Below are 72,089 nucleotides of genomic sequence, written 5' to 3' on the forward strand. Positions count from 1 at the left end.
GAGTGTGAGAGAGAGAGATTGGGAGTGTGAGAGAGGGAGAATGGGAGTGTGAGAGAGAGAGAGATTGGGAGTGTGAGAGAGACTGAGATTGGGAGTGTGAGAGAGAGAGATTGGGAGTGTGAGAGAGAGAGAGATTGGGAGTGAGAGAGAGAGAGAGATTGGGAGTGTGAGAGAGAGAGAGATTGGGAGTGTGAGAGAGAGAGAGATTGGGAGTGTGAGAGAGAGATTGGGAGTGTGAGAGAGAGAGATTGGGAGTGTGAGAGAGAGAGATTGGGAGTGTGAGAGAGAGAGAGATTGGGAGTGTGAGAGAGAGAGAGATTGGGAGTGTGAGAGAGAGAGATTGGGAGTGTGAGAGAGAGAGAGATTGGGAGTGTGAGAGAGAGAGATTGGGAGTGAGAGAGAGAGAGAGATTGGGAGTGTGAGAGAGAGAGACTGGGAGTGTGAGAGAGAGAGATTGGGAGTGTGAGAGAGAGAGATTGGGAGTGTGAGAGAGAGGAGATTGGGAGTGTGAGAGAGGAGAGATTGGGAGTGTGAGAGAGAGAGATTGGGAGTGAGAGAGAGAGAGAGATTGGGAGTGTGAGAGAGAGAGACTGGGAGTGTGAGAGAGAGAGATTGGGAGTGTGAGAGAGAGAGACTGGGAGTGTGAGAGAGAGAGAGATTGGGAGTGAGAGAGAGAGAGAGATTGGGAGTGTGAGAGAGAGAGAGAGATTGGGAGTGTGAGAGAGAGAGAGATTGGGAGTGTGAGAGAGAGAGAGATTGGGAGTGTGAGAGAGAGATTGGGAGTGTGAGAGAGAGAGATTGGGAGTGTGAGAGAGAGAGAGATTGGGAGTGTGAGCGAGAGAGATTGGGAGTGTGAGAGAGAGAGATTGGGAGTGTGAGAGAGAGAGACTGGGATTGAGCGAGAGAGAGATTGGGATTGAGAGAGAGAGAGACTGGGAGTGTGAGAGAGAGAGAGATTGGGAGTGTGAGAGAGAGAGAGATTGGGAGTATGAGAGAGAGAGATTGGGAGTGTGAGAGAGAGAGAGATTGGGAGTGTGAGAGAAAGAGATTGGGAGTGTGAGAGAGAGAGATTGGGAGTGTGAGAGAGAGAGATATTGGGAGTGTGAGAGAGAGAGATTGGGAGTGTGAGAGAGAGAGACTGGGAGTGAGAGAGAGAGAGATTGGGAGTGTGAGAGAGAGAGAGATTGGGAGTGTGAGAGAGAGAGATTGGGAGTGTGAGAGGGAGAGATTGGGAGTGTGAGAGAGAGAGAGATTGGGAGTGTGAGAGAGAGAGATTGGGAGTGTGAGAGAGAGAGAGATTGGGAGTGTGAGAGAGAGAGATTGGGAGTGAGAGAGAGAGAGAGATTGGGAGTGTGAGAGAGAGAGAGATTGGGAGTGAGAGAGAGAGACTGGGAGTGTGAGAGAGAAAGAGATTGGGAGTGTGAGAGAGAAGATTGGGAGTGAGAGAGAGAGAGAGATTGGGTGTGTGAGAGAGAGAGAGATTGGGAGTGTGAGAGAGAGAGAGATTGGGAGTGAGAGAGAGAGAGAGAGATTGGGAGTGTGAGCGAGAGAGAGATTGGGAGTGTGTGAGTGAGAGAGACTGGGAGTGTGAGAGAGAGAGAGAGAGACTGAGGGGGAGAGATGAGAGCGACTGAGGGGGAGAGAGGGAGACTACCTCATGACCTTCAGAGACACAAAACATAGACAGACCCTCACCAGGTACAGACTAAGCGACCACCAACTGGAAATTGAAAAAGGCAGATACAAGAAATCCTGGCAGCCTAGAGAGAATAGAATATGCGATCAATGTCTGGCTGGCGAGGTTGAAACAGAAATGCATTTCCTCCTAAAATGCGAAAAATTCAACACATCAAGAAACATATTATTCAACAAGCTAAGCCAAACAACCCAGATTTCAAGGAATTGGATGACTTGTCAAAATTGAGATTAGTCCTAGGAGAAGGAGACAGACCATACCTTGGGGCCAAATATGTAACAACATGTCACAACCTGAGGACTGTTTAAAATTAAGACTGTTTAAAATTAATATTGAACGTACCAAATGAAGTACAAAGTCTGTTTAAAATTAATATTGTTTCAAAGTAATATTGTATGTACCCAACAAATGTCAAATCGATTGACACCTACAGAATGTTGGAAAACTGTACCTTTTTGCTATGTAAGCTTTGGCAATATGGTTCTCTGTAAACTTTCATGCCAATAAAGCATTTGAATTGGAATTGGAATTGGAATTGGCGACTGGGGGAGAGAGAGAGAGATGGGGGAGAGAAAGAGAGAGAGTGGAGAGACAGGGGGGAGAGAGGAGAGAGACTGGGGAAAGAGAGAGAGAGAATGGGGAGAGAGAGAGAGAGAGACTGAGGGGGAGAGAGAGAGAGACTGGGGGAGAGAGATGGGGAGAGAGAGACTGGGGGAGAGAGAGAGAGATGGGCAAAGGGAGAGAGAGACTGGGGAGAGAGAGAAAGAGAGCGAGAGAGCGACGGGGGAGCGAGAGAGACCGGGGGGTGGGGGGGGAGAGAGAGAGAGAGAGAGACTGAGGGGAGAGAGAGAGAGATGGGGAGAGAGAGAGAGACTTGGGGGGAGAGGAAGAGAGCGGAGGGAAAGGGAGAGAGTGGGGGAGAGAGAGAGAGAGAGATAGAGGGAGAGAGAGAGAGAGAGAGACTGGGGGGAGAGGGACAGGGTTTGGGAGAGAGAGAGAGACTGGGGGAAGAGAGAGACTGGGGGAGAGAAAGACTGCAGGGGAGAGAGAGAGAGACTGGGGGGAGAGAGAGACTGCGGAGAGAGAGAGACTGGGGGGAGAGAGAGAGAGACTGGGGGGAGAGAGAGAGAGACTGGGGGGAGAGAGAGAGAGACTGGGGGGAGAGAGAGAGAGAGACTATGGGGAGAGAGACTGGGGGGGAGAGAGAGAGACGGGGGGGAGAGAGAGAGAATGGGGGGAGAGAGAGAGATACGGGGAGAGAGAGAGATACGGGGTGGAGAGAGACGGGGGGGAGAGAGAGACTGGGGGGGAGAGAGAGAGAGACTGGGGGGAGAGAGAGACTGCGGAGAGAGAGACCGGAGGAGAGAGAGAGAGACTGGGGGGAGAGAGAGAGACTGGGGGGGAGAGAGACTGGGGGGGAGAGAGAGAGACTGGGGGGAGAGAGAGAGACTGGGGGGGAGAGAGAGAGACTGGGGGGGAGAGAGAGAGACTGGGGGGGAGAGAGACTGGGGGGAGAGAGACTGGGGGGGAGAGAGACTGGGGGGAGAGAGACTGGGGGGAGAGAGACTGGGGGGAGAGAGACTGGGGGGAGAGAGACTGGGGGGAGAGAGAGAGACTGGGGGAGAGAGAGAGACTGGGGGGGAGAGAGAGAGACGGGGGGGAGAGAGAGAGAATGGGGGGAGAGAGAGAGATACGGGGAGAGAGAGAGATACGGGGTGGAGAGAGACGGGGGGAGAGAGAGACTGGGGGGGAGAGAGAGAGAGACTGGGGGGAGAGAGAGACTGCGGAGAGAGAGACCGGAGGAGAGAGAGAGAGACTGGGGGGAGAGAGAGAGACTGGGGGGGAGAGAGACTGGGGGGGAGAGAGAGAGACTGGGGGGAGAGAGAGACTGGGGGGGAGAGAGAGAGACTGGGGGGGAGAGAGAGAGACTGGGGGGGAGAGAGACTGGGGGGGAGAGAGACTGGGGGGGAGAGAGACTGGGGGGGAGAGAGACTGGGGGGGAGAGTGACAGGGGGGAGAGAGACTGGGGGGAGAGAGACTGGGGGGAGAGAGAGAGACTGGGGGAGAGAGAGAGACTGGGGGGAGAGAGAGAGACTGGGGTGGAGAGAGAGAGAGACTGGGAGTCTGAGAGAGAGATTGGGAGTGTGAGAGAGAATGGGAGTGTCAGAGAGAGAGATTGGGAGTGTGAGGGAGAGAGATTGGGAGTGTGAGAGAGAGAGATTGGGAGTGTGAGAGAGAGAGATTGGGAGTGAGAGAGAGAGAGAGATTGGGAGTGTGATAGAGAGAGAGATTGGGAGTGTGAGAGAGAGAGAGATTGGGAGTGTGAGAGAGAGAGATTGGGTGTGTGAGAGAGAGAGATTGGGAGTGTGAGAGAGAGAGATTGGGAGTGTGAGAGAGAGAGAGAGAGGGAGTGTGAGAGAGAGAGAGATTGGGAGTGTGAGAGAGAGAGATTGGGAGTGTGAGAGAGAGAGAGATTGGGAGTGAGAGAGATTGGGAGTGAGAGAGAGAGAGATTGGGAGTGAGAGAGAGAGAGAGATTGGGAGTGTGAGAGAGAGAGAGATTGGGAGTGTGAGAGAGAGAGACTGGGAGTGTGAGAGAGAGAGATTGGGAGTGTGAGAGAGAGAGATTGGGAGTGAGAGAGAGAGAGAGATAGGGAGTGTGAGAGAGAGAGATTGGGAGTGTGAGAGAGAGAGATTGGGAGTGAGAGAGAGAGAGATTGGGAGTGAGAGAGAGAGAGATTGGGAGTGTGAGAGAGAGATTGGGAGTGTGAGAGAGATTAGGAGTGTGAGAGAGAGAGATTGGGAGTGTGAGAGAGAGAGATATTGGGAGTGAGAGAGGGAGAGAGATTGGGAGTGTGAGAGAGAGAGATTGGGAGTGTGAGAGAGAGAGAGAGGGAGTGTGAGAGAGAGAGAGATTGGGAGTGTGAGAGAGAGAGAGAGGGAGTGTGAGAGAGAGAGAGATTGGGAGTGTGAGAGAGAGAGAGTTTGGGAGTGAGAGAGAATAGTGTTTCCACACTCATCCCACAAAATAGGTCCATTTTATTTCATTTTATTGAACTATATAAATGCGTTCTTTCCACATAAGCTGCTGGAATATCCAGGGCCTCCGCTCCTCAACTTTTGGGATGAAGAGTACAGACCCTGAATTCCTAAAAGCTATAAAAGACATTGATATAATTGTGTTAACAGAAACATGGTGCCAAAAGGACGTGCCGACCCACTGTCCTCCAATGTACCATGAAATCATTGTGCCCTCAGTAAAGAACACTAAAACACGCAAGGGCAGAACCTCCGGGGGAATATTGGTGTGGTATAAAGGAGAACTGGACAAACACATCTCACCGGTAAAACAGGGAAAATCACACGTATGGCTAAAACTAGATAAAAATATAGGAATCGCAAAAAAAGATGTTTACTTATGTGCGATCTACATACCTCCAATAGAATCGCCATATTTCGAAGAGGAGTTATTTGATACTCTCCACATGGAAATCAGCCATTTCCAGGCCCAAGGAAAGGTGACAATATGTGGGGACCTAAATGCAAGGACCGGTTGTGAACCTGACTTCATAGACCCACAGGGAAACAACCATGTGTTTGGCCAGACCCCTTTAGATGTCACACCAGCCATCGCAAATCGGAACAACCTTGATCGTGAAATAAATAAAAGCGGTAGGGAGGTAGTGCAACTCTGCCGAGCCTTAGGCCTGTACATAGTTAATGGTAGGTTCAGAGGGGACTCCCTAGGGAGACTCACATACTCCTCAACTCTTGGGTCTAGTGTGGTGGACTATACAATCACTGACCTGGACCCCTGCGATATCAACTCATTCACTGTCAGGCAGCAATCCCCCCTCAGACCATAACCAAATAAATATGTACCTTAAACTTTCTGCCCAAACTACAGACACAAAAAAGGAACCCAGTAAGCTCCATAAAATAAACCAGACATACAGATGGGCCCCAGACAGTGGAGAAAAATTCATCACAGCACTAAAGTCACCTGATCTCACAAGTAAAATATCAAAATTTAAAGAAAACCCATACGAGATCACCAGAGATGGTGTAAACATGGCCATAGGGGATATAAATATGATCTTCCATGAGGCAGCTGTAAAAGCCGACCTTGTGAAACAGAAGAGGAAGCGTCACAAAAGACAAAATAAAAATAAGAAATGGTTTGACCACGAATGCAAAAATGCCAGAAAAGACCTGAGAAAAATATCAAACCAAAAGCATCGCCAACCAAACAATCCGGACCTACGTACTAGATACAATGAAACCCTCAAAAGGTATAAACACACCATTAGGAACAAAACACAAAACTATACCCACAAAATACTCGAAGAAATTGAAAACTCCACCAATCCAAAACAATTCTGGGAAATGTGGAATAACCTGAGTACAACACAATTGCAAGCATTACCAATCCAAGATGGCGACATCTGGAGAACACATTTTGAAAACCTCTACAAAGACATCCCAATAAACGAAACAAACCCAAGTCAACATCAGGTCACAGAAAAACTCCACACATTAGAAGCAACAATTAAAGTCAACCAAAACCCTCTAGACTCCCCAATCACATGGAAAGAACTGGCCACAAAAACAAAATCTCTCCACCTAAAGAAAGCCTGTGGCCCAGACAGCATCAAAAATGAAATGCTCAAGTTCAGCAATATGGAGATGCAGGGTGCGATACTCAAACTATTCAACATCATATTACGCTCAGGCTGTTTTCCCGATATCTGGTGCCAAGGACTAATCTCCCCCATATATAAAAGTGGAAACAAATCAGACCCAAATAACTACCGCGGCATCTGTGTCAACAGTTGTCTAGGGAAGTTATTCTGCAGTATTCTAAATAGTAGATTACTTGATTTTCTTAACAAACATAATATCCTCAGAAAAAACCAAATAGGCTTTGATGTAAGAAAAAGGAGGCTTACCATCAAGTAACTTTAAAGTAAGCTTTAAGTAACTTATAAACACATTATATACAAGAGAGGTCTTTACCGTGCCTCTGGTAGAAGCCTCTTACAATACTGAACAGACCAGTATTTATACCAGTCCAACAGGAAGTGACACATGACAGGAAGTGAGGTACGTACACAGTTCATAGTTCATAGTTCACAGTTCACAGTTCACAGGAAGTGATGACATAACTTCCCGGAAGTTATTATTTTTATCACATTCTTCCCTCCTGCAGGTTTAGGAGGCTGTGGTCTACCTTTTGGTCCGCAGCCGCCGAACAAGGAAGAGTCGCACCCGTTTGGATTCCCGTCGTAGAGGGTCGCTGGTCCGCTTACATGCGGTTGGCCATTGGTCAGAGTCCTTGTGGCCTGGATTGCCCTGTGAAGGGTCGGGGAGATCATGGCTTCGAGTACGAGCCCCAATAGGTTCAAAGTCAGACTGCCTCTGTTCAGAGGGAGGTGCAGAGCTGGTCTGTGGCGGACCAGTACTTTCATGTGTGGTACTGGGAGGGTCGCAACCTTGAGCACGGGGTTCTACCGGCACCAAGCTAGTTGGTGTCCAATCAGGATCCTGGAGAGGGGTACCCGATAGGTCCCAAGAGTTTCCTGGTGAAATGCCATCACCCGATGTCCCACTTGGTCCTTGTGGGCAGGGAGCCAGATCCCGTAACGATACGGTAGATTCTCGGCCGTCGGAATATCGTATGTTTGCATAGGTGGGGTTGGCATCGGTTAGTTCGACCTCGTCTACAAGAGGGTCATTTTTAGACGTCCGAACGTATCTTCGGAGTAATACAGGTCCAGGAGTAGTTAGCCATGACGGGAGTGATGTCCCATGAGATGAGCGACGCTGGAATCCAAAGAACCGCTCATGAGGTGTAGTATTTGTGGCTGTAGAAAGCAGGGACCGTATAGAGTGCAATGCATCCGGAAGCACTGTTTCCCATTGCTGGTCTGGTAGGCCCCGAGATCTTAAAGCGAGACGTACGGAATTCCAGATGATACCGTTATACCTCTCTACCTGCCCATTTCTGATGGGATGGTATGGTGTTGTTTTGCTTGTAGCAATTCCCCGTTCTGAGAGGTAGTCCTTGAGTTCCCTCGACATAAAGGATGGACCCCGATCTGAGTGAATATAAGCCGGCATGCCACAGAGAGAAAATACCTGCTCAAGGCAGCAGATTACTGTGGACGCCAGCATATTGGAGCAGGGGAAGGCAAACGGAAAACGTGAATATTCGTCGATCATGGTGAGCAAATATGTGTTCCGAGTTGAAGAGGGCACTGGGCCCTTAAAATCGATGCTAAGTCGTTGCATCGGTTGGGTTGCATGTATGAGTATACCATCTGAGGGGCGGAAGAACTGAGGTTTTAATTCCGCACAAAGCCGGCATTCCGAGCATATTTTCTTTACATCTCCAGTGGAAAAAGGGAGATTCCGTGATCGTACGAAATGTAGCATGCGCGTAACGCCAGGATGACACAAACCATTGCGGACATCCATGAGAGTGGAGGATGACATAGTGGAGCAGAATGCCCGTGTGAGGGTGTCCGGGGCCACATTCTCCTTGCCAGGCCGATAGAGAATGGTATAACCAAAAGAGGCCAGTTCCATCCTCCAAAGTTGTATTTTATTATTCTTAATTTTGGTTCGCTTTCGATTATCGAGCATGAAGGCGACTGATCGTTGGTCCGTGATCAATGTAAAGTGCTGGCGAGCTAGAAAATGGTTCCACTTCCGTACTGCCTCTATGATGGCTGTGGCTTCTTTCTCAACCGGAGGATAATGTAGCTCGGCACCTTGTAAGGTCCTGGACATAAATGCTACAGGGCGACCTTCCTGATTCAGAGTAGCCGAGATCGCCACCTCCGAGGCATCACATTCAACCACGAAAGGGAGATTCTCATCAATGGAGTGAAGAGCCGCTTTCTCCAACTGTTTTTTGAGAAGGTTAAAGGCTGCAACAGCCGCTGTTCCCAGTGGAAATGATCTAGCATGCAGCAAGGGTTGGATTTTGTCCGAAAAATGAGGAATCCATTTAGCGTAGTATGCAAACAGACCGAGAGCCCGACGTAAAGAAGCCGGATTCTTAGGTGACGGGAGCTCTTGGAGCGGGCGAAGTCTTTCTGGGTCTGGCTGAATGATACCATTGCCTAGGCAGTAGCCAAGGATGTTGATGGTCGGTTGCGACTCAACAGATTTGGATTCATTCAGGGTCAAATTACGGCGATGGAGGGCGTCCCGAAATTTTTGGAGGTTGGAGTCGTGTTCCTGTTGATCGTGACCTGCAATGGTAATGTTATCAAGATAGCGAAAAGTGTCCCTTAGGTTTTCCTGCTTAACCAGGCCATCCATTGCCCGTTGAAAGACAGCCACTCCATTAGTAACCCCGAATGGGAGGCGACGAAATTGGTACAGCCGTCCATTAGCCTCAAAAGCTGTGTACTGCTTATCTGAGACCTTCAAGGGTAACTGATGATAGGCACTTTTTAAATCGTAAGTTGAGAACACTTTGTATTCGGCCAGTTTATTAACCATATCATCAATGCGTGGCAATGGGTAGGCATCCAAGTCGGTATATTGATTGATGGTTTGCGAATAATCGATGCATAGTCGCTGTTTGTGAGGTTTTAGAGGGTTCTTGACAATGACGACTTGAGCCCGCCAGGGCGACGAACATGGTTCAATGATATCCTCTGCTAGAAGTCGAGAGATTTCAGCCGCAATAAAAGATTGGTCTTCCTGATTAAAGCGCCGCGATTTCGTTATTATCGGTTGGCATTGAGGCGGAATACTGGCAAATAATGAGGGTTCATCAAGTGAAGCTGCTGATAATGCACAAAATGGTAATTTAGACGGTATATTAGAAATAGTAAGTCCGGGTTTGGATCCACCAAACTCAATGGTGAGTTTCTTATGCTGTTTTTGGAAGTCCAGTCCTAAGAGGAGATCACTACATAAGTCCTTGAGCACCGAAAGTCGGGTGGAGGGATACATACGACCATGAAGTGTCATATCAACAACACAAAAGCCGGAGATTCTGGTATTAAGTGATGACTGGGCCATCGCAATTGCCTGGTCCGATGGGAAGACATGTAGTTTCAATTTCGCAACAATCTGTTCCTTAATGAAACTATCAGTACTTCCTGAGTCAATTAAGGCATCTAAGGTATGCCCTTTAATTGAAATTTTTGTGGCTGCATGAGACAGGTTCTGTGGGCAAGCAGCTGTAATTGGTGTCGTTGCACAGAGAGTGGTTGAAACTCTCGGTGTGCTTCTTCGGGAGAGAGCTCGAGAGGAAGCTTGATAGGTGCTAGCTGGAGCATCTTGATAGGCCCTAATTGGGGCAGTTCGGTAGGCCTTAGCTGGATTGGCCCTCGTAGAGGCCCTTGATAGGCAAACTTTAGCAAAGTGTCCTTTTTTCCCGCAATAACTGCAGATTGCATTGCGAGCAGGGCAGGTTTTCCTAGGGTGAAAAGCATCTCCACAAAAGAAGCATTCCTTCCTAGATTGCCAAGAGGCTGCTAAAGTGGGGTCGTCCTCCTCTTCTTCATCAGAATTATCAGAATTAGATTCCCCCATGATAGGGTTCACCTGAGACCGCTTGAATTGTCTGGTTGCAGCTACAGCAGCAGATCGAGATCTGGGCAGCTGATAGAGGTCTGCATTTCTCTTTGCCAAATCCAGTGAACAAGCTAGGTCAAAAGCTTTTTGTAGCTCAAGTGTTTTACTTTCTAGTAGACGCTGGCGTATAAATGGAGAGGCAATCCCGCAGATGAAAGCATCACGAATCATTTCTTGGCGGTACAGCTCAGCTGAGGCTGCCTGAAAGTTACAATCTACGCTGAGCCTGCGAAGTTCTTGCAGGAATTCATCAATTGATTCCCCTGGCCCTTGTCGGGCTGTGGCCAGTAGATGTCTAGCATAGACCTCATTTGGGGTCTTGGCATACAGTTTCTTAAGTGCCCGAATCACCTCATCGTAATTATCCCATTCATCAACATATTCGAACACTTCTGGGGTCACATAATTGATAAGTATCTTCAATCTAGCAGGAGCATCCGCTTCACATTCATCCAGAAAATTCTCAAAAGTACGGTACCAATGCTTCCATACCCTGCCAGCTGCTGGTGCATTCGGGTCCAAGTCCAGACGAATAGGTCTAAGGATTTTCTCCATGATGGGTGGTTCCCTGGATCCTTAATTCCGAGTTTGTCCGAAGGTCTAGTATTTGTGAGTGTAAATACTAAGTTACTTAAATTGATGTAAGAAAAAGGAGGCTTACCATCAAGTAACTTTAAAGTAAGCTTTAAGTAACTTATAAACACACTATATACAAGAGAGGTCTTTACCATGCCTCTGGTAGAAGCCTCTTACAATACTGAACAGACCAGTATTTATACCAGTCCAACAGGAAGTGACACATGACAGGAAGTGAGGTATGTACACAGTTCATAGTTCATAGTTCACAGTTCACAGTTCACAGGAAGTGATGACATAACTTCCCGGAAGTTATTATTTTTATCACAGGCTTTCTTCCAAAACACCGCACAGCCGACCATATCTATACCCTTCACACCCTCATTGCAAAACATATACACCAAACAAAAAATGGGAAAATATTCGCCTGTTTCATCGACTTCAAGAAAGCCTTTGACTCTATATGGCACGAAGGGCTCTATTATAAACTTCTTCAGTGTGGAATAGGGGGCAAAGTCTATGACCTTATTAAATCAATGTATCTGAAAAACAAATGCGGGGTCAAAATTGGAGACAAACGCACCGATTTCTTCACCCAGAGAAGAGGCGTCCGGCAGGGCTGCAATTTGAGCCCGACCCTGTTCAACATATACATAAATGAATTAGCAGACATGCTGGAGCAAAGCGAGTCACCAGGTCTCCGTCTCCTGGATGGAGAAGTGAAATCCCTGTTCTATGCGGACGACCTGGTTCTGCTGTCTCCCACAGAACAGGGATTACAGCAACAACTAGACCTACTCGACAAATACTGCCAAAATTGGGCTCTAACAGTAAATCTAAAGAAAACCAACATCATGATTTTTCAAAAAAGGCCCAGATGTCAGGAAAACAAATACCAGTTTACCCTCAGTGATACCACTATAGGACACACTATGAGCTACACCTACCTTGGTCTAACTATTACAGCATCAGGGAGCTTCAGCATAGCAGTGAATGCACTAAAAGAAAAAGCCCGAAGAGCCCTATATGCAATAAAAAGAAAATTCTACAACATCCAAATCCCAATCAAAATCTGGCTCAAAATATTTGACAGCATAATCCTGCCCATTGCACTGTACGGTAGTGAAGTATGGGGCCCGCTAAATCACCAAAGCTACACTAAATGGGAAAAACACACAATAGAAGCCCTACATGCAGAATTCTGCCGAAGCATCCTTCGCACCCAAAGAAAAATGCCAACAAATGCATGCAGAGCCGAACTAGGCAGATACCCACTGATAATAAACATCCAAAAACGAGCACTAAACTTCCTAAATCACCTCAAATCTAGCTCCCCAGACACCCTTCATTTCAAAGCCTTTCAGACCCAAGAGCTAAACCCAGAAAAGAGTCCCCTGAGTCAGCTGCTACTGAAACTAAGTATTCAGCCGGACCCTGACCAGCCCCAGACCAACACAGCCGTCCAAACACCAATCCGAGTGAACCAAATCATTAAACAATGCAAAGAAACGTACCTGGAACATTGGAACAAAATAACCGAAAGCCAAAGCAGATTAGAATGTAAAAAGAGAATATAAACTGGCAGACTACCTCACGACCATCAGAGACACAAAACAGAGACAGACCCTCACCAGGTACAGACTAAGTGACCACCAACTGGAAATTGAAAAAGGCAGATACAAGAAATCCTGGCAGCCTAGAGAGAATAGAATATGCGATCAATGTCTGGCCGGTGAGGTTGAAACAGAGATGCATTTCCTCCTAAAATGCGAAAAATTCAACACATCAAGAAATATATTATTCAACAAGCTAAGCCAAACAACCCCAGATTTCAAGGAATTGGATGACCTGTCAAAATTGAGATTAGTCCTAGGAGAAGGAGACAGACCATACCTTGGGGCCAAATATGTAACAACATGTCACAACCTGAGGACTGTTTAAAATTAAGACTGTTTAAAATTAGTATTGAACGTACCAAATGAAGTACAAAGACTGTTTAAAATTAATATTGTTTAAAAGTAATATTGTATGTACCCAACAAATGTCAAATCGATTGACACCTACAGAATGTTGGAAAACTGTACCTTTTTGCTAAGTAAGCTTTGGCAATATGGTTCTCTGTAAACTTTCATGCCAATAAAGCATTTGAATTGAATTGAATTGAATTGAATTGTCTGGGAGAGAGAGAGAGAGAGGGAAGAGAGAGAAATTTTTTCAGGGGGGGAGTGGAGGGGGGAGGGGGGGAAGGGGAGAGGCGGGGTGAGGGGGAGGGGAGGGAAGGGGGAGAGTCCCTGAGCCCCGCCCCCCAATCACCGGAGCCCCGCCCCCCCGATCTCCCGAGCCCCGCCCCCCCATCTCCCGAGCACCACCCCTCCCGATATTCTGAGCCCCGCCCCCCCCATCTCAGGAGCACGGCCCCCCCCGATCTCCCGAGCCCCGCCGCCCTGATCTCCCGAGCCCCGCCCCCCCTGATCTCCCGAGCCCCGCCCCCCCGATCTCCGGAGCCCCGACCCCCCGAGCCCCGCCCCCGATCTCCGGAGCCCCGCCCCCCGATCTCCGGAGTCCCGCCCCCCCGAGGGTCGCCCCCCCCGATCTCCCGAGCCCCGCCCCCCCCGATCTGTAGTCCGGACCCGCGATCTCCCGATGTCCCGCCCCGCGATCTCCCGATGTCCCGCCCCCTGATCTCCCGCCCCCCGATCTCCCGATGTCCTGCCTCCCGCCCCCCCGATGTCCCAAGCCCCGCCCCCCGCCCTCCTGAGCAGCGGCGTCCCACTCTCCGGAGCCCCGCCCTCCCGCTCTCCGGAGCCCCGCCCTCCAGATCGCCGATTGCGGCTGAGAGACCCGCCCCCCGCCCGAGCCGAGCGCGGAACAGAGAGACGGCCGCGTCTCAGCTGCTCCTGCTGCGCGCGCACCCTGGCCCTTGTGGCTGACGCCGATTGAGATCGGGGACAGCCGTTTAAAAAAAAGCCAGAGCGGGCGGCGCATGCGCGGTCAGTGCCAGCGGCGCGAGGCGGCCCGCGGGGAGTAGGCAGGGAAACCCCGCGGGCTGGCGGCCGTTAGCGAGCGGCCCGCCCGCTCCGGCCCCGACACCGTCAAACCTGAGAGGGGGAAGTAGAGAGAGATAGAGAGGGAAGAGGAGAGAGAGGGAAGAGGAGGGAGAGGGAAGAGGAGAAGCAGAGAGAGGGAAGAGGAGAAGGAGAGAGAGACAGGGAAGAGAGAGAGAGAGAGAGAAATTTTTTGAGCTTCAGGCCTGCCTGCAGCGGGCCTGGAGAGCAGCACCGAGTCCCCCCTGCGCGAGAGTGAGGAGGAGGGGGGGGGGTTGCTAAACACAATATAAAACTGAAATAAATTGTTAATTAATTAACACATAATTCAAATATTTACCTTAGTTCCCTAGCACACTGGAAGTGTGGGAAAAAATCGTGAAAAATCAAGATGGCGGCCACTCACCTCGGTTCAGAAGGATAAGGCCCGCCCACACACGCACCGATTGGTCGACCGGTCAGGTCACCGAAGCGTAGGATTGGTCAATCGTCGAGTCACTCGACACTCAACTGTAGGATGGCATGCGCCAGGAACCCGCCGTACGATTGGTCGACCTCGACGTCACACGGTCGCTAATGAGATGCTAATGAGCGGAACGCTGAACGTTTCTCAGATACCGCGGGCGTGATTTTTGTCCGGCCGAAAGGTAAATATGCCTATGACCGGTCCGGAATCGCAAGCTTTCTTTTGAGGTGACGCGCGCGTCGGTACGCTCTATAACCTTCAAATGTATAGAACACGGACAGACAGACAGACATCGGGACATCCAGACAGAAGAGCCGCTTTATATATATAGAAGATAGATAGATAGATAGATAGATAGATAGATAGATAGATAGATAGACTACCTGAAGTGCCCGGCGGTGCCGAGGCTTTTTCGAGGGCATGTTGTTGTTGGAAGAGAGAGAGAGCGACTGGGAGGGTGGGGGGGAGAAGAGAGAGAGAGAGCGCGACTGGGGGGGAAGAGAGAGAGCGACTGGGGAGTAGAGAGAGAGCGACTGGGGGGAAGAGAGAGAGCGACTGGGGGGAAGAGAGAGAGCGGGTGGGGGGAAGAGAGCGGGGGGGAAGGGAGGGCGGGGGGGCAGGGGCGGGGGGAAGGGAGGGGGGAAGGGAAGGGAGGGGGGAAAGGGGTGGGGGGGAAGGGATGGGGGAAGGGAGGGGAGGAAGGGACGGGGGGAAGGGGGGGTGGGGGGGAGAAGGGTGGCGGGGGGGCGGGAAGGGGGCGGGGGGGGGCGGCGGGAAGGGGAAGGGGGGGCGTGGGGGAAGGGGGGGCGGCCCAGGCCGAGAGCCCCGCTCTCCGAGCCCCGCCCCCCCCCCCGGCCGAGAGGCCCGCTCTCCGAGCCCGATTGCGGCTCTGAGAGACGGCCGGCGGCCGAGACCCCCCCCCGCCGGCCGAGCCCGATTGCGGCTCTGAGAGACGGCCGGTGGCCTAGCCCCGCCCCCCCCCCCCCCGGCCGAGCCTGATTGCGGCTCTGAGAAACGGCCGGTGGCCGAGCCACGCCGCCCCCCCCCCCGGCCGAGCCCAATTGCGGCTCTGAGAGACGGCCGGCGGCCGAGACCCCCCCCCGCCGGCCGAGCCCAATTGCGGCTCTGAGAGACGGCCGGTGGCCTAGCCCCGCCCCCCCCCCCCCCCCGGCCGAGCCTGATTGCGGCTCTGAGAAACGGCCGGTGGCCGAGCCCCGCCCCCCCCCACCCCCCGGCCGAGGCCGATTGCGGCTCTGAGAGATGACCGGCGGCCGAGCCCGATTGCGGCTCTGAGAGACGGCCGGCGGCCGAGCGCCGCCCCCCCCCCCCCCGCCGAGCCCGATTGCGGCTCTGGGAGACGGCCGGCGGCCGAGCCCTGCCCCCCCCCCCGCCGAGCGCGGAACAGAGACGCCGCATCTCACCTGCTCCTGCTGCGCGCGCACCCTGACCCTCGTGGCTGACGCCGTTGCCCTGGGTAACGTGACATGGCGGGGAGGGGGGGTGAGGAGCTTAGCAGAAGCGCAATCACCTAGCTCGGGCCTGGCTGGGCAAGAAAGGCGCAGGCTTTGAGGCCTAAGAAAAAAACGGGGAAAGGTAGGAAAAAGAATGTTCAGGTTAGGTTTACAAATGAGTGATTTTTTTAAAAACAATTTAATAAATTCAATTTTATTTTGGTGGAAATGTATATTTGAAAAGAAAGACGCAGAAAGCAGGAAAAAGAATGGAAGCAAGATGGCGGCGACTCACCTCGGTTCAGAACGATTTTAGCCCGGCCGAAACGTAAATACGCTTAAAACCGTCTCGGAAGCGTAAGCTTTCTTTGGAGGTAACGCGCGCGTAGGTACGCCCTGTAACTTTCGAGCGCATAGCCCGACAGACGCACAGGCGATGACAGACAGAATGACAGAATGACAGATTGACAGAATGACAGACAGAATGACAGACAGATGTACCGATTTATATATATAGATAGATACCGGTGGTGACCACCGGTATATAAGTACTCTGCAGTAATATTGTATTTAGTAGTAGTCCTGACCTCCAACCAGTAAAGAGCTGTTGAACTTTAATCTTGTAGTCTGTGTTAGTAATGACAACTAGAACACACAGACTTAACACCCCTGAAAAGGGAGACGGGGCCTCGGTTTAACATTCCCCTGAACAGGGAGACGGGGCCTCGGTTTAAAATCCCCACTGAACATTGAGACGGGGCCTCAGTTCAACATCCGCCTGAACAGGGAGACGGGGCCTCGGTTTAAAATCCCCACTGAACATTGAGACGGGGCCTCGGATTAACATCCCCCTGAACAGGGAGGCGGGGCCTCGGTTTAACATCCCCACTGAACATTGAGACGGGGCCTCGGTTTAACATTCTCTGAACAATGAGATGGGGGCTCGGATTAACCTCCCCTGAACAGGGACACAGGGCCTCGGTTTAACATCCCCCCCTGAACAGGGAGATGGGGCCTCGGGTAAAATCCCCCTGAACAGAGAGACGGGGCCTCGGTTTAACCTGCCCTGAACAGGGAGACGGGGCCTCAGTTTAACATCCCCTGAACAGGGAGACGGGGCCTCGGTTTAACATCCCTCTGAACAGGGAGACGGGGCCTCTGTTTAACATCCCCCTGAACAGGGTGTAAGATTCGCAATTTTCAGCAAAAATCACGCAAGAAAACTGGATAAAATTAAGACTGTTTATTGACCAAAGTAAGCTTGCACAGAAAAACCTTTGATAAAAGGGCATACAAAATGGCCGCCAGGCCCCGTGATCAGTTTATGAACCATTTTATTTCTGTTACTGCAAGCCAGACAGGCTTGTGGATTGAAGACAGTGAGCCCACGAAAGCCAATCTCTGGGAACCGAAACTCAGAGCAACAGCATACATATTCAATGGATTATAAGTACAGGATGGGGCCCATCAAGATATGGGCGGACAATGTAAAAACACTTATACCCATTTATCGTACAAAGGAAAAACCGTTTAGCAGCCATCAAGGAAAATGTCCGGACCGATCAATATGCGAACCGAGCCACGGTGACAATGCAAAAGACATTGAAAGACATTATCGGCCAGGAAGGCCAGTTTAAGTTATCACCGGCTCCGTTACAAGACAAAGCGCCCCTGCAGAGATTTCTGCCCGCCAAAATTAATACAAAGACAGGACTATGATTTGGCGGGAGATAAGACTGTCCCAAAAGAGTATAACTATGGATTGAAAGTCCATCTAAAAAACTTCGGACTCCGGGTTACTTGAACAACTTCTTCTTCACTGCCACGGCTTTCTTGTTGGGCGACTTCAGGCTTCCATTTTCTTCAAGAACTTTCTTCTACGAGGAACGAACGAAGGGCGGACGGTGCCCGGATCGGCGCCTCTTCCACTTCGGCAGATCGATGAAAACGTTTTCGTCTTTTTAAAGACGGACGGTTTCGGTAAAAGGACAACGTGGTCGGTGTTCAGCCAAACAAGGCTCGGCCACGACGAGAAGACGACGAGGGTGGCCCGGGTATTGGGGTCGGGAGATCATCGACGACCCAGGCCGACGGAGAAGAAACCCTCTGGAGAACCGGCGATCGATGCCACAAGATTCTCCCAAGTGCATAGCCTGCATCTGGGTCTGCTCCATGAACCCAAATTGACTTGGTGGATCTCAACCTTAACGAGCGCTCATCGAGGCTGGGTCTACCCCACCGCCTCGAGGGAGGAGAGAATATCGACTGCGCCAGAAGTTTCCAAATCCACGTGACGACGGAAAGCGGTGCCAAAAAGGCTGCGAACCCCCCTTTCTCGCGATTTCGAGAGTGGTGAGCATGATCCCAAGTTCCCCAGGTCGAAACTTAGTTTAGGTATAGGGGAGGGAGTTAAGGGAAATCGTAATGTGCTTCCCCTTTTTCGATGTGCCGTGTGTTCCCCATTTCCATAGAGTCAAGTTCATAAATTTGTGCATGATTGTAGTAACTTTAATCTGTGCCTATGATATGTATTTTGTAATGCTTCAAACTGTTTAAAAATAAAAGCATCCATTTCGTGCTATTCAACCTGGTCTATTGAGTTCTTTCTCTGCACTACTGTTCTCTGCACCTAAGTCCAAGGTCTAGAACCGTAGGGGGGAGTGGGTCGAACCACTCAAGGGTAATTATTGCACGAAGCCTGGCAGGAGACCAGAAAGAGCAAGAGAAACCCCCTACAGAAATGGCGACCGCGGCAGGACCTTGGCAGCAGGAAAGTAGTGTGTTAGATCAAGATCTGAATAGACGAAATGTGATGGATGAAAGAATAGCAGATTATGTTTTCGGAAAAGTCAACCTCACAAAACAATGGATATCTGATCTACTAAGGGATAGGCGCCCGCTAGACGCAGCCATCAAGTGGACAGCGGGTAGAGAGCATAAGAAATCTGTAGAAAAGGCGGTCTGGCTGATGTGCTACAAGAAGCAAGTCCAGCTTTTGGACCAGGTAGTTGCAGCACAGACAGTCCAGATCAACGGCTTGCTTAAAGGCGTGGAGGAAAAGGTTGCAGGAGGTCAAAAACTGATTGAATCGCTTGACGCGCTGAACCAGGAACGCCGCTCTGTAATTCGCTGCCACGAAACCCGGGTAGAATATTTAAAATGTCAGGTCGTGGAGGCCAAGGCCAGTGAAGGTAGAATGAGAGAGAGGTGTTCCCGTCTAGCCAAACAAGTAGATGCCCAAGAGGAAAAGCTCCTGGGAGCCAGGGCAGCATATAAAATGGCCATGGAGGATAGATCTGAGAACACCGACCACAGCACTTGCCGCCGGGAGCTAGAGGACCTGAGAAAGGCCCTAGCGAAGGCAAACGGGTTGGTGTGTCTCATAAATCCACCAGCGAGTCAGCTGTTGCTAGCCAAGGAATCCAAAAGACCGATTCCACAAGAGGCAGTTGGGGTACCAACCCCCGAACCTTCTGCGCCTCCTGCCTATGAGGAGTCTTGGACTCCGGGACAGGAGACGGAGACGGTAGAGGAAAAGAGCCCTGAGGTAGAGCAACCCCAGACAGTAGAGTCGGGGTCGGCGCCAATGTGTCCAACGAGACACCGGAGGATCGGTCCAAATGAAGAAAATGGCGATGACGGACCCCTTGAGAGTCAGATCATAATGCCTCATAGCGCACGACAGCTAAGAGAGATGATAAGTCACATCCCAAAACTCTCCGAGTCAGGAGATCCCTCCGTGCATTTCAGGGACGTGGAGCAGACCGCAGCAGTCAATGACTGCGACGGGGTTGAACAGTCTAAAATGCTGCTGTTCTCCCTGGACAGTTCGCTCCTCCAGTGTCTCCCTGACGAGAGCAAGAGAGGGCACAGGGACTATGAGTTGCTACGGGATGAGATTCTGGAGATCATGGGAGAGGGGGACGGAACTCCGTTCCTCCGTTTAGAAAAGACAGTGCAGCTAGAGGGAGAACCCCCACGGGTTTTCGCCGACAGGTTGTGGCCAGTGTATCGGCGCAGCTGCCCGGGCGGGCCGGCCCGGGCCGGGCTGGATGGCGAACAAAGGGCTCACTGGCTTCGGTGCCTGGTAGCAGGTTGCCTGCCAGTAGTGAAGGAACAGGCCAAAGCATGGTTTGACCCCACTAACGCCCGCTCCACGGAGGAAGTAGTACTAGATCAGCTCACGATCAGTTATAGAAACAACAAGGGCAAGAAAACGCCTGTTGTGAAAGGAAAGGTGCATGAGGTGAGACCCGCAGCCTCTGCTAAAAAGGAATGGCGTCAGGAGGGAAATCGCCATCCCCAAGCAAATAGCAGTTGTTACGGGTGTGGGAAGGAGGGTCATTGGCGCAAGGACTGTAGGAATCCTTGGAAGGATAAGAGGGAGAGAGAGTTCGCCGCAGCCCAAGATCGAGCCCAAGCCCGAGTCGCCAATGGCCCGAGAGTTTCCCCAACACCAGCACAACCACAAGTGCAGGCCGCTGCCCCAACACCAGTCCAGAACCCAACCGTAGCTTTTGCCCCGAATGAAGGGGGTGGTGCGGTTGTGGACCCCGCTGCGATCGAGTCAGTCTTGGAGACTATGCGGTCTCTGATGACCTGGCAGGGGAAGGTAGCGGTTGCTAACAGCCCTATCGCCCCCGAGACCCCAGCCGAAACACCTAAATGACTGACGCCCGCGCAGCCCATCTACTTGTGTCCGCTCCGCTATGACGCTTGGAGAAGACCTGTGGTGGAGATGGAGGTGGAGAAACAAAGGGGTAGTTACCTGTTGGATACGGGAGCTTCGTGTACCTTGATCCACACGGACAAACCTTTTGCCTCACCTCTGTCCGCCCAGGCTCCATATTTAGTAGCGGGTTTCACGGGTAGAGCACAGGCTGGCGCGCACTCCCTCCCGCTCTCCATTCAGTTGGGAGCGCTCCACACCACATGGACGTGCATCCTATTGAAGTGGAAAGAGGGGGGGGGGAAAGGCATCCTCGGGGCTGATTTCTTGGTGGAACACGGGATCCTCGTGGACCTGAGAAATCACTGTCTCTGGGGAGCCGAGGGCGGTTTAGGTAAGGTAGTCGTAATCCCGGGGAAGGAAGAAAAGGGGGCCCTGTGCACTATGAAGCCATCAGGAGGTTACGATCTCGAGCTCATGATAACAAACGTCCCAACGGACTTGCAGGCGCGTGTGTCAGAAAATCTGACCGTGTTCGCCACCCACAAGCACGACTGCGGGAGAGTCACTGGGTTCGAAGTCAGCGTAGACGGGGACCCCATGATCCGACCCCAAAAGCAGTATAATTTCCCCAAGGAGGCAGAACCCGACATGGAGACAGCAATATCTTCATTGGTACAGCAGGGCGTATTGAGGACGATAGCCACCCACGTGAACTCCCCATTATGGCCGGTAAAGAAACCGGACAATTCGTGGAGAGCCACGGTGGACTATAGAGTCCTCAATAGTAATATCCCAGCCTGCGCGCCCACGGTAGCAGCAGTTGCAGACTTAATAGGGAGTATTCCAGCATCGGCGACCACATTCACGGTGCTGGACATCTCGAACGGTTTTTGGTCCATTCCGCTGCGGCGGGAGGACCAGTACAAGTTTGCCTTTACTTTCAAAGGGCAACAGTACACCTGGAACTGCTTACCACAGGGTTTTCACAACAGCCCCAGCATTTTCCATCAGTGTATGGCGGGGAGTTTGAAAGAGTTCAGCCAGCCCAACCAGATAGTGCAGTATGTGGACGACTTACTCCTGTTCACAGATACAAGGGAGCAGCACGGCCCACTGTTAGCCGAATTGTTGGAACTGTTAGAAAGGAAGGGTTTCAAAGTAAACCCAAAGAAAGCGCAGATCGGCCAGCAGGAAGTTAAATTCCTGGGTCTGGCCATCCGCGCTGGGGAAAGAGCCATAGATAAGGCCAGACGGGAATCTATACAAGATCTGCCGATTCCCAACACAGTAACGGGTGTAAGGTCCTTTTTGGGATTGACCGGGTACTGCAGAGATTTCATCGAGGACTATGCTGCCACAGCGGCCCCGCTACTTCGACTCTTACACAAGGGAGTCGAGTGGTCTTGGGACGAGGGGTGCCAGGCAGCATTCGAGAAGTTGAAAAGAGATCTGCAGACCGCGCCAGCCCTAGGGGCCATAGATGGGGGAGAGGAGTTCTTTCTGGAGGTAGCCGCTAGTGGGGACAGCCTGAGCGCAGTACTGCTCCAAGAGCGGCACGGCAAGCTAAGACCAGTAGTTTATTCCTCCAGGGTGCTCACGGATGTGGAGAGGAGTTTCTCCAATTGCGAACGGCATCTCCTGGCCACGCATTGGGCTGTGAACAGATCAGTGATCTTCACAGGGACCTCTCCCATTACGCTCCTCACCCATCACACCCCCACGAAGATGCTTCTGGATGGGAGGATTAAGGATGGGACCGTAAGCAGCGCTCGGATTGCGCGCTGGACCCTCCTCCTTTCCCAGATGGATCTCAAAGTTAAAGGCCTCTGCGCGCCAAGGCTCGCAGCCAATATGGCATATCCCGGGACAGCCCATCAATGTTCTGTAGAAGGGGTATGGGAAGTTAACATAGGTTTACGGGCCGGGATACATCCCACGGGCCGCGAGATCTACGTAGACGGTTCTAGCACTGTAGCTGACGGCAAGCGACTCACGGGGTGTGGAGTTTATGACCCTGCGGCAAACATTGCCCTGGCAATAAAGCTCCCCAGCACTATGAGCGCGCAGCAGGCTGAACTGTCCGCGGTGGCGTACGTGGTTACCCACCCCGAGATTTTCCCAACCCCATACACGATTTGCTCAGACAGCATGTTCACGTGCAATTCGTGTACGGAGTACCTCGCCATCTGGTCCCGACGCGGGTACACCTCCGCGGACGGGCGGCCTTTAACAGTTAAGCCCTTGCTGGAGAAGATCCTAGCAGCTGTGGGGGAGAAAGGAGAGGTGTTCATCCATAAGGTGAAGGCTCACTCCATTACAGAACCCCGCAGTCAGGGCAACCAGCAGGCGGATGCGCTAGCCAGGGAGGGTGCCCGCAACGGCATTCTCTGGGACCCATACGAACCCGGACCCGTGGCGGCGATCCAAGGCAGGGAGGGAATTCCCGGGAACACAGGGGTGACACCGCCCCCAGACCTAAAGACCGTCCAAACCCTGGATCCCGCCCTAAAAGCAGTCCTAAAAGCCATCACAGAGGGCAAACAGGTAGAAGGTCCGTACAGTACGGCAGCCCTCACAGTCAAAGAAGGTATGCTGTTCCGAAAGGAGCAGTGGGTTGTGCCGCAGCAGCACCGAAGGGAATTCCTGCAATTGGCCCACGAGGGTCCAGGAGCGGGACACCCCGGACCTGAGGTCACCTGGCAACGGGTGGAGCAGGCGGGATGGTGGCCGGGACTTCGGGACGATGTCCGCGAGTTCTGCGCAAGCTGTCTTGTGTGTGCTGCTAACAACCCAGACCCCCACAAAAGGAAGGTGCCCATGGGGCACATCAGGAGGGTAGAGGGACCATGGCAGTCGATTCAGGTCGACTACATAGGGCCCCTGCCCGCCGCCCAGGGAGGCTATAAGTACTGCCTTGTCCTGGTAGATGTGTTCACCAAATGGGTAGAAGCCTTCCCGTGCAGAACAGCTACGGCACTGGGTACTGCTAAGATCTTGATTCGGGAAGTGTTCTCACGGTGGGGACTCCCCCGTTTTGTAGAGTCCGACCAAGGGAGTCAGTTCACCGGTCAAGTAATGCAGAACGCCCTCAGGCTCTTGGGCATTGAGGGAAAGTGGCACGTAGCATACAATCCCCAGTCATCCGGGATTGTTGAGCGTATGAATCGGACCCTCAAGGAAAAGCTGAGGAAAGAGACAATGGGCTCGCCCCAGAAATGGGCGGAGGTCCTGCCTTTAGTCCTCATGGGGATCCGAGCCAGCCAGTCCAAAAGCACGGGGTATTCCCCGCACGAGTTAATGACTGGAAGGATCATGCGAACACCCACCCATGTGCTAGCCCCGGTGCTCACTGAGGGCCAGCTCCGAGAGGTGAAACGGGACAAATTCGCCCAAACCCTCTTGGAGCGCCTGAGACAGATTTATGGGCAGGCGGCTGGGAACATGGGAAGACAGCACCAGGGAAATAAACTGTTGTTGGAACCTCGGAAACAACAAGAGTGGGTAGTCGGGGACCAGGTCATGGTCCGAAACTACGCCAGGGTAGGGAGTTTTGAACCACTGTACATGGGGCCATACAGCATTGTAGACAAAGCCAGCCCCATGGTTTATGCAGTGAAGACGCCCCGACGTACCAAATGGTTTCACATCAACCAGTGTAAACTGTTTAAACCGGGTACACCAGGGCCACCAAAGGGGACCAGGTCTGAGAACAAAGATCCTCAGCCTGTAACAGAGTCACAGACCACACAGGCTGGAGCAGTAGCCTGCGTGAAGGGAGAGGCCATCCCATTGGAGTGGGAGGTCTCATCTTTTGAATGGGATTTAGGCAGGGGAGAGCCCGAACAGCTCAACCTCGCTTTAGACCCAATCACGGAGGAGGAAGAGTCAGAGGACGGCAGTCCCGCCCTCGACTCAAGCTTGGGGGAGGTAGGGAGTGGGGGTGAAGACTCGTTACCTGTAGGGACAGGTGAGGTGGAGTCGGAAGCCACAGATCCCGACCCCGGGGGGGCGGAGCCTGAGGAAGGGGAGCTGGAGCCGGCAGCTGTGGAGGAACCACAGGCTGTGACGGTAACAGTCACGACCCCAGGTCCATCGGCCCCGGGAGCCCAACCCAAAGCAGCCCCTCGTAGGTCAGCTCGAGCGCCCCAGCCCAGAAAATTTTGGCCAGATTCTCCCCATCCTCCCCAACCACGGTTTAAAGCAGCCCCAGGAAGACATGATCCCCGTTCAGCAGCGACAGGCTGCGGGGGATCAAGGCCAAAGATCAATGCAGCCCCACCGCAGGGTGTGGCACACGACAGACCTCACAGGGATTCGGAAAGCCGCCCCACGGAGGGCGGCGCTGTACATAAGTTAAGATAGGTAATTATGGTCATAGTTTAAGGAATGTAAAGTATATGGTGTTAAGAGTACAATTTTGAAGTCTGCCCGGTATGTGTGTTTGTTAGGGAGCGGGGTCCAGGAACCCGCGCGTCCAATTAATTTAGGCCAGCACCTATCGGGAGCCCGGCTACATCATTTTGTTGGTTACAGAAACCTGGGATACGATGGAAAGGATTGTTGTCGCGTTCATGGCGATCGGGTGCGGGTGGGCCTACCGAGGCCGCACCAAGGACGTCATCATTTTCGGGTGCTCCGGGGACACGGCCCCCATCGCAACGGATGGGACGGGGGAGCGAGAGGTAGAGGAAACCGCCACCTACTTCCACCAAGGGAGATGGCCAGGTTGGCTGGGAACGAATTCTACGGAATATTCCAGCAATTTCGGTTTTGCCTACCAAGAGACTTCATTAACGTGCCCTCGAGTGAGGATCCTAGCGCCCAGAGTCAGCGTCACCGTGGGAAAGAGGATTTGTCTGGTGTGCAATGGGAACGTACCACCAAGGCGATGGTGGTGGCTACGAAAGCTGGGAAAGGACATGAGAAACTCTACGGTCGAGTGGGAGCGACTGGGTAATAATACCCATCGGACTATTACGGGAACTCACGGACAATTACGTGTGTGTTGGGACAAATGGTGGGAACCGGATGAGGGAATATATGTCTGTATGTGGGGTTCGAGACGCGTCTGCCCCAAGGGCGTGTCCATCTTCTTCCAGAGGCAGTGGCAGGATGAAGGGAAGGGGATGAGATGGGATGTTAGCACTCGAGCGTGCGGAGCCCCATACTCCCCTATTCCGGTGAACGCCACTGAACTCATCACCCGCCCACGCAAGCCCCTGCCCACGCTTCCGGTAGCACTAGCCCAGAAAGGAGGGTGCCCAACCACCACCAGGGGACCCGGGAACGGTTTAGTATTGGTACCCACCGGTCAGGTGCTGTACCAAGGGGTACACTACGCGGTGGCCTCAGTGATTTTAAATCTCACTGAGGTAAGATTGCCGGAGTGGTGTCCCAAAGAAACGGAACAATTATACCAGGTCCTGTTAACCAGTATGTTTAGACAATTTTACGAATTTGATTTTGCCGACATCGACAGAGACAAATTATACACCACACTGCCAGAAGTTTTGGATCGAGTCGGGAGGCAAAGAAGGGGTACTGTAAATGACATATTCACTGCTTTTAATACCGGGACATCTGTTGTCAACGCTCTAGATAACGTGGAACTGCAGACACAGATCAACGGTTTAAAAGCCCAGTTAAGGAACATATTGACAGACGAAAACAAGGTCGTGGGTTCTGAGTTGCATGAGGACCAGGCCATGACACTACACTTTAAGGACATAATTGCTGAGCTGGAGAAACACGCGAGAACGGTAAATGCACTCATTAAGGAGGATCGGAATGCGTCCGATCAAGCTGCGCAAAACGAGGCCTGTGTGCTGTACGGGGCGTGGTTATTGGGCGAGGGCCGCAGTAATCTTGAGGATTTAAAACAGGGTTTGGTCCCGTCCTGGATCAGCAACAAGCACTTGCAAGCGCTCCACCCTTTTGAGAATGCATTAAGCCCGTGCCAGCTCAGACTAGCCGCAGAAGCATACCCGGTTCCAGTGGACTGCGGACATTCGAATCACACTATTATGGGAATAGTAGTAAGAATGCCGGTGTTGGGTCCCGCAGCAAAGCCCGCCCCGGTATACAGAGTAGAGAACATTGGAGTCATTCAGGGGGGCGCACACATTCGTTACGCAGTGGTCCCGCCTTACGTCATCAGATGGGAGCGTACGATGACAGGCACCGACCTCTCGGGATGTCGGAGCCGGGGAGCACACATCATCCTGTGTCCCCAGCACTTGAATGCCTTTTTGAAACCACAGTGCGGGTTCAGAACCGCTAGCGCGAAGCCGGTGAATTGCACCATGGAGGCAATGGCAGAGGACCATGTGCCCCCACAGGTAGCATATATCGGGGGTGGGACATACTGCGTCACCACTGCAGCGCCTCAGTACCGATATGGACAACACGAGTGGTGTTCGGTCGGTGATAGCAGTTTCTGTTTCAAACCCAGGGCCGAGGTTCAAGTGGCACAACAACGAATTGTTCCCATTCCTGCGCCCTCCACTGTACACATCACTATCAAAGAGAATTTCACAGACTTACAACGATTTGTCGCGCATTTTGGTTATGTCATTCCCCCTCTTCCCGAACACCTCACCAAGGTTTTAAAAGCCGTTATAGTTTCGCAGAAACATTTCTATACACTGGAGCAGAAGACTTTAGAGATAGGAAAAGACATATTGGATATAACCATCCCACCATGGTGGGACTTGTTCACCAACATAGAGGTCCCCGCCTGGATTAGAATAGCATCCCATATCCTAGTAGTATGTCAGGTTTTGATTGTGATATTTTTGCTCTTCGTGCATTGCAAAAGAGGCAAACGCCTCCAGAGGCACGAGAACACAGGAGAATGGAGAGAACGCTATGTGCAGATGGGGGAAGCAGATACCCCACTCTAAGCTGCTAGTATAAGATTAAGCGTCCCTCCATTTAAAAAAATTTTTTTTTTTTTTTTTTTGATTGTTTTGGGTTATAAGGAAATAAGTATTGTCATGTTATTAGTTGTTCTTAAGTTTTTTTGGATTAAAAAAAAGATGCATGCAGATGGCGCAAAAGGGTATCAACCCCTGCCCATCTGACAGGTGAAGGTGTTATAGTTTAAGATTTGCTGTCTATGATTCCAAATGTGCATGAGGTAATTTTCATTTTTCTCCGGAAATGGGAACTGCATGTGTCGTGAGGGGCATAGATAGTTAAGTGCCAGGAATGTTTGGATGTGGGGAATCAGGGAAAATTTGCTCATCAAGGATTATTGATACTTTAAGCAAGCTATCAGTATTACAGGGGGGCCTGTAAGATTCGCAATTTTCAGCAAAAATCACGCAAGAAAACTGGATAAAATTAAGACTGTTTATTGACCAAAGTAAGCTTGCACAGAAAAACCTTTGATAAAAGGGCATACAAAATGGCCGCCAGGCCCCGTGATCAGTTTATGAACCATTTTATTTCTGTTACTGCAAGCCAGACAGGCTTGTGGATTGAAGACAGTGAGCCCACGAAAGCCAATCTCTGGGAACCGAAACTCAGAGCAACAGCATACATATTCAATGGATTATAAGTACAGGATGGGGCCCATCAAGATATGGGCGGACAATGTAAAAACACTTATACCCATTTATCGTACAAAGGAAAAACCGTTTAGCAGCCATCAAGGAAAATGTCCGGACCGATCAATATGCGAACCGAGCCACGGTGACAATGCAAAAGACATTGAAAGACATTATCGGCCAGGAAGGCCAGTTTAAGTTATCACCGGCTCCGTTACAAGACAAAGCGCCCCTGCAGAGATTTCTGCCCGCCAAAATTAATACAAAGACAGGACTATGATTTGGCGGGAGATAAGACTGTCCCAAAAGAGTATAACTATGGATTGAAAGTCCAGCTAAATAACTTCGGACTCCGGGTTACTTGAACAACTTCTTCTTCACTGCCACGGCTTTCTTGTTGGGCGACTTCAGGCTTCCATTTTCTTCAAGAACTTTCTTCTACGAGGAACGAACGAAGGGCGGACGGTGCCCGGATCGGCGCCTCTTCCACTTCGGCAGATCGATGAAAACGTTTTCGTCTTTTTAAAGACGGACGGTTTCGGTAAAAGGACAACGTGGTCGGTGTTCAGCCAAACAAGGCTCGGCCACGACGAGAAGACGACGAGGGTGGCCCGGGTACTGGGGTCGGGAGATCATCGACGACCCAGGCCGACGGAGAAGAAACCCTCTGGAGAACCGGCGATCGATGCCACAAGATTCTCCCAAGTGCATAGCCTGCATCTGGGTCTGCTCCATGAACCCAAATTGACTTGGTGGATCTCAAACTTAACGAGCGCTCATCGAGGCTGGGTCTACCCCACCGCCTCGAGGGAGGAGAGAATATCGACTGCGCCAGAAGTTTCCAAATCCACGTGACGACGGAAAGCGGTGCCAAAAAGGCTGCGAACCCCCCTTTCTCGCGATTTCGAGAGTGGTGAGCATGATCCCAAGTTCCCCAGGTCGAAACTTAGTTTAGGTATAGGGGAGGGAGTTAAGGGAAATCGTAATGTGTTTCCCCTTTTTCGATGTGCCGTGTGTTCCCCATTTCCATAGAGTCAAGTTCATAAATTTGTGCATGATTGTAGTAACTTTAATCTGTGCCGATGATATGTATTTTGTAATGCTTCAAACTGTTTAAAAATAAAAGCATCCATTTCGTGCTATTCAACCTGGTCTATTGAGTTCTTTCTCTGCACTACTGTTCTCTGCACCTAAGTCCAAGGTCTAGAACCGTAGGGGGGAGTGGGTCGAACCACTCAAGGGTAATTATTGCACGAAGCCTGGCAGGAGACCAGAAAGAGCAAGAGAAACCCCCTACAGGGAGACGTGCCTCGGTTTAACATCCCCCTGAACAAGGAGACGGGGCCTCGGTTTAGCCTCCCCTGAACAGGCAGACGGGGCCTCGGTTTAACATCCCCCTGAACAGGGAGACGGGGCCTCGGTTTAACATCCCCCCTGAACAGGGAGACGGGGCCTCAGCTTAACAACCCCCTGAACAGGGATACGGGGCCTCGGTTTAACATCCCCCTGAACAGGGAGACGGGGCCTCGGTTTAACATCCCCCTGAACAGGGAGACGGGGCCTCGGTTTAACATCCCCCTGAACAGGGAGACGGGGCCTCGGTTTAACATCCCCCTGAACAGGGAGACGAGGCCTCGGTTTAACATCCCCCTGAACAGGGAGACGAGGCCTCGGTTTAACATCCCCCTGAACAGGGAGACGGGGCCTCGGTTTAACATCCCCTGAAAAGGGAGACGGGGCCTCGGTTTAACATCCCCCTGAACAGGGAGACGGGGCCTCGGTTTAACATCCCCCTGAACAGGGAGACGGGGCCTCGGTTTATCATCCCCCTGAACAGGGAGACGGGGCCTCGGTTTAACATCCCCCTGAATAGGGAGACGGGGCCTTAGTTTAACATCCCCCTGAACAGGGAGACGGGGCCTCGGATTAACATCTCCTGAACAGGGAGACGGGGCTCCTCGGTTCAACGTCCCCTGAACAGGGAGACGGGGCCTCGGTTTAACATCCCCCTGAACAGGGAGACGGGGTCTCGGTTTAACATCTCCCTGAACAGGGAGACGGGGCCTCGGTTTAACATCTCCCTGAACAGGGAGACGGGGCCTCGGTTTAACATCCCCTGAAGAGGGAGACGGGGTCTCGGTTTAACATCCCCTGAACAGGGAGAGGGGACCTCGGTTTAACATCCCCCTGAACAGGGAGACGGGGCCTCGGTTTAACATCCCCCTGAACAGTGAGACGGGGCCTCGTTTTAACATCCCCTTGAACAGGGAGACGGGGCCTCGGTTTAACATCCCCCTGAACAGGGAGACGGGGCCTCGGTTTAACATCCCCCTGAACAGGGAGACGGGGCCTCGGTTTAACATCCCCCTGAACAGGGAGACGGGGCCTCGGTTTAACATCCCCCTGAACAGTGAGACGGGGCCTCGGTTTAACATCCCCCTGAACAGGGAGACGGGGCCTCGGTTTAACATCCCCCTGAACAGGGAGACGGGGCCTCGGTTTAACATCCCCCTGAACAGGGAGACGGGGCCTCGGTTTAACATCCCCCTGAACAGTGAGACGGGGCCTCGTTTTAACATCCCCTTGAACAGGGAGACGGGGCCTCGGTTCAACATCCCCCTGAACAGGGAGACGGGGCCTCGGTTTAACATCCCCCTGAACAGGGAGACGGGGTCTCGGTTTAACATCTCCCTGAACAGGGAGACGGGGCCTCGGTTTAACATCCCCTGAACAGGGAGACGGGGCCTCGGTTTAACATCCCCCTGAACAGGCAGACGGGACCCCGGATTAACATCCCCCTGAACAGGGAGACGGGACCTCGGTTTAACATCCCCCTGAACAGGGAGACGGGGCCTCGGTTTAACATCCCCCCTGAACAGGGAGACGGGGCCTCGGTTTAACATCCCCCTGAACAGGGAAACGGGGCCTCGGTTTAACATCCCCTGAACAGGGAGCCGGGGCCTCGGTTTAACATCCCCTGAACAGTGAGACGGGGCCTTGGTTTAACATCCCCTGAACAGGGAGACGGGGCCTCCGTTTAACATCCCCCTGAACAGGGAGACGGGGCCTCGGATTAACATCCCCCTGAACAGGGAGACGGGGCCTCGGTTTAACATCCCCCTGAAGAGGGAGACGGGGCCTCGGTTTAACATGCCCCTGAACAGGGAGACGGGGCCTCGGCTTAACATCCGCCTGAACAGGGACACGGGGCCTCGGTTTAACATCCCCCTGAAGAGGGAGACGCGGCCTCGGTTTAACATCCTCTGAACAATGAGATGGGGGCTCGGATTAACCTCCCCTGAAGAGGGACACAGGGCCTCGGTTTAACATCCCCCCCTGAACAGGGAGATGGGGCCTCGGGTAAAATCCCCCTGAACAGAGAGACGGGGCCTCGGTTTAACATCCCCGTGAACAGGGAGACGGGGCCTCGGTTTAACCTGCCCTGAACAGGGAGACGGGGCCTCAGTTTAACATCCCCTGAACAGGGAGACGGGGCCTCGGTTTAACATCCCTCTGAACAGGGAGACGGGGCCTCGGTTTAACATCCCTCTGAACAGTGAGACGGGGCCTCGGTTTAACATCCCCCTGAACAGGGAGACGGGGCCTCGGTTTAACATCCCCCTAAACAGGGAGACGGGGCCTCGGTTTAACATCCCCTGAACAGGGAGACCGGACCTCGGTTTAACATCCCCCTGAACAGGGAGACGGGGCCTCGGTTTAACATCCCCTGAACAGGGAGATGGGGCCTCGGTTTAACATCCCCTGAACAGGGAGACGGGGCCTCGGTTTAACATCCCCTGAACAGGGAGACGGGGCCTCTGTTTAACATCCCCCTGAACAGGGAAACGGGCCTCGGTTTAACATCCCCCTGAACAGGCAGACGGGGCCTCGGTTTAGCCTCCCCTGAACAGGGAGACGGGGCCTCGGTTTAACATCCCCCTGAAGAGGGAGACGGGGCCTCGGTTTAACATCCCCCCTGAACAGGGAGAGGGAGCCTCAGCTTAACATCCCCCTGAACAGGGAGACGGGGCCTCAGTTTAACATCCCCCTGAACAGGGAGACGGGGCCTCGGTTTAACATCCCCCTGAACAGGGAGACGGGGCCTCGGTTTAACATCCCCCTGAACAGGGAGACGGGGCCTCAATTTAACATCCCCCTGAACAGGGAGACGGGGCCTCGGTTTAACAGCCCCCTGAACAGGGAGACGGGGCCTCGGTTTAACATCCCACTGAACGGGGAGACGGGGCCTCGGTTTAACATCCCCTGAACAGGGAGACGGAGCCTCGGTTTAACATCCCCCTGAACAGGGAGACGTGGCCTCGATTAAACATCCCCCTGAACAGGGAGACGGGGCCTCGGTTTATCATCCCCCCTGAACAGGGAGACGGGGCCTCGGTTTAACATCCCCCTGAACAGGGAGACGAGGCCTCGGTTTAACATCCCCCTGAACAGGGAGACGGGGCCTCGGTTTAACATCCCCTGAAAAGGGAGACGGGGCCTCGGTTTAACATCCCCTTGAACAGGGAGACGGGGCCTCGGTTTAACATCCCCCTGAACAGGGAGACGGGGCCTCGGTTTAACATCCCCCTGAACAGGGAGATGGGGTCTCGGATTAACCTACCCTGAACAGGGAGACGGGGCTTCGGTTTAACATCCCCTGAAAAGGGAGACGGGGCCTCGGTTTAACATCCCCCTGAACAGTGAGACGGGGCCCCTCAGTTTAACATCCCACTGAACAGGGAGACGGGGCCTCGGTTTAACATCCCCTGAACAGGGAAGACGGGGCCTCGGTTTAACTTCCCCCTGAACAGTGAGACGGGGCCCCTCGGTTTAACATCCCCCTGAACAGGGAGACGAGGCCTCGGTTTAACATCCCCTGAACAGGGAGACGGGGCCTCGGTTTAAAATCCCCCTGAACAGGGAGACGGGGCCCCTCGGTTTAACATCCCCTGAACAGGGAGACGGGGCCTCGGTTTAACATCCCCCTGAAGAGGGAAACGGGGCCTTGGTTTAACATCACCCTGAACAGGGAGACGGGGCCTCGGTTTAATACCCCTGAACAGGTATACGGGGCCTCGGTTTAACATCCCCTGAACAGGGAGACGGGGCCTTGGTTTAACATCCCCCTGAACAGGGAGACGGGGCCTCGGTTTAACATCCCCCTGAACAGGGAGACGGGGCCTCGGTTTAACATCCCCCTGAACAGGGAGACGGGGCCTCGGTTTAACATCCCCCTGAACAGGGAGACGGGGCCTCGGTTTAACATCCCCCTGAACAGGGAGACGGGGCCTCGGTTTAACACCCCCCTGAACAGGGAGACGGGGCCTCGGTTTAACATCCCCCTGAACAGGGAGACGGGGCCTCGGTTTAACATCCCCCTGAACAGGGAGACGGGGCCTCGGTTTAACATCCCCTGAACAGGGAGACGGGGTCTCCGTTTAACATCCCCCTGAATAGGGAGACGGGGCCTCGGTTTAACATCCCGTGAACAGTGAGACGGGGCCTCGGTTTAACATCCCCCTGAACAGGGAGACGGGGCCTCGGTTTAACATCCCCCTGAACAGGGAGACGGGGCCTCGGTTTAACATCCCCCCTGAACAGGGAGACGGGGCCTCAGTTTAACATCCCCTGAACAGGGAGACGGGGCCTCGGTTTAACATCCCCCTGAACAGGGAGACGGGGCCTCGGTTTAACATCCCCCTGAAAAGGGAGGCGGGGCCTCGGTTTAACATCCCCCTGAAAAGGGAGGCGGGGCCTCGGTTTAACATCCCCCTGAACAGGGAGACGGGGCCTCGGTTTAACATCCCCTGAACAGGGAGACGGGGCCTCGGTTTAACATCCCCCCGAACAGGGAAACGGGACCTCGGTTTAACATCCCCTGAACAAGGAGACGGGGCCTCGGTTTAACATCCCCTGAACAGAGAGACGGGACCTCGGTTTAACATCCCCTGAACAGGGAGACGGGGCCTCGGTTTAACATCCCCTGAACAGGGAGACGGGGCCTCGGTTTAACATCCCCTGAACAGGGAGACGGGACCTCGGTTTAACAGCCCCCTGAATAGGGAGACGGGGCCTCGGTTTAACATCCCCCTGAACAGGGAGACGGGACATCGGTTTAACATCCCCCTGAACAGGGAGACGGGACCTCGGTTTAACATCACCTTGAACAGGGAGACGGGGCCTCGGTTTAACATCCCCCTGAACAGGGAGACGGGGCCTCGGTTTAACATCCCCTGAACAGGGAAACGGGGCCTCGGTTTAACATCCCCTGAGCAGGGAGACGGGGCCTCGGTTTAACATCCCCCTGAACAGGGAGACGGGGCATCGGTTTAACATCCCCCTGAACAGGGAGACGGGGCCTCGGTTTAACATCCCCCCGAACAGTGAGACGGGGCCTCAGTTTAACATCCCCCTGAACAGGGAGACGGGGCCTCGGTTTAACATCCCCTTGAACAGGGAGACGGGGCCTTGGTTTAACATCCCCCTGAACAGGGAGACGGGGCCTCGGTTTAAAATCCCCCTGAACAGGGAGACGGGGCCTCGGTTTTACATCCCCCTGAACAGGGAGACGAGGCCTCGGTTTAACATCCCCCTGAACAGGGAGACGGGGCCTCAGTTTAACATCCCCCTGAACAGGGAGACGGGGCCTCGGTTTAACATCCCCCTGAACAGGGAGACGAGGCCTCGGTTTAACATCCCCCTGAACAGGGAACGGTGCCTCGGTTTAACATCCCCCTGAACAGGGAGACGGGGCCTCGGTTTAACATCCCCTGAACAGGGAGACGGGGCCTCGGTTTAACATCCCCTGAACAGGGAGACGGGGCCTCGGTTTAACATCCCCCTGAACAGGGAGACGGGGCCTCAGTTTAACATCCCCTGAAGAGGGAGACGGGGCCTCAGTTTAACATCCCCCTGAACAGGGAGACGGGGCCTCGGTTTAACATCCCCTGAACAGTGAGACGGGGCCCCGGATTAACATCCCCTGAACAGTGAGACGGGGCCTCGGTTTAACATCCCCTGAACAGGGAGACGGGGCCTCAGTTTAACATCCCCCTGAATAGGGAGACGGGGCCTCGGTTTAACATCCCCTGAACAGGGAGACGGGGCCTCGGTTTAACATCCCTCTGAACAGGGAGATGGGCCTCGGTTTAACATCCCCCTGAACAGGGAGACGGGGCCTCGGTTTAACATCCCCCTGAACAGGGAGACGGGGCCTCGGTTTAACATCCCCTGAACAGTGAGACGGGGCCTCGGTTTAACATCCCCCGAACAGGGAGACGGGGCCTCGGTTTAACATCCCCCTGAACAGGGAGACGGGGCCTCGGTTTAACATCCCCTGAACAGGGAGACGGGGCCTCGGTTTAACATCCCCTGAACAGGGAGACGGGGCCTCGGTTTAACATCCCCCTGAACAGGGAGACGGGGCCTCGGTTTAACATCCCCTGAACAGGGAGACGGGGCCTCGGTTTAACATCCCCTGAGCAGGGAGACGGGGCCTCGGTTTAACATCCCCCTGAACAGGGAGACGGGGCATCGGTTTAACATCCCCCTGAACAGGGAGACGGGGCCTCGGTTTAACATCCCCCCGAACAGTGAGACGGGGCCTCAGTTTAACATCCCCCTGAACAGGGAGACGGGGCCTCGGTTTAACATCCCCTTGAACAGGGAGACGGGGCCTTGGTTTAACATCCCCCTGAACAGGGAGACGGGGCCTCGGTTTAACATCCCCCTGAACAGGGAGACGGGGCCTCGGTTTTACATCCCCCTGAACAGGGAGACGAGGCCTCGGTTTAACATCCCCCTGAACAGGGAGACGGGGCCTCAGTTTAACATCCCCCTGAACAGGGAGACGGGGCCTCGGTTTAACATCCCCCTGAACAGGGAGACGAGGCCTCGGTTTAACATCCCCCTGAACAGGGAACGGTGCCTCGGTTTAACATCCCCCTGAACAGGGAGACGGGGCCTCGGTTTAACATCCCCTGAACAGGGAGACGGGGCCTCGGTTTAACATCCCCTGAACAGGGAGACGGGGCCTCGGTTTAACATCCCCCTGAACAGGGAGACGGGGCCTCAGTTTAACATCCCCTGAAGAGGGAGACGGGGCCTCAGTTTAACATCCCCCTGAACAGGGAGACGGGGCCTCGGTTTAACATCCCCTGAACAGTGAGACGGGGCCCCGGATTAACATCCCCTGAACAGTGAGACGGGGCCTCGGTTTAACATCCCCTGAACAGGGAGACGGGGCCTCAGTTTAACATCCCCCTGAATAGGGAGACGGGGCCTCGGTTTAACATCCCCTGAACAGGGAGACGGGGCCTCGGTTTATCATCCCTCTGAACAGGGAGATGGGCCTCGGTTTAACATCCCCCTGAACAGGGAGACGGGGCCTCGGTTTAACATCCCCCTGAACAGGGAGACGGGGCCTCGGTTTAACATCCCCTGAACAGTGAGACGGGGCCTCGGTTTAACATCCCCCGAACAGGGAGACGGGGCCTCGGTTTAACATCCCCCTGAACAGGGAGACGGGGCCTCGGTTTAACATCCCCTGAACAGGGAGACGGGGCCTCGGTTTAACATCCCCTGAACAGGGAGACGGGGCCTCGGTTTAACATCCCCCTGAACAGGGAGACGGGGCCTCGGTTTAACATCCCCTGAACAGGGAGACGGGGCCTCGGTTTAACATCCCCCCGAACAGGGAAACGGGACCTCGGTTTAACATCCCCTGAACAGGGAGACGGGGCCTCGGTTTAACATCCCCTGAACAGAGAGACGGGACCTCGGTTTAACATCCCCTGAACAGGGAGACGGGGCCTCGGTTTAACATCCCCTGAACAGGGAGACGGGGCCTCGGTTTAACATCCCCTGAACAGGGAGACGGGACCTCGGTTTAACAGCCCCCTGAATAGGGAGACGGGGCCTCGGTTTAACATCCCCCTGAACAGGGAGACGGGACCTCGGTTTAACATCCCCCTGAACAGGGAGACGGGACCTCGGTTTAACATCACCTTGAACAGGGAGACGGGGCCTCGGTTTAACATCCCCCTGAACAGTGAGACGGGGCCTCGCTTTAACATCCCCTGAACAGGGAGACGGGGCCTCGGTTTAACATCCCCTGAGCAGGGAGACGGGGCCTCGGTTTAACATCCCCCTGAACAGGGAGACGGGGCATCGGTTTAACATCCCCCTGAACAGGGAGACGGGGCCTCGGTTTAACATCCCCCCGAACAGTGAGACGGGGCCTCAGTTTAACATCCCCCTGAACAGGGAGACGGGGCCTCGGTTTAACATCCCCTTGAACAGGGAGACGGGGCCTTGGTTTAACATCCCCCTGAACAGGGAGACGGGGCCTCGGTTTAACATCCCCCTGAACAGGGAGACGGGGCCTCGGTTTTACATCCCCCTGAACAGGGAGACGAGGCCTCGGTTTAACATCCCCCTGAACAGGGAGACGGGGCCTCAGTTTAACATCCCCCTGAACAGGGAGACGGGGCCTCGGTTTAACATCCCCCTGAACAGGGAGACGAGGCCTCGGTTTAACATCCCCCTGAACAGGGAACGGTGCCTCGGTTTAACATCCCCCTGAACAGGGAGACGGGGCCTCGGTTTAACATCCCCTGAACAGGGAGACGGGGCCTCGGTTTAACATCCCCTGAACAGGGAGACGGGGGCCTCGGTTTAACATCCCCTGAACAGGGAGACGGGGCCTCGGTTTAACATCCCCTGAACAGGGAGTCGGGGCCTCGGTTTAACATCCCCTGAACAGGGAGACGGGGCCTCGGTTTAACATACCCCTGTACAGGGAGACGGGGCCTCGGTTTAACATCCCCCCTGAACAGGGAGACGGGGCCTCGGTTTAACATCCCCTGAACAGGGAGACGGGACCTCGGTTTAACATCCCCCTGAACGGTGAGACGGGGCCTCGGTTTAACATCCCCCTGAACAGGGAGACGGGGCCTCGGTTTAACATCCCCTGAACAGGGAGACGGGGCCTCGGTTTAACATCCCCTGAACAGGGAGACGGGGCCTCGGTTTAACATCCCCCTGAACAGGGAGACGGGGCCTCGGTTTTACATCCCCCTGAACAGGGAGACGGGGCCTCGGTTTAACATCCCCTTAACAGGGAGACGGGGGCCTCGGTTTAACATCCCCTGAACAGGGAGACGGGGCCTCGGTTTAACATCCCCTGAACAGGGAGACGGGGCCTCGGTTTAACATCCCCCTGAACAGGGAGACGGGGCCTCGGTTTAACATCCCCCTGAACAGGGAGACGGGACCTCGGTTTAACATCCCCTGAACAGGGAGACGGGGCCTCGGTTTAACATCCCCTGAACAGGGAGACGGGGCCTCGGTTTAACATCCCCCTGAACAGGGAGACGGGGCCTCGGTTTAACATCCCCTGAACAGGGAGACGGGGCCTCGGTTTAACATCCCCCTTAACAGGGAGACGGGGCCTCGGTTTAACATCCCCCTGAACAGGGAGGGGCCTCGGTTTAACATCCCCTGAACAGGGAGACTGGGCCTCGGTTTAACATCCCCTGAACAGGGAGACGGGCCCTCGGTTTAACATCCCCCTGAACAGGGAGACGGGGCCTCGGTTTAACATCCCCTGAACAGGGAGACGGGGCCTCGGTTTAACATCCCCTGAACAGGGAGTCGGGGCCTCGGTTTAACATCCCCTGAACAGGGAGACGGGGCCTCGGTTTAACATCCCCCTGAACAGGGAGACGGGGCCCCTCGGTTTAACATCCCCTGAACAGGGAGACGGGGCCTCGGTTTAACATCCCCTGAACAGGGAGACGGGGCCTCGGTTTAACATCCCCTGAACAGGGAGACGGGGCCCCTCGGTTTAACATCCCCTGAACAGGGAGACGGGGCCCCTCGGTTTAACATCCCCTGAACAGGGAGACTGGGCCTCGGTTTAACATCCCCTGAACAGGGAGACGGGGCCTCGGTTTAACATCCCCCTGAACAGGGAGACGGGGCCTCGGTTTAACATCCCCTGAACAGGGAGACGGGGCCTCGGTTTAACATCCCCTGAACAGGGAGTCGGGGCCTCGGTTTAACATCCCCTGAACAGGGAGACGGGGCCTCGGTTTAACATCCCCCTGAACAGGGAGACGGGGCCTCGGTTTAACATCCCCCTGAACAGGGAGACGGGGCCTCGGTTTAACATCCCCTGAACAGGGAGACGGGGCCGCGGTTTAACATCCCCATGAACAGTGAGACGGGGCCTCGGTTTAACATCCCCCTGAACAGGGAGACGGGCCCTCGGTTTAACATCCCCCTGAACAGTGAGACGGGGCCTCGGTTTAACATCCCCCTGAACAGGGAGACGGGGCCTCGGTTTAACATCCCCCTGAACAGGGAGACGGGCCCTCGGTTTAACATCCCCTGAACAGTGAGACGGGGCCTCGGTTTAACACCCCCTGAACAGGGAGACGGGGCCTCAGTTTAACATCCCCCTGAACAGGGAGATGGGCCCTCGGTTTAACATCCCCTGAACAGGGAGACGGGGCCTCGGTTTAACACCCCCTGAACAGGGAGACGGGGCCTCGGTTTAACATCCCCTGAACAGGGAGACGGGGCCTCGGTTTAACATCCCTCTGAACAGGGAGACGGGGCCTCGGTTTAACATCCCCCTGAACAGGGAGACGGGACCTCGGTTTAACATCCCCTGAACAGGGAGACGGGGCCTCGGTTTAACATCCCTCTGAACAGGGAGACGGGGCCTCGGTTTAACATCCCCCTGAACAGGGAGACGGGGCCTCGGTTTAACATCCCTCTGAACAGGGAGACGGGACCTCGGTTTAACATCCCCTGAACAGGGAGACGGGGCCTCGGTTTAACATCCCCCTGAACAGGGAGACGGGACCTCGGTTTAACATCCCCCTGAACAGGGAGACGGGGCCTCGGTTTAACATCCCCTGAACAGGGAGACGGGGCCCCTCGGTTTAACATCCCCCTGAACAGGGAGACGGGGCCTCGGTTTAACATTCCCTGAACAGGGAGACGGGACCTCGGTTTAACATCCCCTGAACAGGGAGACGGGACCTCGGTTTAACATCCCCTGAACAGGGAGACGGGGCCTCGGTTTAACATCCCCTGAACAGGGAGACGGGGCCTCGGTTTAACATCCCTCTGAACAGGGAGACGGGACCTCGGTTTAACATCCCCCTGAACAGGGAGACGGGGCCTCGGTTTAACATCCCCCTGAACAGGGAGACGGGGCCTCGGTTTAACATCCCCCTGAACAGGGAGACGGGGCCTCGGTTTAACATCCCCCTGAACAGGGAGACGGGGCCTCGGTTTAACATCCCCCTGAACAGGGAGACGGGGCCTCGGTTTAACATCCCCCTGAACAGGGAGACGGGGCCTCGGTTTAACATCCCCCTGAACAGGGAGACGGGGCCTCGGTTTAACATCCCCCTGAACAGGGAGACGGGGCCTCGGTTTAACATCCCCCTGAACAGGGAGACGGGGCCTCGGTTTAACATCCCCCTGAAAAGGGAGACGGGGCCTCGGATTAACATCCCCCTGAACAGGGAGACGGGGCCTCGGTTTAACATCCCCCTGAACAGGGAGACGGGGCCTCGGATTAACATCCCCTGAACAGGGAGACGGGGCCTCGGTTTAACATCCCCTGAACAGGGAGACGGGGCCTCGGTTTAACATCCCCTGAACAGGGAGACGGGGCCTCGGTTTAACATCCCCCTGAACAGGGAGACGGGGCCTCGGTTTAACATCCCCCTGAACAGGGAGACGGGGCCTCGGATTAACATCCCCTGAACAGGGAGACGGGGCCTCGGTTTAACATCCCGTGAACAGGGAGACGGGGCCTCGGTTTAACATCCCCCTAAACAGGGAGACGGGGCCTCGGTTTAACATCCCCCTGAACAGGGAGACGGGGCCTCGGTTTAACATCCGCCTGAACAGGGAGACGGGGCCTCGGTTTAACATCCCCTCAACAGGGAGACGGGGCCTCAGTTTAACATCCCCCTGAACAGGGAGACGGGGCCTCGGTTTAACATCCCCTCAACAGGGAGACGGGGTCTCGGTTTAACATCCCCTCAACAGGGAGACGGGGCCTCAGTTTAACATCCCCCTGAACAGGGAGACGGGGCCTCGGTTTAACATCCCCCTCAACAGGGAGACGGGGCCTCAGTTTAACATCCCCCTGAACAGGGAGACGGGGCCTCGGTTTAACATCCCCTGAACAGTGAGACGGGGCCTCGGTTTAACATCCCCCTGAACAGGGAGACGGGGCCTTGGTTTAACATCCCCTGAACAGGGAGACGGGGCCTCGGTTTAACATCCCCCTGAATAGGGAGACTGGGCCTCGGTTTAACATCCCCTGAACAGGGAGACGGGGCCTTGGTTTAACATCCCCTGAACAGGGAGACGGGGCCTCGGTTTAACATCCCCCTGAACAGGGAGACGGGCCTCGGTTTAACATCCCCCTGAACAGGGAGACGGGGCCTCGGTTTAACATCCCCCTGAACAGGGAGACGGGGCCTCGGTTTAACATCCCCCTGAACAGGGAGACGGGGCCTCGGTTTAACATCCCCTGAACAGGGAGACGGGGCCTCGGTTTAACATCCCCCTGAACAGGGAGACGGGGCCTCGGTTTAACATCCCCCTGAACAGGGAGATGGGCCTCGGTTTAACATCCCCCTGAACAGGGAGACGGGGCCTCGGTTTAACATCTCCCTGAACAGGGAGACGGGGCCTCGGTTTAACATCCCCCTGAACAGGGAGACGGGGCCTCGGTTTAACACCCCCCTGAACAGGGAGACGGGGCCTCGGTTTAACATCCCCTGAACAGTGAGACGGGGCCTCGGTTTAACATCCCCTGAACAGGGAGACGGGGCCTCGGTTTAACATCCCCCTGAACAGGGAGACGGGGCCTCGGTTTAACATCCCCCTGAACAGGGAGACGGGGCCTCGGTTTAACATCCCCCTGAACAGGGAGACGGGGCCTCGGTTTAACATCCCCCTGAACAGGGAGACGGGGCCTCGGTTTAACATCCCCTGAACAGGGAGACGGGGCCTCGGTTTAACATCCCCCTGAACAGGGAGACGGGGCCTTGGTTTAACATCCCCTGAACAGGGAGACGGGGCCTCGGTTTAACATCCCCTGAACAGGGAGACGGGGCCTCGGTTTAACATCCCCCTGAACAGGGAGACGGGACCTCGGTTTAACATTCCCCTGAACAGGGAGACGGGGCCTCGGTTTAACATCCCCCCGAACAGGGAGACGGGACCTCGGTTTAACATCCCCCTGAACAGGGAGACGGGGCCTCGGTTTAACATCCCCCCGAACAGGGAGACGGGACCTCGGTTTAACATCCCCCTGAATAGGGAGACGGGCCTCGGTTTAACATCCCCCTGAACAGGGAGACGGGGCCTTGGTTTAACATCCCCCTGAACAGGGAGATGGGGCCTCGGTTTAACATCCCCCTGAACAGGGAGACGGGGCCTCGGTTTAACATCCCCTGAACAGAGAGACGGGACCTCGGTTTAACATCCCCCGAACAGGGAGACGGGGCCTCGGTTTAACATCCCCTGAACAGGGAGACGGGGCCTCGGTTTAACATCCCCCTGAACAGGGAGACGGGGCCTCGGTTTAACATCCCCTGAACAGGGAGACGGGGCCTCGGTTTAACATCCCCCTGAACAGGGAGACGGGGCCTCGGTTTAACATCCCCTGAACAGGGAGACGGGGCCTCGGTTTAACATCCCCCTGAACAGGGAGACGGGGCCTCGGTTTAACATCCCCCTGAACAGGGAGACGGGGCCTCGGTTTAACATCCCCTGAACAGGGAGACGGGGCCTCGGTTTAACATCCCCCTGAACAGGGAGACGGGGCCTCGGTTTAACATCCCCTGAACAGGGAGACGGGGCCTCGTTTTAACATCCCCCTGAACAGGGAGACGGGGCCTCGGTTTAACATCCCCTGAACAGGGAGACGGGGCCTCGGTTTAACATCCCCCTGAACAGGGAGACGGGGCCTCGGTTTAACATCCCCCTGAACAGGGAGACGGGGCCTCGGTTTAACATCCCCCTGAACAGGGAGACGGGGCCTCGGTTTAACATCCCCCTGAACAGGGAGACGGGGCCTCGGTTTAACATCCCCTGAACAGGGAGACGGGGCCTCGGTTTAACATCCCCTGAACAGTGAGACGGGGCCTCGGTTTAACATCCCCTGAACAGGGAGACGTGGCCTCGGTTTAACATCCCCCTGAACAGGGAGACGGGGCCTCGGTTTAACATCCCCCTGAACAGGGAGACGGGGCCTCGGTTTAACATCCCCTGAACAGGGAGACGGGGCCTCGGTTTAACATCCCCCTGAACAGGGAGACGGGGCTTCGGTTTAACATCCCCTGAACAGGGAGACGGGGCCTCGGTTTAACATCCCCCTGAACAGGGAGACGGGGCCTCGGATTAACATCCCCTGAACAGGGAGACGGGGCCTCGGATTAACATCCCCTGAACAGGGAGACGGGGCCTCGGTTTAACATCCCCTGAACAGGGAGACGGGGCCTCGGTTTAACATCCCCCTGAACAGGGAGACGGGGCCTCGGTTTAACATCCCTCTGAACAGGGAGACGGGGCCTCGGTTTAACATCCCCCTGAACAGGGAGACGGGACCTCGGTTTAACATCCCCCTGAACAGGGAGACGGGGCCTCGGTTTAACATCCCCCTGAACAGGGAGACGGGGCCTCGGTTTAACATCCCCCTGAACAGGGAGACGGGGCCTCGGTTTAACATCCCCCTGAACAGGGAGACGGGGCCTCGGTTTAACATCCCCTGAACAGGGAGACGGGCCTCGGTTTAACATCCCCCTGAACAGTGAGACGGGGCCCCTCGGTTTAACATCCCCCTGAACAGGGAGACGGGGCCTCGGTTTAACATCCCCTGAACAGGGAGACGGGGCCTCGGTTTAACATCCCCCTGAACAGGGAGACGGGGTCTCGGTTTAACATCCCCTGAACAGGGAGACGGGGCTTCCGTTAAACATCCCCCTGAACAGGGAGACGGGGCCTCGGTTTAACATCCCCCTGAACAGGGAGACGGGCCCTCGGTTTAACATCCCCCTGAACAGGGAGACGGGGCCTCGGTTTAACATCCCCCTGAACAGGGAGACGGGGTCTCCGTTTAACATCCCACTGAATAGGGAGACGGGGCCTCGGTTTAACATCCCCCTGAACAGGGAGACAGGCCTCGGTTTAACATCTCCCTGAACAGGGAGACGGGGCCTCGGTTTAACATCCCCTGAACAGGGAGACGGGGCCTCGGTTCAACATCCCCTGAACAGGGAGACGGGGCCTCGGTTTAACATCCCCTGAACAGGGAGACGGGGCCTCGGTTTAACATCCCCTGAACAGGGAGACGGGGCCTCAGATTAACATCCCATTAAGAGGGAGACGGGGCCTCGGTTTAACATCCCGTGAACAGGGAGACGGGGCCTCGGTTTAACATCCCCGTGAACAGGGAGACGTGGCCTGGATTAAACATCCCCCTGAACAGGGAGACCGGGCCTCGGTTTAACATCCCCCTGAACAGGGAGACGAGGCCTCGGTTCAACATCCCCCTGAACAGGGAGACGAGGCCTCGGTTCAACATCCCCCTGAACAGGGAGACGAGGCCTCGGTTCAACATCCCCCTGAACAGGGAGACGGGGCCTCGGTTTAACATCCCCCTGAACAGGGAGACGAGGCCTCGGTTCAACATCCCCCTGAACACGGAGACGGGGCCTCGGTTTAACATCCCCTGAAAAGGGAGACGGGGCCTCGGTTTAACTTCCCCCTGAAAAGGAGACGGGGCCTCGGTTTAACATCCCCCTGAACAGGGAGATGGGGCCTCGGTTTAACATCCCCCTGAACAGGGAGACGGGGCCTCGGTTTAACATACCCCTGAACAGGGAGACGGGGCCTTGGTTTAACATCCCCCTGAACAGGGAGACGGGGCCTCGGTTTAACATCCCCTGAAAAGGGAGACGGGGCCTCGGTTTAACTTCCCCCTGAAAAGGAGACGGGGCCTCGGTTTAACATCCCCCTGAACAGGGAGACGGGGCCTCGGTTTAACATCCCCCTGAACAGGGAGACGGGGCCTCGGTTTAACATCCCCTGAAAAGGGAGACGGGGCCTCGGTTTAACTTCCCCCTGAAAAGGAGACGGGGCCTCGGTTTAACATCCCCCTGAACAGGGAGACGGGGCCTTGGTTTAACATCCCCCTGAACAGGGAGACGGGGCCTCGGTTTAACATCCCCCTGAACAGGGAGACGGGGCCTCGGTTTAACATCCCCCTGAACAGGGAGACGGGGCCTCGGTTTAACATCCCCCTGAACAGGGAGGCGGGGCCTCGGTTTAACATCCCCCTGAACAGGGAGACGGGGCCTCGGTTTAACATCCCCCTGAACAGGGAGACGGGGCCTCGGTTTAACATCCCCCTGAACAGGGAGACGGGGCCTCGGTTTAACATCCCCCTGAACAGGGAGACGGGGCCTCGGTTTAACATCCCCCTGAACAGGGAGACGGGGCCTCGGTTTAACATCCCCCTGAACAGGGAGACGGGGCCTCGGTTTAACATCCCCCTGAACAGGGAGACGGGGCCTCGGTTTAACATCCCCCTGAACAGGGAGATGGGGCCTCGGTTTAACATCCCCCTGAACAGGGAGACGGGGCCTCGGTTTAACATCCCCTGAACAGGGAGACGGAGCCTCGGTTTAACATCTCCCTGAACAGGGAGTCGGGGCCTCCGTTCAACATCCCTCTGAACAGGGAGACGGGGCCCCTCGGTTTAACATCCCCCTGAACAGGGAGACGGGGCCTCGGTTTAACATCCCCTGAACAGGGAGACGGGGCCTCGGTTTAACATCCCCTGAACAGGGAGACGGGGCCTCGGTTTAACATCCCCCTGAACAGGGAGACGGGGCCTTGGTTTAACATCCCCCTGAACAGGGAGACGGGGCCTCGTTTTAACATCCCACTGAACAGGGAGACGGGACCTCGGTTTAACATCCCCTTGAACAGGGAGACGGGGCCTCGGTTTATCATCCCCTGAACAGGGAGACGGGGCCTCAGTTTAACATCCCCCTGAACAGGCAGACGGGACCCCGGTTTAAAATTCCCTGAACAGGGAGACGGAGCCTCGTTTTAACATCCCCTTGAACAGGGAGACGGGGCCTCGTTTTAACATCCCACTGAACAGGGAGACGGGACCTCGGTTTAACATCCCCTTGAACAGGGAGACGGGGCCTCGGTTTATCATCCCCTGAACAGGGAGACGGGGCCTCAGTTTAACATCCCCCTGAACAGGCAGACGGGACCCCGGTTTAAAATTCCCTGAACAGGGAGATGGGGCCTCGGTTTAACATCCCCTGAACAGGGAGACGGGTCCTCGGTTTAACATCCCCCTGAACAGGGTGACGGGGCCTCGGTTCAACATCCCCCTGAATAGGGAGACGGGCCTCGGTTTAACATCCCGCTGAACAGTGAGACGGGGCCTCGGTTTAACATCCCCTGAACAGGGAGACGGGGCCTCGGTTTAACATCCCCCCTGAACAGGGAGACGGGGCCTCGGTTTAACATCCCCTGAACAGGGAGACGGGGCCTCGGTTTAACATCCCCCTGAACAGGGAGACGGGGCCTCAGTTTAACATCCCGCTGAACAGTGAGACGGGGCCTCGGTTTAACATCCCCTGAACAGGGAGACGGGGCCTCGGTTTAACATCCCCCCTGAACAGGGAGACGGGGCCTCGGTTTAACATCCCCTGAACAGGGAGACGGGGCCTCGGTTTAACATCCCCCTGAACAGGGAGACGGGGCCTCAGTTTAACATCCCCCTGAACAGGGAGACGGGCCTCGGTTTAACATCCCCCTGAAAAGGGAGAGGGGGCCTCGGTTTAACATCCCCCTGAACAGGGAGACGGGGCCTCGGTTTACCATCCCCTGAACAGGGAGACGGGCCCTCGGTTTAACATCCCGTGAACAGGGAGACGGGGCCTCAATTTAACATCCCCCTGTACAGGGAGACGGGGCCACAGTTTAACATCCCCGTGAACAGGGAGACGTGGCCTCGATTAAACATCCCCCTGAACAGGGAAACGTGGCCTTGGTTTAACATCCCCCCTGAACAGGGAGACGGGGCCTCGGTTTAACATCCCCCTGAACAGGGAGACGAGGCCTCGGTTCATCATCCCCCTGAACAGGGAGACGGGGCCTCGGTTTAACATCCCCCTGAACAGGGAGACGAGGCCTCGGTTTAACATCCCCCTGAACAGGGAGACGGGGCCTCGGTTTAACATCCCCTGAACAGGGAGACGGGGCCTCGGTTTAACATCCCCTGAAAAGGGAGACGGGGCTTCGGTTTAACATCCCCCTGAACAGTGAGACGGGGCCTCGGTTTAACATCCCCCTGAACAGTGAGACGGGGCCTCTGTTTAACATCCCCTGAACAGGGAGACGGGGCCTCGGTTTAACTTCCCCCTGAACAGGGAGACGGGGCCTCGGTTTAACATCCCCCTGAACAGGGAGACGGGGCCTCGGTTTAACTTCCCCCTGAACAGTGAGACGGGGCCTCGTTTTAACATCCCCCTGAACAGGGAGACGGGGCCTCGGTTTAACATCCCCTGAACAGGGAGACGGGGCCTCGGTTTAACATCCCCCTGAACAGGGAGACGGGGTCTCGGTTTAACATCCCCCTGAACAGGGAGACGGGGCCTCGGTTTAACATCCCCCTGAACAGGGAGACGGGTCTTGGTTTAACATCCCTCTGAACAGGGAGACGGGGCCTCGGTTTAACATCCCCCTGAACAGGGAGACGGGGTCTCGGTTTAACATCCCCCTGAACAGGGAGACGGGGCCGCGGTTTAACATCCCCCTGAACAGGGAGACGGGGTCTCGGTTTAACATCCCCCTGAACAGGGAGACGGGGCCCCTCGGTTTAACATCCCCCTGAACAGGGAGACGGGGTCTCGGTTTAACATCCCCCTGAACAGGGAGACGGCGCCTCGGTTTAACATCCCCTGAACAGGGAGACGGGGCCCCTCGGTTTAACATCCCCCTGAATAGGGAGACGGGGCCTCGGTTTAACATCCCCTGAACAGGGAGACGGGTCTTGGTTTAACATCCCTCTGAACAGGGAGACGGGGCCTCGGTTTAACATCCCCTGAACAGGGAGACGGGGCCTCGGTTTAACATCCCCTGAACAGGGAGACGGGGCCTCGGTTTAACATCCCCCTGAATAGGGAGACGGGCCTCGGTTTAACATTCCCTGAACAGGGAGGCGGGGCCTTGGTTTAACATCCCCTGAACAGGGAGACGGGGCCTCGGTTTAACATCCCCCTGAACAGGGAGATGGTGCCTCGGTTTAACATCTCCCTGAACAGGGAGACGGGGCCTCGGTTTAACATCCCCCTGAATAGGGAGACAGGCCTCGGTTTAACATCCCCCTGAACAGGGAGACGGGGCCTCGGTTTAACATCCCCCTGAACAGGGAGACAGGCCTCGGTTTAACATCTCCCTGAACAGGGAGACGGGGCCTCGGTTTAACATCCCCCTGAACAGGGAGACGGGGCCTCGGTTTAACATCCCCCTGAACAGGGAGACGGGGCCCCTCGGTTTAACATCCCCTGAAGAGGGAGACGGGGCCTCGGTTTAACATCCCCCTGAACAGGGAGACGGGCCTCGGTTTAACATCCCCCTGAAAAGGGAGACGGGGCCTCGGTTTAACATCCCCCTGAACAGGGAGACGGGGCCTCGGTTTACCATCCCCTGAACAGGGAGACGGGCCCTCGGTTTAACATCCCGTGAACAGGGAGACGGGGCCTCAATTTAACATCCCCCTGTACAGGGAGACGGGGCCACAGTTTAACATCCCCGTGAACAGGGAGACGTGGCCTCGATTAAACATCCCCCTGAACAGGGAAACGTGGCCTTGGTTTAACATCCCCCCTGAACAGGGAGACGGGGCCTCGGTTTAACATCCCCCTGAACAGGGAGACGAGGCCTCGGTTCATCATCCCCCTGAACAGGGAGACGGGGCCTCGGTTTAACATCCCCCTGAACAGGGAGACGAGGCCTCGGTTTAACATCCCCCTGAACAGGGAGACGGGGCCTCGGTTTAACATCCCCCTGAACAGGGAGACCGGGCCTCTGTTTAACATCCCCTGAAAAGGGAGACGGGGCTTCGGTTTAACATCCCCCTGAACAGTGAGACGGGGCCTCGGTTTAACATCCCCCTGAACAGTGAGACGGGGCCTCTGTTTAACATCCCCTGAACAGGGAGACGGGGCCTCGGTTTAACTTCCCCCTGAACAGGGAGACGGGGCCTCGGTTTAACATCCCCCTGAACAGGGAGACGGGGCCTCGGTTTAACTTCCCCCTGAACAGTGAGACGGGGCCTCGGTTTAACATCCCCCTGAACAGGGAGACGGGGCCTCGGTTTAACATCCCCTGAACAGGGAGACGGGGCCTCGGTTTAACATCCCCCTGAACAGGGAGACGGGGTCTCGGTTTAACATCCCCCTGAACAGGGAGATGGGGCCTCGGTTTAACATCCCCCTGAACAGGGAGACGGGGCCTCGGTTTAACATCCCCCTGAACAGGGAGACGGGGCCTCGGTTTAACATCCCCCTGAACAGGGAGACGGGGTCTCGGTTTAACATCCCCCTGAACAGGGAGACGGGGCCGCGGTTTAACATCCCCCTGAACAGGGAGACGGGGTCTCGGTTTAACATCCCCCTGAACAGGGAGACGGGGCCCCTCGGTTTAACATCCCCCTGAACAGGGAGACGGGGTCTCGGTTTAACATCCCCCTGAACAGGGAGACGGGGCCTCGGTTTAACATCCCCTGAACAGGGAGACGGGGCCCCTCGGTTTAACATCCCCCTGAATAGGGAGACGGGGCCTCGGTTTAACATCCCCTGAACAGGGAGACGGGTCTCGGTTTAACATCCCTCTGAACAGGGAGACGGGGCCTCGGTTTAACATCCCCTGAACAGGGAGACGGGGCCTCGGTTTAACATCCCCTGAACAGGGAGACGGGGCCTCGGTTTAACATCCCCCTGAATAGGGAGACGGGCCTCGGTTGAACATTCCCTGAACAGGGAGGCGGGGCCTTGGTTTAACATCCCCTGAACAGGGAGACGGGGCCTCGGTTTAACATCCCCCTGAACAGGGAGATGGGGCCTCGGTTTAACATCTCCCTGAACAGGGAGACGGGGCCTCGGTTTAACATCCCCCTGAATAGGGAGACAGGCCTCGGTTTAACATCCCCCTGAACAGGGAGACGGGGCCTCGGTTTAACATCCCCCTGAACAGGGAGACAGGCCTCGGTTTAACATCTCCCTGAACAGGGAGACGGGGCGTCGGTTTAACATCCCCAGAACAGGGAGATGGGGCCTCGGTTTAACATCCCCCTGAACAGGGAGACGGGGCCTCGGTTTAACATCCCCCTGAACAGGGAGACGGGGCCTCGGTTTAACATCCCCCTGAACAGGGAGACGGGGCCCCTCGGTTTAACATCCCCTGAAGAGGGAGACGGGGCCTCGGTTTAACATCCCCCTGAACAGGGAGACGGGGCCTCGGTTTAACATCCCCCTGAACAGGGAGACGGGGCCTCGATTTAACATCCCCCTGAACAGGGAGACGGGGCCTCGGTTTAACATCCCCTGAACAGAGAGACGGGGCCCCTCGGTTTAACATCCCCTGAACAGGGAGACGGGGCTTCGGTTTAACATCCCCCTGAACAGGGAGACGGGGCCTCGGTTTAACATCCCCCTGAACAGGGAGACGGGCCCTCGGTTTAACATCCCCCTGAACAGGGAGACGGGGCCTCGGTTTAACATCCCCCTGAACAGGGAGACGGGGTCTCCGTTTAACATCCCCCTGAATAGGGAGACGGGGCCTCGGTTTAACATCCCCCTGAACAGGGAGACAGGCCTCGGTTTAACATCTCCCTGAATAGGGAGACGGGGCCTCGGTTTAACATCCCCTGAACAGGGAGACGGGGCCTCGGTTCAACATCCCCTGAACAGGGAGACGGGGCCTCGGTTTAACATCCCCTGAACAGGGAGACGGGGCCTCGGTTTAACATCCCCTGAACAGGGAGACGGGGCCTCGGATTAACATCCCATTAAGAGGGAGACGGGGCCTCGGTTTAACATCCCTTGAACAGGGAGACGGGGCCTCGGTTTAACATCCCCGTGAACAGGGAGACGTGGCCTCGATTAAACATCCCCCTGAACAGGGAGACGGGGCCTCGGTTTAACATCCCCCTGAACAGGGAGACGAGGCCTCGGTTCAACATCCCCCTGAACAGGGAGACGGGACCTCGGTTTAACATCCCCCTGAACAGGGAGACGGGGCCTCGGTTTAACATCCCCTGAAAAGGGAGACGGGGCCTCGGTTTAACTTCCCCCTGAAAAGGAGACGGGGCCTCGGTTTAACATCCCCCTGAACAGGGAGACGGGGCCTCGGTTTAACATACCCCTGAACAGGGAGACGGGGCCTTGGTTTAACATCCCCCTGAACAGGGAGACGGGGCCTCGGTTTAACATCCCCCTGAACAGGGAGACGGGGCCTCGGTTTAACATCCCCTGAAAAGGGAGACGGGGCCTCGGTTTAACATCCCCCTGAACAGGGAGACCGGGCCTCGGTTTAACCTCCCCTGAAAAGGGAGACGGGGCCTCGGTTTAACATCCCCCTGAACAGTGAGACGGGGCCCCTCGGTTTAACATCCCCCTGAACAGGGTGACGGGGCCTCGGTTTAACATCCCCCTGAACAGTGAGACGGGGCCCCTCGGTTTAACATCCCCCTGAACAGGGTGACGGGGCCTCTGTTTAACATCCCCTGAACAGGGAGACGGGGCCTCGGTTTAACTTCCCCCTGAACAGTGAGACGGGGCCCCTCGGTTTAACATCCCCCTGAACAGGGAGACGGGGCCTCGGTTTAACATCCTCTGAACAGGGAGACGGGGCCTCGGTTTAACATCCCCCTGAACAGGGAGACGGGGTCTCGGTTTAACATCCCCTGAACAGGGAGACGGGGCTTCGGTTTAACATCCCCCTGAACAGGGAGACGGGGCCTCGGTTTAACATCCCCCTGAACATGGAGACGGGCCCTCGGTTTAACATGCCCCTGAACAGGGAGACGGGGCCTCGGTTTAACATCCCCCTGAACAGGGAGACGGGGCCTTGGTTTAACATCCCCCTGAACAGTGAGACGGAGCCTCGTTTTAACATCCCCTTGAACAGGGAGACGGGGCCTCGGTTTAACATCCCCTTGAACAGGGAGACGGGGCCTCGGTTTAACATCTCCCTGAACAGGGAGACGGGGCCTCGGTTTAACATCCCCCTGAACAGGGAGACGGGGCCTCGGTTTATCATCCCCTGAACAGGGAGACGGGGCCTCAGTTTAACATCCCCTTGAACAGGGAGACGGGGCCTCGGTTTAACATCCCCTTGAACAGGGAGACGGGGCCTCGGTTTATCATCCCCTGAACAGGGAGACGGGGCCTCAGTTTAACATCCCCCTGAACAGGCAGACGGGACCCCGGTTTAAAATTCCCTGAACAGGGAGACGGGGCCTCGGTTTAACATCCCCTGAACAGGGAGACGGGACCTCGGTTTAACATCCCCCTGAACAGGGTGACGGGGCCTCGGTTCAACATCCCCCTGAACAGGGAGACGGGGCCTCGGTTTAACATCCCTCTGAACAGGGAGACGGGGCCTCGGTATAACATCCCCCCTGAACAGGGAGACGGGGCCTTGGTTTAACATCCCCTGAACAGGGAGACGGGGCCTCGGTTTAACATCCCCCTGAACAGGGAGACGGGGCCTCGGTTTAACATCCCCTGAACAGGGAGACGGGGCCTCGGTTTAACATCCCCTGAACAGGGAGACGGGGCCTCGGATTAACATCCCCCTGAACAGGGAGACGGGGCCTCGGATTAACATCCCCCTGAACAGGGAGACGGGCCTCGGCTTAACATCCCCCTGAATATGGAGACGGGCCTCGGTTTAACATCCCCCTGAACAGTGAGACGGGGCCTCGGTTTAACATCCCCTGAACAGGGAGACGGGGCCTCGGTTTAACATCCCCCCTGAACAGGGAGACGGGGCCTCGGTTTAACATCCCCTGAACAGGGAGACGAGGCCTCAGTTTAACATCCCCCTGAACAGGGAGACGGGCCTCGGTTTAACATCCCCCTGAACAGGGAGACGGGGCCTCGGTTTAACATCCCCCTGAACAGGGAGACGGGGCCTCGGTTTACCATCCCCTGAACAGGGAGACGGGGCCTCGGTTTAACATCCCATTAACAGGGAGACGGGCCCTCGGTTTAACATCCCGTGAACAGGGAGACGGGGCCTCAATTTAACATCCCCCTGTACAGGGAGACGGGGCCACAGTTTAACATCCCCTGAACAGGGAGACGGGGCCTCGGATTAACATCCCATTAAGAGGGAGACGGGGCCTCGGTTTAACATCCCGTGAACAGGGAGATGGGGCCTCGGTTTAACATCCCCGTGAACAGGGAGACGTGGCCTCGATTAAACATCCCCCTGAACAGGGAGACGGGTCCTCGGTTTAACATCCCCCTGAACAGGGAGACGAGGCCTCGGTTCAACATCCCCCTGAACAGGGAGACGGGACCTCGGTTTAACATCCCCTCAACAGGGAGACGGGGCCTCGGTTTAACATCCCCCTGAACAGGGAGACGGGGCCTCGGTTTAACATCCCCCTGAACAGGGAGACGGGGCCTCGGTTTAACATCCCCCTGAACAGGGAGACGGGGCCTCGGTTTAACATCCCCCTGAACAGGGAGACGGGGCCTCGGTTTAACATCCCCCCTGAACAGGGAGACGGGGCCTCGGTTTAACATCCCCTGAACAGGGAGACGAGGCCTCAGTTTAACATCCCCCTGAACAGGGAGACGGGCCTCGGTTTAACATCCCCCTGAACAGGGAGACGGGGCCTCGGTTTAACATCCCCCTGAACAGGGAGACGGGGCCTCGGTTTACCATCCCCTGAACAGGGAGACGGGGCCTCGGTTTAACATCCCATTAACAGGGAGACGGGCCCTCGGTTTAACATCCCGTGAACAGGGAGACGGGGCCTCAATTTAACATCCCCCTGTACAGGGAGACGGGGCCACAGTTTAACATCCCCTGAACAGGGAGACGGGGCCTCGGATTAACATCCCATTAAGAGGGAGACGGGGCCTCGGTTTAACATCCCGTGAACAGGGAGATGGGGCCTCGGTTTAACATCCCCGTGAACAGGGAGACGTGGCCTCGATTAAACATCCCCCTGAACAGGGAGACGGGTCCTCGGTTTAACATCCCCCTGAACAGGGAGACGAGGCCTCGGTTCAACATCCCCCTGAACAGGGAGACGGGACCTCGGTTTAACATCCCCCTGAACAGGGAGACGGGGCCTCGGTTTAACATCCCCTGAAAAGGGAGACGGGGCCTCGGTTTAACTTCCCCCTGAAAAGGAGACGGGGCCTCGGTTTAACATCCCCCTGAACAGGGAGACGGGGCCTCGGTTTAACATCCCCCTGAACAGGGAGACGGGGCCTCGGTTTAACATCCCCCTGAACAGGGAGACGGGGCCTCGGTTTAACATCCCCCTGAACAGGGAGACGGGGCCTCGGTTTAACATCCCCCTGAACAGGGAGGCGGGGCCTCGGTTTAACATCCCCCTGAACAGGGAGACGGGGCCTCGGTTTAACATCCCCCTGAACAGGGAGACGGGGCCTCGGTTTAACATCCCCTGAACAGGGAGACGGGGCCTCGGTTTAACATCCCCCTGAACAGGGAGACGGGGCCTCGGTTTAACATCCCCCTGAACAGGGAGACGGGGCCTCGGTTTAACATCCCCCTGAACAGGGAGACGGGGCCTCGGTTTAACATCCCCCTGAACAGGGAGACGGGGCCTCGGTTTAACATCCCCCTGAACAGGGAGACGGGGCCTCGGTTTAACATCCCCCTGAACAGGGAGACGGGGCTTCGGTTTAACATCCCCCTGAACAGGGAGACGGGGCCTCGGTTTAACATCCCCCTGAACAGGGAGACGGGGCCTCGGTTTAACATCCCCCTGAACAGGGAGACGGGGCCTCGGTTTAACATCCCCCTGAACAGGGAGACGGGGCCTCGGTTTAACATCCCCCTGAACAGGGAGACGGGGCTTCGGTTTAACATCCCCCTGAACAGGGAGACGGGGCCTCGGTTTAACATCCCCCTGAACAGGGAGACGGGGCCTCGATTTAACATCCCCCTGAACAGGGAGATGGGGCCTCGGTTTAACATCCCCCTGAACAGGGAGACGGGGCCTCGGTTTAACATCTCCCTGAACAGGGAGACGGAGCCTCGGTTTAACATCTCCCTGAACAGGGAGTCGGGGCCTCCGTTCAACATCCCTCTGAACAGGGAGACGGGGCCCCTCGGTTTAACATCCCCCTGAACAGGGAGACGGGGCCTCGGTTTAACATCCCCTGAACAGCGAGACGGGGCCTCGGTTTAACATCCCCTGAACAGGGAGACGGGGCCTCGGTTTAACATCCCCCTGAACAGGGAGACGGGGCCTCGGTTTAACATCCCCCTGAACAGGGAGACGGGGCTTCGGTTTAACATCCCCCTGAACAGGGAGACGGGGCCTCGGTTTAACATCCCCCTGAACAGGGAGACGGGGCCTCGGTTTAACATCCCCCTGAAAAGGGAGACGGGGCCTCGGTTTAACATCCCCCTGAACAGGGAGACGGGGCCTCGGTTTAACATCCCCCTGAACAGGGAGACGGGGCTTCGGTTTAACATCCCCCTGAACAGGGAGACGGGGCCTCGGTTTAACATCCCCCTGAACAGGGAGACGGGGCCTCGGTTTAACATCCCCCTGAACAGGGAGATGGGGCCTCGGTTTAACATCCCCCTGAACAGGGAGACGGGGCCTCGGTTTAACATCTCCCTGAACAGGGAGACGGAGCCTCGGTTTAACATCTCCCTGAACAGGGAGTCGGGGCCTCCGTTCAACATCCCTCTGAACAGGGAGACGGGGCCCCTCGGTTTAACATCCCCCTGAACAGGGAGACGGGGCCTCGGTTTAACATCCCCTGAACAGCGAGACGGGGCCTCGGTTTAACATCCCCTGAACAGGGAGACGGGGCCTCGGTTTAACATCCCCCTGAACAGGGAGACGGGGCCTCGGTTTAACATCCCCTGAACAGGGAGACGGGGCCTCGGTTTAACATCCCCCTGAACAGGGAGACTGGGCCTCGGTTTAACATCCCCCTGAACAGTGAGACGGAGCCTCGTTTTAACATCCCCTTGAACAGGGAGACGGGGCCTCGTTTTAACATCCCACTGAACAGGGAGACGGGACCTCGGTTTAACATCCCCTTGAACAGGGAGACGGGGCCTCGGTTTATCATCCCCTGAACAGGGAGACGGGGCCTCAGTTTAACATCCCCCTGAACAGGCAGACGGAACCCCGGTTTAAAATTCCCTGAACAGGGAGACGGGGCCTCGGTTTAACATCCCCTGAACAGGGAGACGCGTCCTCGGTTTAACATCCCCCTGAACAGGGTGACGGGGCCTCGGTTCAACATCCCCCTGAACAGGGAGACGGGGCCTCGGTTTAACATCCCTCTGAACAGGGAGACGGGGCCTCGGTATAACATCCCCCCTGAACAGGGAGACGGGGCCTTGGTTTAACATCCCCTGAACAGGGAGACGGGGCCTCGGTTTAACATCCCCCTGAACAGGGAGACGGGGCCTCGGTTTAACATCCCCCTGAATAGGGAGACGGGCCTCGGTTTAACATCCCGCTGAACAGTGAGACGGGGCCTCGGTTTAACATCCCCTGAACAGGGAGACGGGGCCTCGGTTTAACATCCCCCCTGAACAGGGAGACGGGGCCTCGGTTTAACATCCCCTGAACAGGGAGACGGGGCCTCAGTTTAACATCCCGCTGAACAGGGAGACGGGGCCTCGTTTAACATCCCATTAACAGGGAGACGGGCCCTCGGTTTAACATCCCGTGAACAGGGAGACGGGGCCTCAATTTAACATCCCCCTGTACAGGGCGACGGGGCCACAGTTTAACATCCCCGTGAACAGGGAGACGTGGCCTCGATTAAACATCCCCCTGAACAGGGAGACGGGGCCTCGGTTTAACATCCCCCTGAACAGGGAGACGGGGCCTCGGTTTAACATCCCCCTGAACAGGGAGACCGGGCCTCGGTTTAACATCCCCTGAAAAGGGAGACGGGGCCTCGGTTTAACATCCCCCTGAACAGGGAGACGGGGCCCCTCGGTTTAACATCCCCCTGAACAGGGTGACGGGGCCTCGGTTTAACATCCCCCTGAACAGTGAGACGGGGCCCCTCGGTTTAACATCCCCTGAACAGGGAGACGGGGCCTCGGTTTAACATCCCCCTGAACAGGGAGACGGGCTCTCGGTTTAACATCCCCTGAACAGGGAGACGGGGCTTCGGTTTAACATCCCCCTGAACAGGGAGACGGGGCCTCGGTTTATCATCCCCCTGAACAGGGAGACGGGCCCTCGGTTTAACATCCCCCTGAACAGGGAGACGGGGCCTCGGTTTAACATCCCCCTGAACAGGGAGATGGGGCCTCGGTTTAACATCCCCCTGAACAGGGAGACGGGGTCTCCGTTTAACATCCCCCTGAATAGGGAGACGGGGCCTCGGTTTAACATCCCCCTGAACAGGGAGACAGGCCTCGGTTTAACATCTCCCTGAACAGGGAGACGGGGCCTCGGTTTAACATCCCCCTGAACAGGGAGACGGGGCCTCGGTTTAACATCCCCCTGAACAGGGAGACGTGGCCTCGGATCAACATCCCCTGAACAGGGAGATGGGGCCTCGGTTTAACATCCCCTGAACAGGGAGACGGGGCCTCGGTTTAACATCCCCTGAACAGGGAGACGGGGCCTCGGATTAACATCCCATTAAGAGGGAGACGGGGCCTCGGTTTAACATCCCGTGAACAGGGAGACGGGGCCTCGGTTTAACATCCCCGTGAACAGGGAGACGTGGCCTCGATTAAACATCCCCCTGAACAGGGAGACGGGGCCTCGGTTTAACATCCCCCTGAACAGGGAGACGAGGCCTCGGTTCAACATCCCCCTGAACAGGGAGATGGGACCTCGGTTTAACATCCCCCTGAACAGGGAGACGCGGCCTCGGTTTAACATCCCCTGAAAAGGGAGACGGGGCCTCGGTTTAACTTCCCCCTGAAAAGGAGACGGGGCCTCGGTTTAACATCCCCCTGAACAGGGAGACGGGGCCTCGGTTTAACATACCCCTGAACAGGGAGACGGGGCCTTGGTTTAACATCCCCCTGAACAGGGAGACGGGGCCTCGGTTTAACATCCCCCTGAACAGGGAGACGGGGCCTCGGTTTAACATCCCCCTGAACAGGGAGACGGGGCCTCGGTTTAACATCCCCCTGAACAGGGAGGCGGGGCCTCGGTTTAACATCCCCCTGAACAGGGAGACGGGGCCTCGGTTTAACATCCCCCTGAACAGGGAGACGGGGCCTCGGTTTAACATCCCCCTGAACAGGGAGACGGGGCCTCGGTTTAACATCCCCCTGAACAGGGAGACGGGGCCTGAGTTTAACATCCCCTGAACAGGGAGACGGGGCCTCGGTTTAACATCCCGCTGAACAGTGAGACGGGGCCTCGGTTTAACATCCCCCTGAATAGGGAGACGGGCCTCGGTTTAACATCCCGCTGAACAGTGAGACGGGGCCTCGGTTTAACATCCCCTGAACAGGGAGACGGGGCCTCGGTTTAACATCCCCCTGAACAGGGAGACGGGGCCTCAGTTTAACATCCCCCTGAACAGGGAGACGGGGCCTCGGTTTAACATCCCCCTGAACAGGGAGACGGGGCCTCGGTTTACCATCCCCTGAACAGGGAGACGGGGCCTCGGTTTAACATCCCCTGAACAGGGAGACGGGGCCTCATTTAACATCCCATTAACAGGGAGACGGGCCCTCGGTTTAACATCCCGTGAACAGGGAGACGGGGCCTCAATTTAACATCCCCCTGTACAGGGAGACGGGGCCACAGTTTAACATCCCCGTGAACAGGGAAAGGTGGCCTTGGTTCATCATCCCCTGAACAGGGAGACGGGGCCTCGGTTTAACATCCCCCTGAACAGAGAGACGGGGCCTCGGTTTAACATCCCCCTGAACAGGGAGACGGGGCCTCGGTTTAACATCCCCCTGAACAGGGAGACGGGGCCTCGGTTTAACATCCCCTGAACAGGGAGACGGGGCCTCGGTTTAACATCCCCCTGAACAGGGAGACGGGGCCTCGGTTTAACATCCCCCTGAACAGGCAGACGGGGCCTCGGTTTAACATCCCCTGAAAAGGGAGACGGGGCCTCGGTTTAACATCCCCCTGAACAGTGAGACGGGGCCCCTCGGTTTAACATCCCCCTGAACAGGGAGACGGGGCCTCGGTTTAACATCCCCTGAACAGGGAGACGGGGCCTCGGTTTAACATCCCCCTGAACAGGGAGACGGGGTCTCGGTTTAACATCCCCTGAACAGGGAGACGGGGGTTCCGTTAAACATCCCCCTGAACAGGGAGACGGGGCCTCGGTTTAACATCCCCCTGAACAGGGAGACGGGCCCTCGGTTTAACATCCCCCTGAACAGGGAGACGGGGCCTCGGTTTAACATCCCCCTGAACAGGGAGACGGGGTCTCCGTTTAACATCCCACTGAATAGGGAGACGGGGCCTCGGTTTAACATCCCCCTGAACAGGGAGACAGGCCTCGGTTTAACATCTCCCTGAACAGGGAGACGGGGCCTCGGTTTAACATCCCCTGAACAGGGAGACGGGGCCTCGGTTCAACATCCCCTGAACAGGGAGACGGGGCCTCGGTTTAACATCCCCTGAACAGGGAGACGGGGCCTCGGTTTAACATCCCCTGAACAGGGAGACGGGGCCTCAGATTAACATCCCATTAAGAGGGAGACGGGGCCTCGGTTTAACATCCCGTGAACAGGGAGACGGGGCCTCGGTTTAACATCCCCGTGAACAGGGAGACGTGGCCTCGATTAAACATCCCCCTGAACAGGGAGACGGGGCCTCGGTTTAACATCCCCCTGAACAGGGAGACGAGGCCTCGGTTCAACATCCCCTGAACAGGGAGACGGGGCCTCGGTTTAACATCCCCCTGAACAGGGAGACGGGGCCTCGGTTTAACATCCCCCTGAACAGGGAGACGGGGCCTCGGTTCAACATCCCCCTGAACAGGGAGACGGGGCCTCGGTTTAACATCCCCTGAAAAGGGAGACGGGGCCTCGGTTTAACATCCCCCTGAACAGGGAGACGGGGCCTCGGTTTAACATCCCCCTGAACAGGGAGACGGGGCCTCGGTTTAACATCCCCTGAACAGGGAGACGGGGCCTTGGTTTAACATACCCCTGAACAGGGAGACGGGGCCTCGGTTTAACATCCCCCTGAACAGGGTGACGGGGCCTCGGTTTAACATACCCCTGAACAGGGTGACGGGGCCTCGGTTTAACATCCCCCTGAACAGGGTGACGGGGCCTCGGTTTAACATACCCCTGAACAGGGTGACGGGGCCTCGGTTTAACATCCCCCTGAACAGGGAGACGGGGCCTTGGTTTAACATCCCCCTGAACAGGGAGACGGGGCCTCGGTTTAACATCCCCTGAAAAGGGAGACGGGGCCTCGGTTTAACTTCCCCCTGAAAAGGAGACGGGGCCTCGGTTTAACATCCCCTGAACAGGGAGACGGGGCCTCGGTTTAACATCCCCCTGAAAAGGAGACGGGGCCTCGGTTTAACATCCCCTGAACAGGGAGGCGGGGCCTCGGTTTAACATCCCCTGAAAAGGGAGACGGGGCCTCGGTTTAACTTCCCCCTGAAAAGGAGACGGGGCCTCGGTTTAACATCCCCTGAACAGGGAGACGGGGCCTCGGTTTAACATCCCCCTGAACAGGGAGACGGGGCCTCGGTTTAACTTCCCCCTGAAAAGGAGACGGGGCCTTGGTTTAACATCCCCCTGAACAGGGAGACGGGAACTCGGTTTAACATCCCCTGAACAGGGAGACGGGGCCTCTGTTTAACATCCCCCTGAACAGGGAGACGGGGCCTTGGTTTAACATACCCCTGAACAGGGAGACGGGGCCTTGGTTTAACATCCCCCTGAACAGGGAGACGGGGCCTCGGTTTAACATACCCCTGAACAGGGAGACGGGGCCTTGGTTTAACATCCCCCTGAACAGGGAGACGGGGCCTCGGTTTAACATCCCCTGAAAAGGGAGACGGGGCCTCGGTTTAACTTCCCCCTGAAAAGGAGACGGGGCCTCGGTTTAACATCCCCCTGAACAGGGAGACGGGGCCTCGGTTTAACATCCCCCTGAACAGGGAGACGGAGCCTCGGTTTAACATCCCCTGAACAGGGAGACGGGGCCTCGGTTTAACATCCCCCTGAACAGGGAGACGGGGCCTCGGTTTAACATCCCCCTGAACAGGGAGACGGGGCCTCGGTTTAACATCCCCTGAAAAGGGAGACGGGGCCTCGGTTTAACTTCCCCCTGAAAAGGAGACGGGGCCTCGGTTTAACATCCCCCTGAACAGGGAGACGGGGCCTCGGTTTAACATACCCCTGAACAGGGAGACGGGGCCTTGGTTTAACATCCCCCTGAACAGGGAGACGGGGCCTCGGTTTAACATCCCCCTGAACAGGGAGACGGGGCCTCGGTTTAACATCCCCCTGAACAGGGAGACGGGGCCTCGGTTTAACATCCCCCTGAACAGGGAGGCGGGGCCTCGGTTTAACATCCCCCTGAACAGGGAGACGGGGCCTCGGTTTAACATCCCCCTGAACAGGGAGACGGGGCCTCGGTTTAACATCCCCCTGAACAGGGAGACGGGGCCTCGGTTTAACATCCCCCTGAACAGGGAGACGGGGCCTCGGTTTAACATCCCCCTGAACAGGGAGACGGGGCCTCGGTTTAACATCCCCCTGAACAGGGAGACGGGGCCTCGGTTTAACATCCCCCTGAACAGGGAGACGGGGCCTCGGTTTAACATCCCCCTGAACAGGGAGATGGGGCCTCGGTTTAACATCCCCCTGAACAGGGAGACGGGGCCTCGGTTTAACATCCCCTGAACAGGGAGACGGAGCCTCGGTTTAACATCTCCCTGAACAGGGAGTCGGGGCCTCCGTTCAACATCCCTCTGAACAGGGAGACGGGGCCCCTCGGTTTAACATCCCCCTGAACAGGGAGACGGGGCCTCGGTTTAACATCCCCTGAACAGGGAGACGGGGCCTCGGTTTAACATCCCCTGAACAGGGAGACGGGGCCTCGGTTTAACATCCCCCTGAACAGGGAGACGGGGGCCTTGGTTTAACATCCCCCTGAACAGGGAGACGGGGCCTCGTTTTAACATCCCACTGAACAGGGAGACGGGACCTCGGTTTAACATCCCCTTGAACAGGGAGACGGGGCCTCGGTTTATCATCCCCTGAACAGGGAGACGGGGCCTCAGTTTAACATCCCCCTGAACAGGCAGACGGGACCCCGGTTTAAAATTCCCTGAACAGGGAGACGGAGCCTCGTTTTAACATCCCCTTGAACAGGGAGACGGGGCCTCGTTTTAACATCCCACTGAACAGGGAGACGGGACCTCGGTTTAACATCCCCTTGAACAGGGAGACGGGGCCTCGGTTTATCATCCCCTGAACAGGGAGACGGGGCCTCAGTTTAACATCCCCCTGAACAGGCAGACGGGACCCCCGGTTTAAAATTCCCTGAACAGGGAGACGGGGCCTCGGTTTAACATCCCCTGAACAGGGAGATGGGTCCCTCGGTTTAACATCCCCCTGAACAGGGTGACGGGGGCCTCGGTTCAACATCCCCCTGAACAGGGAGACGGGGCCTCGGTTTAACATCCCTCTGAACAGGGAGACGGGGCCTCGGTATAACATCCCCCCTGAACTGGGAGACGGGGCCTTGGTTTAACATCCCCTGAACAGGGAGACGGGGCCTCGGTTTAACATCCCCCTGAACAGGGAGACGGGGCCTCGGTTTAACATCCCCCTGAATAGGGAGACGGGCCTCGGTTTAACATCCCGCTGAACAGTGAGACGGGGCCTCGGTTTAACATCCCCTGAACAGGGAGACGGGGCCTCGGTTTAACATCCCCCCTGAACAGGGAGACGGGGGCCTCGGTTTAACATCCCCTGAACAGGGAGACGGGGGCCTCGGTTTAACATCCCCCTGAACAGGGAGACGGGGCCTCAGTTTAACATCCCCCTGAACAGGGAGACGGGCCTCGGTTTAACATCCCCCTGAAAAGGGAGACGGGGCCTCGGTTTAACATCCCCCTGAACAGGGAGACGGGGCCTCGGTTTACCATCCCCTGAACAGGGGAGACGGGCCCTCGGTTTAACATCCCGTGAACAGGGAGACGGGGCCTCAATTTAACATCCCCCTGTACAGGGAGACGGGGCCACAGTTTAACATCCCCGTGAACAGGGAGACGTGGCCTCGATTAAACATCCCCCTGAACAGGGAAACGTGGCCTTGGTTTAACATCCCCCCTGAACAGGGAGACGGGGGCCTCGGTTTAACATCCCCCTGAACAGGGAGACGAGGCCTCGGTTCATCATCCCCCTGAACAGGGAGACGGGGCCTCGGTTTAACATCCCCCTGAACAGGGAGACGAGGCCTCGGTTTAACATCCCCCTGAACAGGGAGACGGGGCCTCGGTTTAACATCCCCCTGAACAGGGAGACCGGGCCTCTGTTTAACATCCCCTGAAAAGGGAGACGGGGCCTCGGTTTAACATCCCCCCTGAACAGTGAGACGGGGCCTCGGTTTAACATCCCCCTGAACAGTGAGACGGGGCCTCTGTTTAACATCCCCTGAACAGGGAGACGGGGCCTCGGTTTAACTTCCCCATGAACAGGGAGACGGGGCCTCGGTTTAACATCCCCCTGAACAGGGAGACGGGGCCTCGGTTTAACTTCCCCCTGAACAGTGAGACGGGGCCTCGGTTTAACATCCCCCTGAACAGGGAGACGGGGCCTCGGTTTAACATCCCCTGAACAGGGAGACGGGGGCCTCGGTTTAACATCCCCCTGAACAGGGAGACGGGGTCTCGGTTTAACATCCCCCTGAACAGGGAGACGGGGCCTCGGTTTAACATCCCCCTGAACAGGGAGACGGGGCCTCGGTTTAACATCCCCCTGAACAGGGAGACGGGGCCTCGGTTTAACATCCCCCTGAACAGGGAGACGGGGCCTGAGTTTAACATCCCCTGAACAGGGAGACGGGGCCTCGGTTTAACATCCCGCTGAACAGTGAGACGGGGCCTCGGTTTAACATCCCCCTGAATAGGGAGACGGGCCTCGGTTTAACATCCCGCTGAACAGTGAGACGGGGCCTCGGTTTAACATCCCCTGAACAGGGGAGACGGGGCCTCGGTTTAACATCCCCCTGAACAGGGAGACGGGGCCTCAGTTTAACACCCCCTGAACAGGGAGACGGGGCCTCGGTTTAACATCCCCCTGAACAGGGAGACGGGGCCTCGGTTTACCATCCCCTGCACAGGGAGACGGGGCCTCGGTTTAACATCCCCTGAACAGGGAGACGGGGCCTCATTTAACATCCCATTAACAGGGAGACGGGCCCTCGGTTTAACATCCCGTGAACAGGGAGACGGGGCCTCAATTTAACATCCCCCTGTACAGGGAGACGGGGCCACAGTTTAACATCCCCGTGAACAGGGAAAGGTGGCCTTGGTTCATCATCCCCTGAACAGGGAGACGGGGCCTCGGTTTAACATCCCCCTGAACAGAGAGACGGGGCCTCGGTTTAACATCCCCCTGAACAGGGAGACGGGCCTCGGTTTAACATCCCGCTGAACAGTGAGACGGGGCCTCGGTTTAACATCCCCTGAACAGGGAGACGGGGCCTCGGTTTAACATCCCCCTGAACAGGGAGACGGGGCCTCAGTTTAACATCCCCCTGAACAGGGAGACGGGGGCCTCGGTTTAACATCCCCCTGAACAGGGAGACGGGGCCTCGGTTTACCATCCCCTGCACAGGGAGACGGGGCCTCGGTTTAACATCCCCCTGAACAGGGAGACGGGGCCTCATTTAACATCCCATTAACAGGGAGACGGGCCCTCGGTTTAACATCCCGTGAACAGGGAGACGGGGCCTCAATTTAACATCCCCCTGTACAGGGAGACGGGGCCACAGTTTAACATCCCCGTGAACAGGGAAAGGTGGCCTTGGTTCATCATCCCCTGAACAGGGAGACGGGGCCTCGGTTTAACATCCCCCTGAACAGAGAGACGGGGCCTCGGTTTAACATCCCCCTGAACAGGGAGACGGGGCCTCGGTTTAACATCCCCCTGAACAGGGAGACGGGGCCTCGGTTTAACATCCCCTGAACAGGGAGACGGGGCCTCGGTTTAACATCCCCCTGAACAGGGAGACGGGGCCTCGGTTTAACATCCCCCTGAACAGGCAGACGGGGCCTCGGTTTAACATCCCCTGAAAAGGGAGACGGGGCCTCGGTTTAACATCCCCCTGAACAGTGAGACGGGGCCCCTCGGTTTAACATCCCCCTGAACAGGGAGACGGGGCCTCGGTTTAACATCCCCTGAACAGGGAGACGGGGCCTCGGTTTAACATCCCCCTGAACAGGGAGACGGGGTCTCGGTTTAACATCCCCTGAACAGGGAGACGGGGTTCCGTTAAACATCCCCCTGAACAGGGAGACGGGGCCTCGGTTTAACATCCCCCTGAACAGGGAGACGGGCCCTCGGTTTAACATCCCCCTGAACAGGGAGACGGGGCCCTCGGTTTAACATCCCCCTGAACAGGGAGACGGGGTCTCCGTTTAACATCCCACTGAATAGGGAGACGGGGCCTCGGTTTAACATCCCCCTGAACAGGGAGACAGGCCTCGGTTTAACATCTCCCTGAACAGGGAGACGGGGCCTCGGTTTAACATCCCCTGAACAGGGAGACGGGGCCTCGGTTCAACATCCCCTGAACAGGGAGACGGGGCCTCGGTTTAACATCCCCTGAACAGGGAGACGGGGCCTCGGTTTAACATCCCCTGAACAGGGAGACGGGGCCTCAGATTAACATCCCATTAAGAGGGAGACGGGGCCTCGGTTTAACATCCCGTGAACAGGGAGACGGGGCGGGCCTCGGTTTAACATCCCCGTGAACAGGGAGACGTGGCCTCGATTAAACATCCCCCTGAACAGGGAGACGGGGCCTCGGTTTAACATCCCCCTGAACAGGGAGACGAGGCCTCGGTTCAACATCCCCTGAACAGGGAGACGGGGCCTCGGTTTAACATCCCCCTGAACAGGGAGACGGGGCCTCGGTTTAACATCCCCCTGAACAGGGAGACGGGGCCTCGGTTCAACATCCCCCTGAACAGGGAGACGGGGCCTCGGTTTAACATCCCCTGAAAAGGGAGACGGGGCCTCGGTTTAACATCCCCCTGAACAGGGAGACGGGGGCCTCGGTTTAACATCCCCCTGAACAGGGAGACGGGGCCCTCGGTTTAACATCCCCTGAACAGGGAGACGGGGCCTTGGTTTAACATCCCCCTGAACAGGGTGACGGGGCCTCGGTTTAACATACCCCTGAACAGGGTGACGGGGCCTCGGTTTAACATACCCCTGAACAGGGAGACGGGGCCCTTGGTTTAACATCCCCCTGAACAGGGAGACGGGGCCTCGGTTTAACATCCCCTGAAAAGGGAGACGGGGCCTCGGTTTAACTTCCCCCTGAACAGGGAGACGGGGCCTCGGTTTAACATCCCCCTGAAAAGGAGACGGGGCCTCGGTTTAACATCCCCTGAACAGGCAGACGGGGCCTCGGTTTAACATCCCCTGAACAGGGAGGCGGGGCCTCGGTTTAACATCCCCTGAAAAGGGAGACGGGGCCTCGGTTTAACTTCCCCCTGAAAAGGAGACGGGGCCTCGGTTTAACATCCCCTGAAAGGGAGACGGGGCCTCGGTTTAACTTCCCCCTGAAAAGGAGACGGGGCCTTGGTTTAACATCCCCCTGAACAGGGAGACGGGAACTCGGTTTAACATCCCCTGAACAGGGAGACGGGGCCTCGGTTTAACATCCCCTGAACAGGGAGACGGGGCCTCTGTTTAACATCCCCCTGAACAGGGAGACGGGGCCTTGGTTTAACATACACCTGGCCTTGGTTTAACATCCCCCTGAACAGGGAGACGGGGCCTCGGTTTAACATACCCCTGAACAGGGAGACGGGGCCTTGGTTTAACATCCCCCTGAACAGGGAGACGGGGCCTCGGTTTAACATCCCCTGAAAAGGGAGACGGGGCCTCGGTTTAACTTCCCTCTGAAAAGGAGACGGGGCCTCGGTTTAACATCCCCCTGAACAGGGAGACGGAGCCTCGGTTTAACATCCCCTGAACAGGGAGACGGGGCCTCGGTTTAACATCCCCCTGAACAGGGAGACGGAGCCTCGGTTTAACATCCCCCTGAACAGGGAGACGGGGCCTCGGTTTAACATCCCCCTGAACAGGGAGACGGAGCCTCGGTTTAACATCCCCTGAACAGGGAGACGGGGCCTCGGTTTAACATCCCCCTGAACAGGGAGACGGGGCCTCGGTTTAACATCCCCCTGAACAGGGAGACGGGGCCTCGGTTTAACATCCCCTGAAAAGGGAGACGGGGCCTCGGTTTAACTTCCCCCTGAAAAGGAGACGGGGCCTCGGTTTAACATCCCCCTGAACAGGGAGACGGGGCCTCGGTTTAACATACCCCTGAACAGGGAGACGGGGCCTTGGTTTAACATCCCCCTGAACAGGGAGACGGGGCCTCGGTTTAACATCCCCCTGAACAGGGAGACGGGGCCTCGGTTTAACATCCCCCTGAACAGGGAGACGGGGCCTCGGTTTAACATCCCCCTGAACAGGGAGGCGGGGCCTCGGTTTAACATCCCCCTGAACAGGGAGACGGGGCCTCGGTTTAACATCCCCCTGAACAGGGAGACGGGGCCTCGGTTTAACATCCCCCTGAACAGGGAGACGGGGCCTCGGTTTAACATCCCCCTGAACAGGGAGACGGGGCCTCGGTTTAACATCCCCCTGAACAGGGAGACGGGGCCTCGGTTTAACATCCCCCTGAACAGGGAGACGGGGCCTCGGTTTAACATCCCCCTGAACAGGGAGACGGGGCCTCGGTTTAACATCCCCCTGAACAGGGAGATGGGGCCTCGGTTTAACATCCCCCTGAACAGGGAGACGGGGCCTCGGTTTAACATCCCCTGAACAGGGAGACGGAGCCTCGGTTTAACATCTCCCTGAACAGGGAGTCGGGGCCTCCGTTCAACATCCCTCTGAACAGGGAGACGGGGCCCCTCGGTTTAACATCCCCCTGAACAGGGAGACGGGGCCTCGGTTTAACATCCCCTGAACAGGGAGACGGGGCCTCGGTTTAACATCCCCTGAACAGGGAGACGGGGCCTCGGTTTAACATCCCCCTGAACAGGGAGACGGGGCCTTGGTTTAACATCCCCTGAACAGGGAGACGGGGCCTCGTTTTAACATCCCACTGAACAGGGAGACGGGACCTCGGTTTAACATCCCCTTGAACAGGGAGACGGGGCCTCGGTTTATCATCCCCTGAACAGGGAGACGGGGCCTCAGTTTAACATCCCCCTGAACAGGCAGACGGGACCCCGGTTTAAAATTCCCTGAACAGGGAGACGGAGCCTCGTTTTAACATCCCCTTGAACAGGGAGACGGGGCCTCGTTTTAACATCCCACTGAACAGGGAGACGGGACCTCGGTTTAACATCCCCTTGAACAGGGAGACGGGGCCTCGGTTTATCATCCCCTGAACAGGGAGACGGGGCCTCAGTTTAACATCCCCCTGAACAGGCAGACGGGACCCCGGTTTAAAATTCCCTGAACAGGGAGACGGGGCCTCGGTTTAACATCCCCTGAACAGGGAGATGGGTCCTCGGTTTAACATCCCCCTGAACAGGGTGACGGGGCCTCGGTTCAACATCCCCCTGAACAGGGAGACGGGGCCTCGGTTTAACATCCCTCTGAACAGGGAGACGGGGCCTCGGTATAACATCCCCCCTGAACTGGGAGACGGGGCCTTGGTTTAACATCCCCTGAACAGGGAGACGGGGCCTCGGTTTAACATCCCCCTGAACAGGGAGACGGGGCCTCGGTTTAACATCCCCCTGAATAGGGAGACGGGCCTCGGTTTAACATCCCGCTGAACAGTGAGACGGGGCCTCGGTTTAACATCCCCTGAACAGGGAGACGGGGCCTCGGTTTAACATCCCCCCTGAACAGGGAGACGGGGCCTCGGTTTAACATCCCCTGAACAGGGAGACGGGGCCTCGGTTTAACATCCCCCTGAACAGGGAGACGGGGCCTCAGTTTAACATCCCCCTGAACAGGGAGACGGGCCTCGGTTTAACATCCCCCTGAAAAGGGAGACGGGGCCTCGGTTTAACATCCCCCTGAACAGGGAGACGGGGCCTCGGTTTACCATCCCCTGAACAGGGAGACGGGCCCTCGGTTTAACATCCCGTGAACAGGGAGACGGGGCCTCAATTTAACATCCCCCTGTACAGGGAGACGGGGCCACAGTTTAACATCCCCGTGAACAGGGAGACGTGGCCTCGATTAAACATCCCCCTGAACAGGGAAACGTGGCCTTGGTTTAACATCCCCCCTGAACAGGGAGACGGGGCCTCGGTTTAACATCCCCCTGAACAGGGAGACGAGGCCTCGGTTCATCATCCCCCTGAACAGGGAGACGGGGCCTCGGTTTAACATCCCCCTGAACAGGGAGACGAGGCCTCGGTTTAACATCCCCCTGAACAGGGAGACGGGGCCTCGGTTTAACATCCCCCTGAACAGGGAGACCGGGCCTCTGTTTAACATCCCCTGAAAAGGGAGACGGGGCCTCGGTTTAACATCCCCCTGAACAGTGAGACGGGGCCTCGGTTTAACATCCCCCTGAACAGTGAGACGGGGCCTCTGTTTAACATCCCCTGAACAGGGAGACGGGGCCTCGGTTTAACTTCCCCATGAACAGGGAGACGGGGCCTCGGTTTAACATCCCCCTGAACAGGGAGACGGGGCCTCGGTTTAACTTCCCCCTGAACAGTGAGACGGGGCCTCGGTTTAACATCCCCCTGAACAGGGAGACGGGGCCTCGGTTTAACATCCCCTGAACAGGGAGACGGGGCCTCGGTTTAACATCCCCCTGAACAGGGAGACGGGGTCTCGGTTTAACATCCCCCTGAACAGGGAGACGGGGCCTCGGTTTAACATCCCCCTGAACAGGGAGACGGGGCCTCGGTTTAACATCCCCCTGAACAGGGAGACGGGGCCTCGGTTTAACATCCCCCTGAACAGGGAGACGGGGCCTGAGTTTAACATCCCCTGAACAGGGAGACGGGGCCTCGGTTTAACATCCCGCTGAACAGTGAGACGGGGCCTCGGTTTAACATCCCCCTGAATAGGGAGACGGGCCTCGGTTTAACATCCCGCTGAACAGTGAGACGGGGCCTCGGTTTAACATCCCCTGAACAGGGAGACGGGGCCTCGGTTTAACATCCCCCTGAACAGGGAGACGGGGCCTCAGTTTAACATCCCCCTGAACTGGGAGACGGGGCCTCGGTTTAACATCCCCCTGAACAGGGAGACGGGGCCTCGGTTTACCATCCCCTGCACAGGGAGACGGGGCCTCGGTTTAACATCCCCTGAACAGGGAGACGGGGCCTCATTTAACATCCCATTAACAGGGAGACGGGCCCTCGGTTTAACATCCCGTGAACAGGGAGACGGGGCCTCAATTTAACATCCCCCTGTACAGGGAGACGGGGCCACAGTTTAACATCCCCGTGAACAGGGAAAGGTGGCCTTGGTTCATCATCCCCTGAACAGGGAGACGGGGCCTCGGTTTAACATCCCCCTGAACAGGGAGACGGGGCCTCGGTTTAACATCCCCCTGAACAGGGAGACGGGGCCTCGGTTTAACATCCCCCTGAACAGGGAGACGGGGCCTCGGTTTAACATCCCCTGAACAGGGAGACGGGGCCTCGGTTTAACATCCCCCTGAACAGGGAGACGGGGCCTCGGTTTAACATCCCCCTGAACAGGGAGACGGGGCCTCGGTTTAACATCCCCTGAAAAGGGAGACGGGGCCTCGGTTTAACATCCCCCTGAACAGTGAGACGGGGCCCCTCGGTTTAACATCCCCCTGAACAGGGAGACGGGGGCCTCGGTTTAACATCCCCTGAACAGGGAGACGGGGCCTCGGTTTAACATCCCCCTGAACAGGGAGACGGGGTCTCGGTTTAACATCCCCTGAACAGGGAGACGGGGCTTCCGTTAAACATCCCCCTGAACAGGGAGACGGGGCCTCGGTTTAACATCCCCCTGAACAGGGAGACGGGCCCTCGGTTTAACATCCCCCTGAACAGGGAGACGGGGCCTCGGTTTAACATCCCCCTGAACAGGGAGACGGGGTCTCCGTTTAACATCCCACTGAATAGGGAGACGGGGCCTCGGTTTAACATCCCCCTGAACAGGGAGACAGGCCTCGGTTTAACATCTCCCTGAACAGGGAGACGGGGCCTCGGTTTAACATCCCCTGAACAGGGAGACGGGGCCTCGGTTCAACATCCCCTGAACAGGGAGACGGGGCCTCGGTTTAACATCCCCTGAACAGGGAGACGGGGCCTCGGTTTAACATCCCCCTGAACAGGGAGACGGCGCCTCGGTTTAACATCCCCTGAACAGGGAGACGGGGCCTCAGATTAACATCCCATTAAGAGGGAGACGGGGCCTCGGTTTAACATCCCGTGAACAGGGAGACGGGGCCTCGGTTTAACATCCCCGTGAACAGGGAGACGTGGCCTCGGTTTAACATTCCCCTGAACAGGGAGACGAGGCCTCGGTTCAACATCCCCCTGAACA

The sequence above is a fragment of the Somniosus microcephalus genome, unplaced genomic scaffold (genome assembly GCF_052327205.1).
Source record: "Somniosus microcephalus isolate GS21.2 unplaced genomic scaffold, FLI_Smic_1.0 unresolved_chr3, whole genome shotgun sequence".
In the NCBI taxonomy this organism is placed as follows: domain Eukaryota; kingdom Metazoa; phylum Chordata; class Chondrichthyes; order Squaliformes; family Somniosidae; genus Somniosus; species Somniosus microcephalus.